Source organism: Stomoxys calcitrans, chromosome 4 (assembly GCF_963082655.1).
Source record: "Stomoxys calcitrans chromosome 4, idStoCalc2.1, whole genome shotgun sequence".
NCBI classification, from domain to species: Eukaryota; Metazoa; Arthropoda; class Insecta; order Diptera; family Muscidae; genus Stomoxys; species Stomoxys calcitrans.
Genome location: NC_081555.1, coordinates 42,661,584 through 42,733,672, shown reverse-complemented (window position 1 = coordinate 42,733,672; position 72,089 = coordinate 42,661,584). Strand labels below are relative to the sequence as shown.

The 72,089-nt window shown below is 40.7% G+C and overlaps 3 protein-coding genes and 3 long non-coding RNA genes across 10 annotated transcripts; 3 read left to right on the top strand and 3 right to left on the bottom strand.

Annotated features, from left to right (window-relative positions):
• Window positions 1–13,776: 13,776 nt before the first annotated feature.
• Window positions 13,777–39,007, bottom strand: LOC106089001 (N-alpha-acetyltransferase 15, NatA auxiliary subunit). The gene is made up of 5 exons (XM_013254741.2): window positions 38,639–39,007; window positions 29,433–29,921; window positions 28,135–29,350; window positions 27,342–27,988; window positions 13,777–14,529 (listed from the first exon to the last, which is right to left on the bottom strand). The coding sequence occupies exons 1-5, from the start codon at window positions 38,693–38,695 to the stop codon at window positions 14,323–14,325; spliced, it is 2,616 nt and encodes an 871-aa protein (XP_013110195.1). The 5' UTR covers window positions 38,696–39,007; the 3' UTR covers window positions 13,777–14,322.
• Window positions 39,008–39,298: 291 nt separating this feature from the next.
• Window positions 39,299–39,919, top strand: LOC106089003 (small ribosomal subunit protein uS14m). The gene is made up of 2 exons (XM_013254743.2): window positions 39,299–39,439; window positions 39,502–39,919. Exons 1-2 carry the CDS (start codon window positions 39,377–39,379, stop codon window positions 39,823–39,825), a joined length of 387 nt encoding a protein of 128 aa, XP_013110197.2. The 5' UTR covers window positions 39,299–39,376; the 3' UTR covers window positions 39,826–39,919.
• Window positions 39,837–42,795, bottom strand: LOC106089002 (dynein axonemal assembly factor 5). Its single transcript, XM_013254742.2, has 4 exons — window positions 41,865–42,795; window positions 40,419–41,797; window positions 40,135–40,365; window positions 39,837–40,080 (listed from the first exon to the last, which is right to left on the bottom strand). The coding sequence occupies exons 1-4, from the start codon at window positions 42,665–42,667 to the stop codon at window positions 39,953–39,955; spliced, it is 2,541 nt and encodes an 846-aa protein (XP_013110196.1). The 5' UTR covers window positions 42,668–42,795; the 3' UTR covers window positions 39,837–39,952.
• A 4,495-nt stretch (window positions 42,796–47,290) lies between these two features.
• Window positions 47,291–50,976, top strand: LOC131997390 (uncharacterized). 4 transcript variants are annotated; one of them, XR_009398236.1, is made up of 6 exons: window positions 47,291–47,652; window positions 47,902–47,989; window positions 48,247–49,337; window positions 49,692–49,836; window positions 49,907–49,997; window positions 50,128–50,973. It is a non-coding gene; the product is annotated as an uncharacterized LOC131997390 (long non-coding RNA). The 4 variants fall into 4 exon arrangements; XR_009398238.1 differs by having other exon boundaries at window positions 47,902–49,337; window positions 50,131–50,976; XR_009398235.1 differs by having other exon boundaries at window positions 47,902–49,337; window positions 50,128–50,975.
• A 1,176-nt stretch (window positions 50,977–52,152) lies between these two features.
• Window positions 52,153–54,205, top strand: LOC131997389 (uncharacterized). 2 transcript variants are annotated; one of them, XR_009398234.1, is made up of 4 exons: window positions 52,153–52,439; window positions 52,787–52,931; window positions 53,002–53,092; window positions 53,222–54,205. It is a non-coding gene; the product is annotated as an uncharacterized LOC131997389 (long non-coding RNA). The 2 variants fall into 2 exon arrangements; XR_009398233.1 differs by lacking the exon at window positions 53,222–54,205 and having other exon boundaries at window positions 53,002–53,212.
• Window positions 54,206–69,324: 15,119 nt separating this feature from the next.
• LOC106088996 (uncharacterized) lies at window positions 69,325–70,021 on the bottom strand. The gene is made up of 2 exons (XR_001221541.2): window positions 69,881–70,021; window positions 69,325–69,671 (listed from the first exon to the last, which is right to left on the bottom strand). It is a non-coding gene; the product is annotated as an uncharacterized LOC106088996 (long non-coding RNA).
• Window positions 70,022–72,089: the final 2,068 nt, after the last annotated feature.

Genomic DNA, 72,089 nt, shown 5'->3' with positions numbered 1-72,089 from the left:
TCGAACGGTTAATTAATGTATTGGGGATTGCAAATGGGTCGGTTTAAAAATGCAAATATGCCCATGAACATTTCCTAAGGAACAGCGGCAAACTTCTCACAAATCAATGAAAGCTGTCCGATTCAGGTTTAAGCTCAATTAAAAGGGGCCTGCTTTACATAGATGAGTCCGAAAGGGGTGCGACAGTGCAACACCTATTTGGGGAGAAGTTTTGGCATGGAATAGTACCCCACCAATGTCGCCAGCATTGGAAGGGGATAACCACCGCTGAACATTTTTATACCCTACACCACCACTGTGGCATAGAAACTTTATGCATTTGTTTACAACGCTTAGAAGGAGAAGAGCTAGACCCATTGATAAGTATACCGATGGGCTTAGAAGCACTTCCTGATTTAGTTATATCCGTCTGTCTGTCCATGTATTCTTGTGATCAAGGTACGGCTTAAACGCTTTGAATAACAAATTTTGCGAAAACAATAAAATTTTTAAAATTCTGGGGGGGCTAAAACTTTTCTGGGGCTGCTTAGCCTACTCCCCAGAGGCCTTTCGATCTCCCGATTATACTTTCTGAGTTTCCAAAGGGAACCAATATTTTCCTGCGTGGCTGAAATCATGCACGTTGCGTTCTGTTATGACATCCAACAACTGTGGCAAGTGTGGTTTAAATCGGTCTATAACCTGATATAGTTGCCATATACGCCGATCTTCATATTTGACTTCTAGAGCCTCTAAAAAAAAATTACCACCCGATTTGAATGAAATTTTCCATCTATCATTCGTTGTCCTTTGGGCCTGGTTCTGAAAACTTAGCTAACATGTGGCTAGAGGCATACCCACAGATTCCAGTGTCCCTGGAATGTGTAGGGTAGTTCCTTGTCTCGCAAGCTCATCCGCTTTACAATTCCCTGGGATATCTCTGTGGCCCGGCACCCAGAACAGTTACATTTTAAATTTTTCAGCTATCTTGTTGAGAGATCTACGACAGTCGAGGGCGGTTTTTGTGTTTAAAAAATACGTTCCCCAGGGATTTAATAGCTGCCTGGCTGTCTGAGAAGATATTTATGCCAATCGTCGTAATGACATCATATCATAGACATTACACACAACTTCCTTAATTTCAAGGATCTCTGCTTTATACACACTGCAACTGGTCATAACCTTTTCGATATGACCAGTTCTAGATCTTTAGAGTACACCCCAAAGCCCACTTGGTCGTTTAGTTTGGAACCATCCGTATAGAAGTCTATGTAACTTCGGTTACCAGGGATATCGTAGTTCCAATCGGTTCTATCAGGTACAGTAATTTCTGTCAAAAATCGGCTCAGGTAGGGTCTAATACACACTGCCTGGAACATCGGATATTGTATCAAGGATAACATAGGGTCTGTAGCCACCACATGACCAATGAGAAAGCTCCCTTAACCTCACGGCAGTGATCGCTGAAATTTGTCTGGCCACAGTGTCCAGACGCATAAGATGTAGCAATAAATTCAATGCATCAGATGGTGTCATCCTCAGTGCGGCTGTGATGCACAAACAAGCCATCCTTTGGATCCGGTTAAATATTGAGCAGTTGGTGGACTTTTGAAGCGCCGTCCACCAGACCACAACACCATATAGCATTATAGGTCTGAACACTGCAGTATATACTCAATGCAAAACACGCGGTCTAAATCCCCAACTTCTGCCAATGGCTCTCTTGCAGGTGTATAGGGCAAGAGTGGCATTTCTGGCCCTTTCCAAAATGTTGGATTTGAAGTTCCATTTCCTGTCCAGCAAAAAACCCAGTTATTTTGCGCTTTCTGCATATGGAACATTCTCTCCACCCAAGGAGATAGGTTCCACTGTAGGCAACTTGTATCTCCTGCTGAAAAGAACTACTTGCGCCAGACAGAAGATTTATAGAGTGCTGGGAAACTTTCTCCTAAACGCAATTGCCACGTCATCATCATACGCGATCATTTTTACACCTTTTTCTTCCAAAGACAATAATGTATTGTTAGTGGCCATATTCCAAAGTACAGGAGACAGTACACCAGTACACCATGAGGAGTTCCTCTGCTGACCCATCTTTTTAGATCCACAGATCTTAAGCCTGCCACAATGCATCTTTTAGTAAGTAAGTTATTAATAAACTTTCTTACGGTAGAGTTAATATCTAGAAACTCCAACTCCTTCATGTCGGTCGGACGTCGGTTTTACATTATTGAAAGCACCTTCAATGTCATTGTATATTCCTTGACAGCAACAGAACCCTCTATGTAGCCGACTAGGTTATGAAGGGCTATTCCAGTGGAGTAGCCTTTACTACATGCATACTACTGCTGCGACAGGCGGTCTCTAGGGATTCTATCATGTTTCTATCAAGCTCTCAAGAGTCTTCAGCATAAAGAATGTAAGGTCCATATTATTTAATGCTTGAAGATTACTTCATGAAAATGTTGACCGTGACTGCGCCTCAAATGGTCCATCCGCTCAGTTCAATTTTGGCATACTCTATCCAACCTTTCGGCCGGCATCTCACGAATATATGCCTCAATATTGTCTTCCAATGCGTCAATTGATGCGGGTTTGTCTGTTTAGACATGAGCTTTAACATAACCCCACAAAAAATACCCTAAAGGGGTTAGATCGCACAATCTAGGCGTCTAGTTGACCACTTCCGAACGTAGAATGAAATGTTTAACGAACTCGCCTCTCAATAAGTTCTTTGTTACTCGTGCAGTGTGGCATTGGCACCGTCTTGTTGAAACCACATGTCATGCAAGTCAAGCTCTTGCATGTTGGCTAAAAAAAAAAGTTGGATATCACCTCCTCAGGATAGAGCTCACCATTCGCAGTTACGTTACGATTTGCATCATCTTCGAAGAAGTACGGTCCAATGATGCCACCATCCCATAAACCGCACCAAACTGTGACCTTTACTGGATACATTGGTAGCTCTTGCAATGCTTCTGGCTGATCTTCACTCCAAAATCGACCATTCTGCTTTTTTAGTACCCATTGAGCCAAAAATGAGCTTCGTCGCTGAACACAATTTTTCGATAAAAAAAAAGTGGATCTTCCGTCAACAAAAATGCTACGTTGCGGTTGGTCGTTGGGCATCAGTTCTTGCACCAACTGTATTTTGAAAGGCTTCAGACCTAAATCTTTTCGCAAAATTTACCACGTTGTTGAGTAACAGAGTCGCAATTGCTGCAAGCGGCGACAAAATGATAATTGATGATCATCATTAACACTGGCCGATACAGCTGCAATATTTTCTTCAGTTCGCACTCTACGTAAGCGTGATCGTTGTTCAATGTCCAACAATGCAAATTTGGTGCGAAATTTAGTTATAAGAAGCCGAATAGCCGCTTCAGTGGGTCGATTAAACTAGCCATAATATGGAAGAAGCGCGCGATGAACTTTCTTCACAGAGCATGCATTGTAGGTGGTATTTTTCTGACTTCTAACAGCCATGACAAGTAAAGTCTATATCGGTCTTGATTTGATATAGCTCTTAGATATTTGAAAAAGTCAGAACTTTTCACATGCGATATAAGATTCGACCCGGCCAAAATCAACGCTCTTTTACTCTCTCCTTTTCTTTCTATACCCTCCACTATAGATTGGGGGTATACCGTCATTATGTTTGTAACTCTTCGAAATATTCGTCTAAGACCCATTAAAGTATATATATTCTTGATCGTCATGATATTTTAAGTCGAACTAGCCATGTCCGTCCGTCCGTCTGTCTGTCGAAAGCACGCTAACTTTCGAAGAAGTAAAGCTAGCCGCTTGAAATTTTGCACAAATACTTCTTATTAGTGTAGGTCGGTTGGGATTGTAAATGGGTTATATCGGTACACGTTTTGATATAGCTGACATATAAACCGATCTGGGGTCTTGACTTCTTGAGCCTCTAGAGGGCACAATTCTTACCCGATTTGGCTGAAATTTTGCATGAGATCTTTTGTTATGACTTTTAACAACTGTGCTAAGAATAGTTCAAATCGGTCCATAACCTGATATAGCTACCAGATAAACCGATCTGGGGTCTTGACTTGTTGAGCCTCTAGAGGACGCAATTATTATCCAAATTGGCCGAAATTTTGCATGAGGTGTTTTGCTATGACTTTTAACAACTGTGCTAAGAATAGTTCAAATTGGTCCATAACCTGCTAAAGCTGCCATATAAACCGATCTGGGGTCTTGGCTTCTTGAGCCACTAGAGGACGCAATTCTTATCCGATTTGGCTGAAATTTTGCATGAGATGTTTTGTTATGACTTTCAACAACTGTGCTAGGAATAGTTCAAATCGGTCCATAACTTGCTATAGCTGCCATATAAACCGATCTATGGTCTTGACTTCTTGAGCCTCTACAGGGAACAATTCCTATCCGATTTGGCTGACATTTTGCATGAGGTGTTTTTTTATGACTTTCAACAACTGTGCTAAGAATAGTTCAAATCGGTCCTTAACCTGATATAGCTGCCATATAAACCAATCTGGGGTCTTGCTTTCTTGAGCCACAAGAGGGCGCAATTATTTGTACAACGGCTTCTTTCATCACCTTTCGTCGAATGACCATGTCGAATATGGCATGAATCGGTTTATAGCCTAATACAGCTCCCCTATAAACCGTTCTCCCTATTTTACTTCTTCAGCCCCTAAAGTGCGCAATTCGTACTAGATTTAGCTAGATTTACTAGAGATACCGTGGCAAGAGCTCGACAAATGCGATCCATGGTGGAGGGTATGTAAGATTAGGCCCGGCCGAACTTAGCACGTTTTTACTTGTTTTATCTAATATAAAGAGTATTTATTCTTGATCGTCTTGACATTCTGCGTCGATCCAGCCATGTCTGTCCGTTCAAATATGAACTGACAAATTTTTAGCGGGATCAACTTATGATAGTGGATATAATTTATATTGGGTTGCCCAAAAAGTAATTGCGGATTTTTCATATAGTCGGCGTTGACAAATTTTTTCACAGCTTGTGACTCTATAGTAGCATTCTTTCTTCTGTCAGTTATCAGCTTTTAGCTTGCTTTAGAAAAAAAGTGTAAAAAAAGTATATTTGATTAAAGTTCATTCGAAGTTTTATTAAAAATGCATTTACTTTCTTTTAAAAAATCCGCAATTACTTTTTGGGCAACGCAATAGGTTGTTAATTATTAATTTAGCGATTTCGATCATAAAACTTGTCTTTGAATTTTGTGAGTTATTACCTAAACCAACATCAGAAGTTCCCAAAACTTTCCATTGATTCGAATAAACTTTTTAGAGAAATTTACAATGTGTCAATCGCGACAAGAAAATAGATATGCCTTGAGGAGAACGCCTTCTTCTTATCAGGAACAAAAAGCGAAAATTATCGATTTGTATACCCTCCACCAAAAAAATGGGGATATCCTAACATTGTCATTCCGTTTGTAACACATCGAAATATTGGTCAAAGACAGCAAAAATTACAAATATTCAGGATCGCCATGACATTTAAAGTCGATCTAGGCATATCCGTCATTCTGTTCATCTGTCTGTCTGTCAATGGAAAGCACGCTAACTTTCGAAGCAGTAAAGCTAGGAGCTTAGAAATTTTGAACAAATACTTCCTATTAGTGTAGGTTAGTTAGGATTGTAAATGAGCCATACTGGTTCATATATAACAAGTAAAAGCGTGCTTAGTTCGGCCGGGCCGAATCATATATACCCTCCATCATGGATCGCATTTGTCGAGTTCTTTCCCGATATCTCTTTTTAGACAAATAAGGAATAAACGAAAAGAATTGCTATGCTAATTGAATGTTGGAGACCATAGTAGACGTAATTGTGCAAAATTTCAGCCAAGTCGACTAAGAATTGCCCCTTTTAGGGGCTCAAGAAGTAAAATAAGGAGATCGGTTGATAGGGGAGCTTCATCAGGCTATAGACCGATTCAGACCATATTTAACACGTTTGTTGGAGGTCATGGGAGAAGCCTTTGTACAAAATTTCAACCAAATCTGATAATAATTACGCCCCCTAGAGGCTCAAGAAGTCAAGATCCCAGATCGGTTTATATGACAGCTATATCAGGTTATGAACCGATTTGAACCATATTTGACACAGTTGTTGGAAGTCACAACAAAACACCTTGTGCAAAATTTCAGCCCAATCGGATAGGAATTGCGTCCTCCAGTGGCTCAAGAAGTCACGATTCAAGATCGGTTTATATGGCAGATATATCAGAATATTAACTGATTTGAACTATATTTGACACAATTATTGGAAATCATAACAGAACAGCTCATGCAAATTTTCAATCAAATTGGATAATAATTACGCCTCCTACAGGCTCAAGAAGTCAAGATCCCAGATCAGTTTACATGGCAGCTATATCAGATTATGAACCGATTTAAACCATATTTGGCACGTCATGCAAAATTTTAGCCAAATCGGATAAGAATTGCGCCCTCTAGTGGCTCAAGAAGTCAAGTGAGTAGTTTTTTAACTTATGTTAGAAAAAGTACGTCTTATGCATAGTGTGATTATTTATAGGCCTGATGGATTCGCATTGCATGAAATGAAATAAATAAAGATCCAAGATCGGTTTATATGGCAACTATATCAGGTTATTAACCGATTTGATACAGTTATAGGAAATCATAACAGAACACCTCATGCAAAATTGCAGGCAAATCGGATAAGAATTGTGCCCTCTAGTGCCTCAAGAAGTCAAGACCCAAGATCGGTTTATATGGCAGCTATATCAAAACATGGACCGATATGGTCCATTTACAATACCAACCGACCTACGCTTCGCTAAGAAATATTTATGCAAAATTTCAAGTGGCTAGCTTTACTCCTTCGGAAGTTAGCGTGCTTTCGACAGACAGACGGACGGACGGACGGATGGACATGGCTAGATCGACATAAAATTTCACGACGATCAAGAATATATATACTTTATGGAGTCTCAGACGAATATTTCGAGTAGTTACAATCAGAATGACGAAATTAGTATACCCCCCATCTTATGGTGGAGGCTATAAAAATCAGAACTTGTCACATGCGATGGTGGAGGGTATATAAAATTCGGCCTGGCCGAACTTAGTATGCTTTTACTTGCTGGTTTACTGGCTGCATGCTGCTGCGATAAAAATAGCCAATGGTTTCTATCTATATAATATTGGGTTGCGCAAAAAGTAATTGCGGATTTTTTAAAAGAAAGTAAATACATTTTTAAAAAAACTTAGAATGAACTTTAATCAAATATACTTTATTCACACTATTTTTCTAAAGCAAGTACACATATCGTCGGTTTGGTGCGGTTTTGTAGGATTTGTGGTTTATAACGTGTCCACATCATTCGTTATTATTGCGATTTTGCTCCAAAACTTGCCTCCAGAGGCGTTAAACCTTGGTTTTTCTAATAAAAACATAGAATTATTCAGGTCTGATACTTTTAGACGACCGTATTCAAACCCATTTAAAAACTCTCGGAAGTTTTGGGGAGGTGATCAAGTTAAAATTCGGGCCCCTGATCCTATTCCAATATGTACAAGAATTTTGGTTAAATATCTCCCAGGTTCGCTAAAAAGTTATTTGCAAGTCTTCGCCCAAGTTGAAGAGCAGCACCTACATGAAAGGGTTACCTATAGTTATTATAGCTAACTATGTCCTAAGAACCTTAAGAACAACCTGAAGAACTAATTTAAGTTACACAAATTATACTCTTTTTTATACCCACCACCGAAGGATGGGGTATATTCATTTTGTCATTCCGTTTGAAACACATCGAAATATCCCTTTCCGACCCTTGATCAGCGTAACAATCTAAGACGATCTAGCCATGTCCGTCCGTCTGTCTGTTGAAATCACGCTACAGCCTTTAAAAATAGAGATATTGAGCTGAAACTTTGGACAGATTATTTTTTGATTCATAAGCCGGTTTAGTTCGAAGATGGATTATATCGGACTATATCTTCATATAGCCCCCATATAGACCGATCCGCCGATTAAGGGTCTTAGGCCCATAAAAGCCACATTTATTATACGATTTTGCTGAAATTTGGGACAAAGAGCTGTGTTAGACCCTTCGACATCCTTCTTCAATTTGGCCCAGATCGGTTTAGATTTGGATATAGCTGCCATATAGACCGATACGCCTATTTAGGGTCTTAGGTCCATAAAAGGCACATTTATTATCCGATTTTACCGAAATTCGGGACAGTATGTTGTGTTAGGCCTTTCAACATATTTCTCCATTTTGGCCCAGATCGGTCTAGATTTGAATATAGCTGCCATATAGACCGATGTTTCGATTTAGGGCCTTGCGCTCATAAAAGGCGCAATTATTGTCCGATTTTGCCAACATTTGGGACAGTGAGTTGCGTTAAGGCCCTTGACATCATTCTATAATTTGGCTCAGATCGGTCCAGATTTGAATATAGCTGCCATATAGACCGATCTCTTGATTTAAGGTTTTTGGCCCATAAAAGGCGCATTTATTATCCGTTATCGCCGAAATTTTGGACAGTGAGTAAAACTAAGCCCCTCGACATACTTCTGCAATATAACACAGATCGGTCCATATTTGGATATAGCTGCCATATAGACCGATCTCTCGATATAAGGGTTTGGGGCCATAAAAGGCGCATTTATTGTCCGATTTATGTTAGGCTTTTCGACATCCGTGTCGTATATGGTTCAGATTCGTTTATTTTTAGATATAGCTACTAAAGATACCAATGTTTTGTTTTACACAATTGAACAATGACTTGTACTTATAAGTATTTGTTCCAAATCCAATATAACTTCCAATAACTGTGCTAAGTATGGCGCAAATCGGTACATAACCTGATATAGCTGCCATATAAGCCGATCTGGGATCTTGACTTCTTAAGCCTCTAAAGAGAGCAATTCTCATCCTATTTGGCAGACATTTTGTACAACGGCTTCTCTCATGACCTTCAATATGATCTGAATCGATCAATAGCTTGATACAACTCCCATATAAACCGATCTTCCGATTATGCTTCTTGAGCCCTTACCAGGTGCAATTCTTATCCGAATGAACTGAAATATTACACAATGACTTCTACAATGTTCAGCATTCGTTTATGGTCCGAATCGGACTATAACTTGATATAGCTCCAATAGCATAACTGTTCTTATTCAATATTCTTTGTTTGCCTAAAAAGAGATACCGCGCATAGAACTCGACAAATGTGATCCATGGTGGGGGGTATATAAGATTCGGCCCGGCCGAACTTAGCACGCTCTACTTGTTATATATAAGACTAACTGGACAGAGCCCGCTCCGCTGCGCCTTCTTTCACTCTATTATTTTTTCTGAGCCCTATATTGGCACGGTCAGGAAAAAAGGCCTGTTTGGTGGTGCCCTGTACAGCCTTTCAGATATTTCGCCCCAATGTGGATATAATATTGGTGCTCTACTCCTAAATTTCTTTCATTTGAGCCTTATATTGCTATGGTTCTGTAAATATGTCCGGTATGGCGGTGGTTTTTGGAGTGAGGTTCATACTCTACTCCCAAAAACCGCATTTGAGCTAAATATAGCTATAGTCGGTATATATGTGTGCTTTGGGGGGAGTTTATACGGTGAGACGTCCCAGAAAAACTTGACCATAAAACAGATGTCAGATTTGAGCCCCTTTTTGCTATAATCCTCAAATAGGTCCAGTTTGAGTTTTATGTAGGGTGTGCGACCATCCACGCACATAGCCCTGAAAAATATGAGCATCCTGCTTTACTCTCAAATTTCTTTTATTTGAGCCAATATTGCCATTGGTATAGGGAGAGTTTATGGGCTGAGACGACTTGGCCTCGAAATTGGATATCAAATTCGTTTTCTGCTATCATATACCTATTATTTTTTACCATAGTAGGCAATCATGACCGGTTTGAAGGAAGTTAAGAGGCGAACCCTGAGCCCCATAATGTGAAGCATTTTGAAGGTGGCTACCAAGATATTTAAGGGTAAGGGTTCTTGTTCAGATGCACACTAATAACATTTTTTTGTATTGGTTATCTATATGCAAAATTATTTTTCAAAGCTACCACTTGGGATACAACATTTTTAAAGACCCGCAAGTCCTTCTGTGTCTATACCAATTTGAGGATAACAAATTTACTCTCCTGCCAAAGAACTTTTATTGGTGTCCTATTCTATTCTGATTGACCTTAATTTTTTATTTTTAATTCCTTGTTTTGGGTAGGATGGAGGGAGGGCGATTGCATTCTGACACGTCTTTTCATTTGAATACAATATATAGTCGGTCGTCCTACATGACAGCTTAGTGTTGTTTTTATTGGGAGGAGAGGGTCGCTCCCCCCGACGCTAAGACCCAAAAGACAATTTATTTGAGTCGTTTAATGTCGAGATCTACATGTCCGGCTGAACGGCAGGACGCAGGGCGTGACCCAGATTCTGGCATCCTTATATCAACATTAGATTGGAACTCTACTGTATCATAGCTTTCGTTTAATTCCAATATTATCTCGATCGAACTACACTGCAAGCATATTGGGTGGGTGGGCTGGTCCCAGAATCTCTCCCAAATATGTATATCAGATTCGTAGTCAACTCTTAAAGACCTTTCATTTTATACCCATTTATGACGTTGGAGATTCATCCCGTTTTTAAGGGTTTTTGGAGTTGGAGAGGGCCCGTGGACACTTTAGACCAAATTTTTATAACAAATGTGTAATCTAAAGTTCTAAACACCTTTCATTTCATACCCATATTGTCCCAATCGGTAAATATGTCCTGTTTTTGGTGTTTTGGGGTGGGGGCGCCTCAGACACCAAGGAATACATACATTTATATCGGCTTTTTACTATACATTTAAATACCTTTCATTTGATAACCATATTGCCCCGATCGGTATATATGTCCTGCTGGGGGTTTTGAGGGGATGCGAAAGCCCCTCAGACACCAAGGAATACATTTTTATGTCAGATTTTTGGTCTTCTCACTTGATATCCATATTGTGGTCATCTCACTTGATATCCATATTGGAGTTGGGAAGGCCCCTCAGGCATCAAAGAATACAATTTCATGTCAGTTCGTATTCTACTTTTAAATACCTTTCATTTGATACCCATATTGCCCAAAACGGCAAAAGTGTCCTGCTGGAGGGTTTTGGGGGGGTGGGCAGGCCCCTCAGGCATCAAATTATGTCAGATATGTATTCCACATTTAAATACCTTTCATTTGATACCCATATTGCCCAAAGCAGTAAGTGTCGTGTTGGGTGGTGTTTCTGGGGGTTGGGGACTCCCCGACACTATAGGTGACATTTTTATACCAAATTCGTACTCTACTCTTAAATACCTTTTATTTGATACCCACATTGTCCCAGTCGGTAAACATGTCCGTTCGGATGGGTTTTGATATAGGTTAGTTAGTTGACCCATGGTTAGTTGACCAACAAATTTTATACCAATTTCGTGTTTTTGGGGTATCATGAAGTGGCATACAAAATTTCGCTTAAATTAGTGCACACATCTCCGAGATGTGGCGTTTTTTGAAAATTGAGATAAGGGGGAGGGTCCGCACCCCTTCAGTTATCAAAATGTTGGGTTGCCCAAAAAGTAATTGCAGATTTTTTTAAAAGAAGGTAAATGCATTTTTAATAAAACTTAGAATGAACTTTAATCAAATATATTGTGTTGCCTAAAAAGTAATTGCGGGTTTTTTAAAAGAAAGTAAATACATTTTTAATACAACTTAGAATGAACTTTAATCAAATATACTTTTTTTACACTTTTTTCTAAAGCAAGCTAAAAGTAACAGCTGATAACTGACAGAAGAAAGAATGCAATTACAGAGTCACAAGCTGTGAAAAAATTTGTCAACGCCGACTATATGAAAAATCCGCAATTACTTTTTGGGCAACCCAATACGAAGCACCCAATTTTCACCGGGGGCCCAAACTCTTTAAGTCTATACGGAACAGACCAACAAACAAATAAACAAACAAAGCGCAACAATTTCATTTTGATATAATAAAGGGTGATTTTTTTGAGGTTAGGATTTTCATGCATTAGTATTTGACAGATCACGTGGGATTTCAGACATGGTGTCAAAGAGAAAGATGCTCAGTATGCTTTGACATTTCATCATGAATAGACTTACTAACGAGCAACGCTTGCAAATCATTGAATTTTATTACCAAAATCAGTGTTCGGTTCGAAATGTGTTCATTCACCGTAACGTTGCATCCAACAGCATCTTTGAAAAAATACGGTCCAATGATTCCACCAGCGTACAAACCACACCAAACAGTGCATTTTTCGGGATGCATGGGCAGTTCTTGAACGGCTTCTGGTTGCTCTTCACTCCAAATGCGGCAATTTTGCTTATTTACGTAGCCATTCAACCAGAAATGAGCCTCATCGCTGAACAAAATTTGTCAAAATTTGAACACATTTCGAACCGAACACTGATTTTGGTAATAAAATTCAATGATTTGCAAGCGTTGCTCGTTAGTAAGTCTATTCATGATGAAATGTCAAAGCATACTGAGCATCTTTCTCTTTGACACCATGTCTGAAATCCCACGTGATCTGTCAAATACTAATGCATGAAAATCCTAACCTCAAAAAAATCACCCTTTAGAAGATAAGAAGATGTCATTAGTGTCGAATTCTACCAGATCTTGGCACTGCTTATTATTGTTGGTTCGACCCCACGAAATGTAGTGAGAGTTCGCATCGCATCCTCATTTCCTGTATGCTTTGCCTTCCTCAGGCACTGCGTCGCACCGAAAGGCCTCAGTTTCACCAAATTCACTGATGGCTGTCCTCTGGCCGTCATGGCCAAATCGTCTACCCTTTGCAAAACATAAATTTCTAGATCCTTGTTATTATCACATTTCTAGCTCCCCGTCTGATGTGGTGTCGCTGAAGTTTGTCTGCGCCACTGACTCCAGCCTGCTAGCTTTCCATGCTTCTTGGTAGCCGTAGAGCATGGTGATAACAAAAAAAAAAGAGGCCAATAAAAACATAAAACCAGTTCTCGTTTTTAATTTTATATTTCTTAATTATTTGCATATAACTAAGAAATTGGTTTTATTTGTTGTTTCTTTTCTCGATTTCTTTTATTGTTTTCATTTTTTTTCCTCTTGTATTTTTAGTTATATATAAAATATATTAAAATTTAGTTTGTTCTTCATACGAATTAGAAGTGGCTGATTTTGGGGGGGGGGGGGGGGGGGGGCGTGAGTGAGTAGGATGTGTTTATGTATATGACTGATTGATTATATAAAGATCTCCATGTTTCTGTTTGTTATTCCAATAATAATTTCGTATTTCTTTGAATGAGCCATTTGGAAAAATATGCAACTATTTCGGAAATATTGTATATATAAAGTATGTATGTATATTGCTAATATTTTGTGTTTTGTTTGTATGTGTGGAGTGGTGTGGTGTGGTGTGGAGAACGAGGGGGCGGCGTAGATATTTATTCTAATTATTAGTTTTTTTCTCCTTTCACTTCTCACATTTTCAACATTAATTGAGAGCTTTAAGTCAAATAAAAAAAAAAAAATAAACAACAAAATACGAGTATGTAAAAAAAGAACAAACTATAAAGATTAGTATTTTTGGGTTTCTGTTATAAATCAAAATTGTAAAACATTTCTAAGGGTTTGACATCATGGAAAGATTCTTTCTCATCAAGGTCGTACTCTTTGCCAAATTTCAAATTGCTACACTGGTTCTCACCGCAAGGGCATTAAAAATTTCGAATTCTACATAAATATTAAAAATTAAGCTTAGTTTAATATTAGACTTTAAAGTTTTTATTTCTTTCTTTTTTTTCCTTCGCTTTTTGGGGGTTCTCTAGTTGTTTGTAATGGAGAAGCACGTTCAGTACAGTCTGTAGGTCAACGATGTTGCCCTTGTGGCAATAAAACAGCAAATGATGATGCAAGTTCATTTCTACCATTGAAAGGACATGTTAATGAGGACAAAATAAACTTAACAACTGACCAATCCATACCGAAGCATTTCAACACTACTATTTCAGTATTTATCTTTTGTTTGTGTATAGGTTGGTTTATTGGTTTAATGATGTGTGTGTGTGTGTGTGTGTGTGTCTGTAGAGTGATTTCTGTTTCTTAATTTGCGATTTTCTTTACTTTCTTTGCTTGTTTTGGTGTTAAAATTGTTTGTCCAGTCAAGTTGTTGGATGTGGGGGGTTTTATTGATTTATGTTTAACATTAAAAATTTATAAAGTTTTGATGTTGCTGTTGTTGTTGTTCTTGTTGTTATAGTGCTAGTAGTAGTTGTTGCGGATAAACCAGGCAATTGTTATGATTACATTACAAATCTGCAGTCGTCTTCTCCACATGATTTCCGGCATCTGAAGAACCCTCTTCGGTGGTTTTTTCTGTTTCTGATTCTACATTATCACGAAATAGGCGAGCATATTTAAAACGTTTATGACAGGTTTCTTTGTAGGTTTTAACGGCATCTTCACAACTGCCAAAGACTCCATCGCGCAGCGATTCGAATATCTTTGTTGCGTCCTAAAAACAAACAAAAAAGAAAACAAATAATTACAAATAGTCTAAAACAAAAAGACATTCAATTCGTTCTTGAAACTCCAGAAGCACTATTTGTGAAAAATGTGTGTGTGTGTGTGTGAGTAGCTGCTCTTTAGCAATTCATCTGAATACTTTCAAATGTTCTACCAATTTCAAGCTAAACTGTACCAATTTGTAGATTAATTTATGAAACATCATTTTAACCATATTTGGCATGGATGCTGGAAGTCAAAGCATCATTTCGCCCACGGCTGGAAACCCATTCGCATTCGTTTTTGGCATCGATGCTAAAGGATATAATAAAATTTATTCTACCAAGTGTTAAAGAAATATTAACAAGTAAAAGCGTGCTAAGTTCGGCCGGGCCGAATCTTATATACCCTCCACCATGGATCGCATTTGTCGAGTTCTTTTCCCGGCATCTCTTCTTAGGCAAAACAGGATATAAGAAAAGATTTGCTCTGCTATTAAAGCGATATCAAGATATGGTCCGGTTTGAACCACAATTAAATTATATGTTGGATACCTGTGTAAAATATCAGCCAATTCGAATAAGAATTGCGCCCTTTGTGAGCTCAAGAAGTAAAATAGAGAGATCGATTTATATGGGAGCTGTATCGGCCTATAGACCCATTCAGACCATAATAAACACGTATGTCGTCCGTCGTACAAAATTTCAGGCAAATCGGATAATAAATGCAACCTCTAGAGGCTCAAGAAGTCAAGATCCCAGATCGGTTTATATGGCAGCTATATCAGGTTATGAACCGATTTGAACCATAGTTGGCACAGTTGTTGGATATCATAACAAAACACGTCGTGCAAAATTTCATCCCAATGGGATAAGAATTGCGCACTCTAGCGGCTCAAGAAGTCAAGACCCAAGATCGGTTTATATGGCAGCTATATCAGGTTATGAACCGATTTGAACCATACTTGACACAGTTGTTGGATATAATAACGAAACATGTCGTGCAAAATTTCATTCCAATCGGATAAGAATTGCGCACTCTAGAGGCTCAAGAAGTCAAGACCCAAGATCGGTTTATATGGCAGCTATATCAGGTTATAAACCGATTTGAACCATACTTGGCACAGTTGTTGGATATCATAACAAAACACGTCGTGCAAAATTTCATCCCAATCGGATAAGAATTGCGCACTCTAGAGGCTCAAGAAGTCAAGACCCAAGATCGGTTTATATGGCAGCTATATCAAAACATGGACCGATATGGCCCATTTACAATACCAACCGACCTACACTAATAAGAAGTATTTGTGCAAAATTTTAAGCGGCTAGCTTTACTCCTTCGGATGTTAGCGTGCTTTCGACAGACAGACGGACGGACGGACGGACGGACGGACGGACGGACATGGCTAGATTGACATAAAATTTCACGACGATCAAGAATATATATACTTTATGGGGTCTCAGACGAATATTTCGAGTAGTTACAATCAGAATGACGAAATTAGTATACCCCCCATCTTATGGTGGAGGGTATAAAAAAACAAGTAAAAAGGTATTAAGTTCGGCCGGGCCGAACTTTGGATTCCCAACACCTCTGGGTATATATGTAAACCCCCTTTCGTCACAATCCGATGAAAATTGGATAACTTATGCACCCAAATTCGGCACGGACATTGAGTGGTCTAATAAATAAAAGTCACTGTTGAATTTTGTATTTGAAATTTCAGCGAAATTGGTTAAAAACCAGTAAGGAAGGGCAAAAGTCGGGTGGTGCCGACTGTATAATGCCCTACACCTACCCTATAGGTACAATGTGGGAGCTATATCCAATTCTGAACCAATTTTGATGGACCTCGGCGAGCAAATATAACTACGGTTGACAAATGACAACATTATTGCAAATTGCCCAAAATCTGACGAACATATGTATATATAGGAGCTATTTCTAACTCTGAACCGATTTCGGGCAAACTTCTCATATAATGTGGTAGTCGTCGAGGAAGGTGTTGTACAAATTTTGGGAAGATTGCTCAATAAATGCGCTTGCAATGGCTCTAGGAGTGAAAATCGGGCGCTATATATATATGAGAGCTATATCTAAATCTGAACCGATTTCTATGAATTGCACCAGTAATGTCGAGAGTCATAAGAAAATCCGTCCCGCCAAATTTCGAGAGAATGGGTAGACAAAGGACCTTTTTATCGCAATATTACTGCAAATCGGACGAACAAATATATGGGAGATATATCCAAATCTGAACCGATTTCAAGCAAACTTTTCATATATTGTGGCAGTCTTTGAGGAAGGTGTTGTACAAAATTTTGGGAAGATTGGTCAATAAAGACGCTTGTAATGGCTCTAGAAGTGAAAATGACCTTTTTATCGCATTATTACTGCAAATCGGACGAACAAATATATGGGAGATATATCCAAATCTGAACCGATTTCAAGCAAACTTTTCATATATTGTGGCAGTCTTTGAGGAAGGTGTTGTACAAAATTTTGGAAAGATTGGTCAATAAAGACGCTTGTAATGGCTCTAGAAGTGAAAATCGGGCTATATATTGTATATATATGAGAACTATATCTAAATCTAAACCGATTTCTATGAAATGCACCCGTAATGTCGAGAGACATAAGAAAACCCTTCCTGTCAAATTTCGTGAGAATGGGATAACAAGTGACCATTTTATTGCATTATTACTGCAAATCGGACGAACATATATATGGGAGCTATATCGAAATCTGATCCGATTATTTCAAATTTCAATAGGCTTCGTCTATAGGCCGAAAAACATGTCTGTACCAAATTTGAAGAGGATCGGATGAAAATTGCGACCTATAGCTTGTACACAAATTAACATAGACAGACGAACAGACAGACGGGCATAGCTAAATCGAATCAGGAAGTGATTCTGAGTCGATCATCTATCTCTCTTCCTTTTGGGTGTTACAAACAAATGCACTTAGTTATAATACCCTGTACCACAGTAGTGGTGTAGGGTACCATATTTGAGTTGGATGTTGGGAAGCATAAAACTACTAACTGTTTCAGATTTTAGAGAAATCGGTTTAAAAATAAAGCTTTTATGGGCTTCACACCCTTTATCGGGAGATCGGTCTGTATGGCAGCTATATCTAAATATAGTCCTATCCGAACCATATTTGGAACGGATGTTGGGAGACCTAAAATTACCCAATGTTTCTAATTCCAGCGAAATCGGTTAAAAAATAAAGCTTTTATAGGCTTCAGACCCTTAATCGGGAGATCGTTCTATAAAAGGACGTAAGGCTTCGACCTAAGCCTTACGTCCTTTCAACTCAAAACCATGGAATGTATTGTGGACACCACGATAAAGAGTAGGACATCCAGCCAACTGCTCAAATTCAAACAGCATGCCTATGTCAGGTGAAGGTCGGTGGAGACTGCCCTGCACGAGGTTGCGCATAAAATAGATGAATCCTTCGATGCCCAAACGGACACACTGGTGGTATGCATTGACATCGAGGGGGCTTTTAACAATGTGCGGACCGACACACTGATCCAATCCTTAGAGCAGTACCGAGTGGACCCGGTCCTTAGAGACTAGATAAACTCTATGCTAAGGAACAGGTGGATAAATTGTGGGTCCCGTGACATAAATATAAGAGAGAACATGGCACAAGGCATGCCACAGGGGTACATTTTATCGCCACTCCTATGGGTGACCACCATAAATGACCTACTACGGATGCTGACTGAGGAGGGATTTGAACCCGTCTGATACGCAGGCGATGTTATAATACTTCTAAGGGGTAAGGAACCGAACGAGCTATGCAGAAGGACCGAAAGGGTCAATCCCAAGGCAGCCGGTTGTACGTACCGGATTGACCCGATGAAGTCCTTCATCGGCAAGGGCTGCCGCCTCAGTGTACAACACACTGCTACAACAACAACAACAACAACCGAAAGGGTCTTGCATATGGCATATGACTGGGCTAAACCCAGAGGTCTCAATGTTAACCCAGAGAAGACTGAAATATGCCTGTGCACTTTTGCCGCTTTAACATCACATAGTTTCCGCTTGATGCTTAGCCGAGTTTAACCATTAAAAATATTAAAATACAATTTAACATAACTACCACCGGTGAATAATAAAAAAAGAAAAGAAACTTTAGAAAATAACAAAAAGGCACCAAACAAAACAATAAGAACAAGCACCATATATTTTCGCTCACAATCTCAACCTCGAAAATTAAGAACAATGAATAATAACAGTTTTGATCGCTCAATTACAAAATGCAGTGAGAGTACTATCCCCCCGCAAGCACCAAAGCGTATGCGAGAGATAATGCAAACCTCTTACTCTGAGAGTATTTGCAAAACACCTCGCTTGTCAAACTACGAGTCGCCTCAACGCATTGTTATGATTATCGACAAGAGATTTGAGAAGCAAAACGAACTCATCCAAACATTAATTAAAGAGAGTGAAACGCGCTTGCTAAATGAACTTGATAAGAGACTAAGTGACTTCCGAAACGAAATTATTTCTCTTAAAGATCGTGTTGTCAGAATGGAAACAGTAGCTGAAAAAATTGATATGATTGAACAAGAAGTCTTGGAAATGAAAGCACAAAAATTTTTAAATCCTCAAAATAATCAAAATAATGAAATCCAAAATGAAATTAAAAACCTTAAGACTCAGTTATTGAAGCAAGAAAATCTACAAGTTGCTTCTGAAATAAGAATAAACGGTATTCCTTTCTATGAAGGTGAAAATTTAAATGCATTGTTCAACAGCATATGCAATAGTTTGAACATACATACACCTTCTATAAAATCTATATATCGAATTAAACCAAAAATACAACGAAATTATGACACAACAATAATTGTGAATTTGATGTCACCCTATGATAAAAATTGCATACTTAAATCAATCGCTTATTTTAAACGTAATAACAAAACTCTTCTGTCACTAAACCATATTGGCTTTGATTCCCCCAACGTCATACATATAAATGAAAACTTGACGGCAACCAACTACAAAATTCTACAGAGCGCGCTCAAACTAAAAAGGCAGAAAATCGTGGAATCTGCATACTCCTTCCGTGGGCTCATTTATGTCAAAGAACGACGATCTGATCCACCTCACCTAATAGATGAGGTCGAATTGCTATCTAAATTTTTTCGAGAATACCCTGAACAACGAGGAGAAACAGCTAGCAACCCCTCAACTAATACCGATGAATAGCACCATTTGTATTATATCTGTCGTTCTTTATATTGATTTCATTTATATGTTTTTTATGTGTTTTTTGAATCAACATTTTTATATCGCATTTCATAATATCTTAAACTTAATAGTCCCAAGCTCCTTATTTTTTATCGTATTTTCTACAACCACAGAAGCATTGCAAAGTTGTTTATACATTGATGAGTGATGAAAATTATAGTTCCAAAGACAGTCTCAGCTGCATGCTTAAGATAATGGTCAAACAGAAATCTGGTCTATGTGTGGCACATATTAACGCGCAAAGCCTTAACAACAAACTGGATGAGTTCAGACATATTTTTTGCGATTCAGGAGTGGACCTTATTTGTGTCTCTGAAACTTGGTTTCATTCCTCCATAGATGACGGTATTTTCCATGTTCCAGGATACAAATTGTTAAGGGCTGATAGAAGGTCTCATGCTGGCGGAGTGGCCATATACATAAAAGTTGGGCTTAATTTCAACCTTAAGCTCAGATCCAACGACGAATCCAATATGGAATACCTTTTTATTGAAATTACTATGGAAAACAAAGCTAATATCCTCTTGGGTTGTGTTTATAGACCCAATAACCACATCGATTTCGAGCCTGTTCGAAATGCTATAGAAACTTTATCTTTAAACTATAATGATACAATCATCGTTGGGGATTTCAACAGCAATCTGATAATCGACAACAACCTATCTAACCTCATGGAAACACTTGGACTAGTCCCATTTAATACCAGCATACCCACGCATTTCACCAGTACCAATTCAAGCTTGCTAGATTTAGTCTTTGTCAATAACATATCCAAAGTACTTATCTATGACCAACTTTGTGCTCCCGGCTTTTCAAAGCATGATCTGCTATTTTTTACGTATGATATGCATGTAAATACCAAGCCTACGAAATACACGTATCGCGTTATAAAAAACATTGATGAAAGTCTGGTAAGCTCTTGTCTCGACGAAGTCAATTGGAATGCCATTTATTCATTTCACAATGTGGATGACCAACTTGCGTTCCTACAAAATAACATTTACATGATTTATAACAGCTGTGTCCCTCTCAAAACCAAGGTGGTAAATCATAAACAACAGCCGTGGTTCAATAATACAATTAAGTTTTTAATTGAAAAAAGAGATATTGCGTATCAAAGGTGGCAACACTTTAAAACATTTGAACTTCACGATATGTTTAAATCTGCCAGGCGGGCAGTTGTAAAAAGTATTAATGCCGCTAAATATGAATACTATAGCCAAAAATTCAAATCTGCGATAGACAGCAAGTCAAAATGGAAGACTATTCGCGAAATTGGTATTGGCACTAAACAATCTACTGCTGAAAATATTGACATAAATAAGTTAAATGAGAATTTTATAAAATTGAATAGCAGCGTCAACAATTCTAATATATATTCCTGTGTACATACAGCCCCAATTGAAAACGATTTTTCATTCCGATGCGTAGACAATAATGAGGTCATGGAAAGCATTTTTGCAATTAAATCAAATGCTATTGGAACCGACGAATTGTGTCCAATTTTTATAAAATTTGTGCTGCCCAAGCTATTAACATACATAACATTTTTGCTAAATAGTATAATTACACAATCTACCTTTCCTAGACAATGGAAACTTGCAAAAATTATACCAATACCTAAGTCAAATAATGATTTCCGACCTATAGCAATATTACCTTTTTTGTCTAAAGTTTTGGAACGTTTACTAAATTCTCAGATTTCCTCGTTTCTTGAAAAGGAAAAACTGTTGACTGAAAACCAATCTGGATTTAGAAAGAAAAGAAGCTGCACCACAACTCTTATCGATGTCGTTGAAGATCTTCGTAAAAGCCAGGACGAAAACATGACATCTTTTCTTGTTCTACTGGATCACAGCAAGGCGTTTGACACAGTCAACCATGATATATTGTTGTCAAAACTAAGGAGATTTTTTTACTTTACCGATACCGCCTGCAATTTAATTTCATCGTACTTATCAAATCGTTCTCAGTGTGTTGTTCTTAACGATAGGAAATCTAGATCATTAAATGTATTACGAGGTGTACCCCAAGGTTCCATTCTGGGCCCTTTGTTATTTACCCTGTACATAAATGATCTTCCTCACGTTCCTGAGACCTGTAGCATACAAATGTATGCAGATGATGTGCAACTATATGCAAGTACTAAAACCGTGGATATGAGTACCTGTATTACGAAAATTAACAACGATCTAAAATCTGTTTATGAGTGGGCAAGTAATAACTGTTTGGATCTCAACCCATCAAAATCGAAACTCATAGTTATTGGTAAAAATCAATCTCTTCAATACAACGTCGAATTAAGAATTTCAGACAATGTAATACAACAAGTAGAGTCTTCATCCAATTTGGGTTTAACGATCAATACAAAGCTGACTTGGACAAACCACATTAATCGCGCTTCTGGCAAAGTATATGGTATGCTGAGAAATTTATGGAATGTGCGTACATGTACTACTTTTAATATTCGTATGATGCTTGCAAAGACATATTTACTCCCAACACTGCTTTACGGATGTGAAGTCTTTGCATATTGTGACTACAATGACTCCCGGACACTAAATGTTGCATATAACAACATCGCACGTTATGTCTTTAACAAAACTAGGAGAGACAGAATATCTGAATTCGCATACAAAATTTTCAACGTTCAATTTAGCAACTACTTAAAGATAAGATGCTTAATACAGCTGCATAATATAATTTACACAAAAGAACCCTTTTATCTTTATAATCGTGTGCAGTTCGCCAGATCCAACAGAGGCAAAAAACTCATTCTTCCCAGGTTCAAAAAACTCTCCTCCGAACGCCAATTCTTCATCAACACAATTCGTCTTTGGAACTCGCTCCCTAATTATTTGCAATTACTAAGCAATGCTTCTGTTTTTAAGACTGAGCTTTTTAAATTTTATGCTTGATTATTGTTTTTTTTAATTTTGTTTCTTAATTATACAAATTTAAATTTTATTTATACAAATTTCAATTTTATTTATACAAATTTCAATTTTATTTACACAAATTTCAATTTTATTTATAAAATGTTTTCCTACTTCTAATTTTTGTAAACCATTACTGTGTATCTTCTTGTGATTCTAGTACAGTCAATTATAAGACTTATGTCTTGTTGTACTAGTAATGTCATGAATAATAAACAAACAAACAAACAAACGAAGGTGGGTCAATTTAACGCACCATCTTTACTCAATAAGACGATTTCGATATATGACAAGGTCAAATACATAGGTGTGACCTTGGACAGGAAACTGAATTGGAAGTGTCACATTCAGGAGCGTACTGAGAATGCTCACAGATGTTGGGCACTGTGTAGACGGGCCGTAGCCTCGAAATGGGGCCTGAATCCTAGGATAGTCCACTGGCTCTACAGGAGCGTGATTAGACCAATACTTACTTACGCCTCAGTAGTTTGGTGGACTGCTATGGAGAAAAAGTGCAACATAAGGTCCATACAATAGATTCAGAGAACATGTTGTCAGGGCACTGGAGACTATTCTAGATATCCGACCCATTGACATGTAGATTAAGTGTGAGGCAGCCACTGCGGCTATGAGACTTTAGGTGGTCGGAGAATGGATTGAGGATAGGAGCAGCTCATACCATGGGAGTATAATCGAGGCGACGATAGGAAACCTGGAAGGAAGGGAAGAGGTTTCCGATCGGATACCTGAGATGAACCTTGAAGTCGAGAGAGACGCACTGCTGCCATCGGATTGACGGAACCCTAGTATTGCCATCTGGAAGATCATGTTACACGGATGGATCAAAGCTAGAAGACAGAGTGGGCCTGGGGGTGTACATTGAGAACCCAGGGACTGAGATTTGTTTTAGACTGCCTAACCATAATACGGTCCTGCAGGGGGAGATCCGGGCGATCTGTGGTGTGGTGCTAACGCGAGGACGGGCGTGAAGTGTTGTGGTGCTAACGCGAGGACGTTGAATGTGAATATCTTTACCGACAGTAAAATTGCCATAAGGGCAATAACAACCAGGACGGTAAGGTCACGATAAGTCGTGCTGTGTAAGAAAGCGATTAACGACCATAACGGAGTAAGGGGGAATGAAAGGGCAGACGATTTGGCGGTGAACTTGGTTAACCCGAAGCCTTTCGGGTCGACGCAGTCCGAGTTAAGGGCGTGGGCGACGAATGCGCATGCAACATTGTGGAGCAGCGAAAATGTCGGTAGGACGGCGAAAATCCTATGAGGGGATCCAGATCCTGAGAAGACGAGGCTATTACTGAAAGGAAGTAAGAAGGAGGTCAGTACAGCTATTGGTATCATAACGGAACGCATAGGACTACGAACTCATTTATGTAAAATCGGTGCGGCAAGTGATAGCATGTGTAGTGCATGCGGCGAAGATGATGAGACGTTGGAGCATTTCCTTTGTCTTAGCCCGGCTTTCGCGTCTAACAGATTCCGGCACTTAGTTGGAGACACAATACCAGACATGAACCAACTTAGGTGGAGACACAATACCAGACAAGAACCAACTTAGGGGAGTGGTATTGAAAACAATTAAGGACTTTGTAAGCAGCACAGGATTCCTTACTAAAAATTTTCTTTTAGAGGTACCTTTATAGTTTTTAGAGCGCACAACAAGCCGATTACTGGCTTAGGTGTATGTCCATAGCGGGATGGGGCGGATTAATATCCGCACGCTCTTTTCAACCTAACCTAACGTAACCTTCTCCAACATAGTGATTTCGATATCTGAAAAGGTCATATATTTAGGAATAATCTTGAACGGGAAACTGAACAGGAAGTGTCACATTGGGGAGCGTACTGAGAAGGCTTATAGATGTTGGGCCATAGGCTCGAAATGAGTCGTGAATTCGAAGATAGTTCACTTGCCTACTTTAGAGCCAGTGGACTATCCTCGTGATTAGACCAATATTCACTTACGCCTTAGTGGTTTGGTGGACTGCGATGTAGAAAGAGTGCAACCTAAGCATAACACAACAGGTTCACATAACATGCTGTCTTGGCTTAGGTGGGGCACTGGAGACTATTCTAGATATCTGACCCATAGACATAAAGTTTAAGCGTAAATCATGCATTGCGGCTATTAGACAATCGCATTATAATCGAGGCGACGATAGACAACCTGGAAGGATTGTAAGAGATTTTCGATCGGATACCTGAGACCACATATGAGGTCGAAAGAGAGGCACTGCTGCCAGCGGACCAGTCTTGAATTGACGAAACTCTGGTATAGACATTTGTTCATGCTGCACGGATGGATCAAAGCTAGAGGACAGAGTGGGACTGGGGGTTTACATTAAAAACCCAGGAACTGAGGTCTGTTTCCGACTGTCTGACCATAATACGGCGGAGATCCTCACTGAGAATCAGCATTTGACCCGCTGATAGTCCGCGATTGCAGTTGCAGCTACTCCATGTGAAGCATTCCACTATACACAATCTTTGGACGTTCTCAGTAGCCTCCAGCTAACTTTTCCGTCATAACGATAAAGACCAAACAGATCGGAGCTCAAAGTTTCAGCCTGATGTTCAAAGCAATCCCGTGCCGGACCTGTTGTGGTTCGTTGACGAATGGGGAGTTATCCAGCTATAATACTGGTCGATTTCTGTACATACCCCCAATGGAATGGGGTTTTAATTTTAGTCGCATATGAGTTGGAGGCCAGCGTAGCGCAGAGGTTAGCATGTCCGCCTATGACGCTGATCGCCTAGGATCGAATCTTGTCGAGAACATAAAAAATTTTCAGTGGTGCTTTTCTCGTCCTAATGCTGGCAGCATTTGTGAGGAACTATAGTTCCCGATGTTTGGAAAATGGTCAGAGTGATTCCGCTACTGAAGCCTGGAAAGGACCCGAGTTTCGGGGAGTCGTATAAACCGATCTCCCTTCTCTCACCAGTAGCAAAGACGCTTGAGGCATTACTCCTTCCGAGCCTCGTAGGAGAATTTCAATTCGCCGAGCATCAGCATGGATTTCGAAGACTACATGGCACAACAACTGCTTTGCATGCCATCACTGCACACATTTGCCGTGGCTTCAATCAGCCCAGGCTATGTGAAAGGACGGTCCTCATGGCACTGTACCTATCGAAGGTATTCGACACGGTCAGCCATGCCAAACTATTTGAGGTCATCGCCAACACGTCGCTCTAGCCAGGCCTGAAACGCTGGGTCGCGAATTATCTGTGTGGTCGGCAGTGATTTGTGGAATTTAGGAATAAGAAGTCGAAGCACCGTATAGTGCAACAGGGAGTTTCCCAAGGCGGGGTGATATCACCGGCACTGTTTAACCTCTACCTATACTTCGTTCCACTCCGCTCAAAAAATCGTATCATATGTCGGCGATTGTACGAAAATGACATCAGGCCCCCGACACATTGATGACATCTGCGATAGGATGAACGTCTACCTCAACCAACTTGCCTTATATTTTGCTGCAAGAAATTTGAAGATATCTGCCACCAAATCTTCAGCCACATTGTCCACAACAAATACGCGTGAGTTGAATACTGAGCTGAAAGTGATGGTCTTTCTCCCCACATTCCACTGCAATTTGCGATAAAATCAGGGTCCTCAAGTCACTTGCTGGCATCACTTGGGGTGCTGGCAAAGAAACCGTACAAAGCAATTGGCCAGTCTGTGGTTCCGCAGAGCCAGTGAGGTCTCGTCAGCAGTGGTTAATATTCGGATCTATCAGAATGCCGACCTTCGAACTGCGAAGGGCTGTCTCCTCAGTTCTCATGTGGACTACCTCTTTCAGGAGACAAAGATCCTACCAGTGCGAAGACATAACTACACGCTGACCAAGAAATACCTTTTGGGCTGTTATCGCAAAGCATTATCTTGTGGATAGGTATCCACAGCCCAGAAGCCTTAAGGTAGATCTACATGATCTAGAGCGTGAGGTTCAGCGCTACAAGAGAGAATCTCAAGATCAAGCGGGTCTAGCGTAGCAGATGCGGTAAATAGCTATCACCCATTGCACCTGAAGAAAATTGACATCCCCCGCGGCAAACCAGAGAAGTTCTGGCTCAAATACATTCCACTAGATGCAGCCGCCTCAATTCCTACAGAGAAAGGATTGATGCCGACGTGCAAGATGTATGTCCCGGTTGTGACCAGGGACCACACGTCACCTTTTTAACTGCCAAGCCAGACCCGCGCCACTCAGACCCGGAACCCTGTGGTCGCACCCCATCTTAGCCGCAGAGTTCCTGGATCTGGACGCACAACAGAATCAAGCAGACAAATGATAGAACACAAAAAAACTGGTACAACAACAACTATAGAAGCCATGTAACAACTTCTCCCCAAAGAGGTGTAACACTCTGTGGCACGCCGTTCGGACACGGCTCTAAAAAGGAGGCCGGCCCCCTATTATTGGGCTTAAAAACGTGAATCGGACAGAACTTTGCCCATGTTCCTCAATGGAATGTTCATGGGCAAATTTTCATTGGTTTTTCCTTACGAGTTAGAGCAGATTAAAATTGAGGAAACTCGAAATGTCGCACTTTAATTTCACTACACTACTTAAAATTCTTCTTACCTCCAATTTAAGTTTGGTTACATCGTAAGAGGTAATTAACTTGATGGCCGCATCTTGTTTCTTAGCATCCAGGTTATACATGATACGTGCTGCTTCGTATAAATGCATTATGGAAGAATTGTGCTGCGCAATGAACTCATCGTTCAATTGCTGAGCACTCTTAGTACCTATCAGTTCTTTAACGGCTTTGTCCACCACCGTCTTGACGTAAACATTCAAATCTTTTGTCAATGTTGGCAGTGCTTGCATCAGTCGCACTATGCAACTGTGCACTTGCGGATGCTCAGCATCGATCGCCAGTGCACGTTTAATCGATTGAATCATAAGTAGGATTTTACTCTTGCGCGAGTATAATTCGAAGGCCAGCAAATGTGTGTCGATGCGTTCTTTGGCTAATTGCTGGAGTGGTTTCAACAAATCGATGGCTTTCTCTAATGGGTCGTCAGGACGTTCCAGCTTCTCCGGTATTAGCTCATCGAGTTGTGGTGCCTCAGGATCGGCTTCCTGATTGGCTTGCTGTTTAGACTTTTGATGCTGTTCACGTTTGATTTGTGCTTGAGCAGCTTGTGCACTCTCGAGTTCGGCTTTCTTCTTGGCTTTGCGTTGCTTGCTGCGAAGTTTCTTCAATTCTGATGGTGGTAGGTTCTCTGAAAGTAAGCATGCAACCATATCAAAAGTTAAATGTACAGTCTGAAACACACAATAGTGAAGGTAGGTACAATTTGTGTGGCGCCCGCTAATAGCTTAGCCGCTGGGGCGCTTTAACTACTCTAATGAAACATTTGCCGCTTACCAGTATCGATTTCTTCAATTGTCTCCTCCGATTTCAGAGGTTTGTCATACAGTCGTATGTAAACCTCAATGGCACATTTGGCTGCCTTAAAGTAGAATGGATGACGCCTCAGGACATCCTCCAATCGCAAAAGTCCCACATAGGCACGCATTGTCATCTTTCGCATACAGTACGTATGAAAATCAAATTGATCTTCGATAATTTCCGAATAATGCCGATCAACTTCATGACACTTCTTAAGAGCCTCTCCCCAACGTCCCATGCGCTGATAGGCCAATGCACATTCTGTTTGGAACCACATGCACTGCATTTCGTTGAGATTTTCCATAGCTGATACACCTTCCCGTGTAAATTTCCCGCAAATGTCCTCAGCCTCTTTGATTAGATTTGCTCGCATCATATATTTTGCACACTTGGAATTGATATATCTGTCGGCGGTGTCCATGCTTTGAGCTTCGTCCAACCACATATAGGCCTCGACAGGATCTCCAGCGTGTTTATAAATGCGCCCTTTAGCTATGAACAACTCTATCAGCGTGGGTGTATGCTCAATGGCAGCATTGATGTACTCCAAAGCCTTTTCCGTTTCACGTTTGTTGTCATAATGTTGTGCCAAAAACAGTAATGTCCACACCACCGCGGACGCTGGTTCAACGGGCAAATTATTGTCCGCATCTTCGCGTGAGAAATGACCCGACCGTGTTAGATTTTCATAATACTGCAAGATGAGCTCTTCCATAATGGCTGCCTTCTCGGGTTGCGAATGCAGTGAGCGAACATTAACGAACAGCGGAGGAACGCCTTTGCGAAGGCCACGCCTCAAGTAGTCATCCAAGACTGATCTGAAAGCATCACCAGTGGCAACATCCAAAGGCAAACGTTTGGGACACATGGCTCGGGGGTAGGTTTGTTGGAAGTCTTTAAACGCACTTAGTTTTTTGTCAGCATCCGTTATCTGTCTAGCCAAAAAGTATTGGCTATAGTATAGGGTATTCTCAGGGTTGCGATCGATTAGTTCCTCGAAGATGGCCACAGCTTTTGAGTGTTGGCCTATTTTGATGTACAAATCACCCATGGTTTCTTGAACGGCCAATTTGTCCACCATTTGGTTTTCGTATTTGTTCAAGTGATCCAAAGCCTCCTGGTATTTGCACGCTTCGACAAGTATTTGATTTTGATATAAAAGCAGCTCTGAATGTCGATAATCATTTGGTTCCTGGGCATCGATTTTACAAACAAAACAAAATTGGCAATAAATTATTGAATAGGAAATTTGTAGTGCTGCGATTTCTACTTACAATTAGCGTTTGCGATTGATTGAAAGCATCCAGTATACTATTGGCCATTTCTAAATCGCCCAGCAGGTGATAACTCATTGCAAATCCAATCCAGGAGGCATGCTGAGAGGGTCGCAACTTGAAAAGGTGATGTCTAGTCTCTTTATAGCCTTCCAAATCGCGCATTTGAATCTGCAACAATGACAAATCTTTGAGGATTTGTAAATTATCCTTTTCCCACTTCAAGGCATTACGATAGCATTTGATGGCTTCGTCGTACTTTTTATCGCTTCGTTGCAACAGCCCATAGACGTGCCAACAAACGTGAGATCGCAGGTCATTACGCAAACCCAGGCGCACATATTTGTAAGCCTCTTCTCGACGCCCCAGACCGTTGAGGGTTAATCCCTTCATGGCCAACGTTTCGCCATGTTCGGTGTATTTGGGATTCGATAGAATCTGTTTGGCCAACTTCAAACCATTTTTGTATTGTTTCATTTCGTAACATTTCTAAAAAATAGAACACAAAAAAATAGGAAAAATTACTTCGACTTTATGGAAAATGAAATTTGTATTAATCTCCTCTCCTCAACTTTTCTTTCAAAGGCCTCTGTTATGTTTGGTCCGTATAACCTAAAAACAAAAATTCGGTATCCAAATTGTGGATGGGGCACCTAGGGGGGACGCCCCACCCTTAAACCTACCAAATATATAGAGACCAATCACGACAATATGCGACTCAAATGAAAGGTATTTAAGAGTAGAATACGTATCTGACACCCAAATGTGGGACCAAGTGTCTGGGGGACCACCCCAACCCACAAAACACCCCTAAATCGGACATATTTACCGACCATGGCAATATGGGACTCAATTGAAAGGTATTTACGAGTAGTATACGAATCTGATATCAAAATGTGCGACCAAGTGTTGGGGGGGGCGTGCCTCCCTAATAACACCCCCAAACAGTACTTATTTACTGGCCATGGCAATATGGGGCTCAAATAGAAAGTAGTCGAGCGTAGAATACGAATATGATATCTAAATGGGGAACCAAGTGTTTTGGGGGACGCCCCTCCCCAAAAACACCCCTCAAAGAGCAGAAATTTACGAGCATAGCAATATGGGGCTCAAATGAAAGGTTTTTGTAAGTACCCCACGAATCTGTTATCAATATTCGGGAGAAGTTTCTATGGGGCCAACCTACCCCATAACACCAACCAAATAGGAAGTATTTGCTGACCATTGCAATATGGGGCTCAAATAAGGAGTACTTCGTATTCTAATCTAAGTAGAATACGTATTCTACTCTAAGTAGTATATTTTCAGAGAAAGTCACTGAATGAACACCACCCAAACCGAACATGTTTGCCAACTATAAAAACATGGACGCAAATGAAAGGTATTTTGAAGTAGACCACGAATCTGATATCAACATTCGGGACCAACTGTCTAGGGGGCGACCCACCCCCATCCTCCAAATAGGACGTATTTGGCAAATTGGGTCATAAAGAGAGTGGAGCTCTTCACAAAGCGGACAAATTTGCTGAAATTTGCAATAAGGGGGGTATTTGAGATTAGAAAACGAATTTAATATCCAACTTTAAGTCCAATGGCAATATGGGGTTTAAAAAATTATATTTAGAGTACAGCACGATGTTGATTTATTGTCAGTACTAAGTGTTTGGGGGACAACCCCACTTCCCAAAATACACCTAAATCGGACATATTTACCGACCATGTCAACCTGAAACTATAATAACTGCGCTTGACACATGACAACATTTTTGCAAATTAGCCAAAATCTGACGAATATACATATGGGAGCTATATCTAAATCTGAACCGATTTCGAGCAAGCGTCTCAGACATTGTGGTGTTTATCGAGGAAATAGTTGCACAAAATTTCGGCAAGATTGATCAATAAATGCGCTTGCAGTGGCGCTAGGAGTGAAAATCGGGCGATCTATATATATGAGAGCTATATCTAAATCTGAACCGATTTCGAGCAAACTTCTCAGATATTGAGGTAGTTGTCAAGGAAAGCGTTGCACAAAAGATTGGTCAATAAATGCGCTTGCAGTGGCGCTAAGAGTGAAAATCGGGCGATCTATATATATGAGAGCTATATCTGAATGTGAACCGATTTCTATAAAATTCGCTTGTAATATCAAGAGTCATTAGAAAATCCTTACTGGCAAATTTCGAGAGAATCGGTTAACAAATGAGCACATTATTGGAATATTTCTCAAAATCGGTGGAACATGTATATGGGAGCTATATCTAAATCTGAACCGTTTTCAAACAAATTTCTTACATATTTTGGTAGTCGTCGAGGAAAGCGTTGCACAAAACTTTGCCAAGATTGGTCAATAAATGCGCTTGCAGTGGCGCTAGGAGTGAAAATCGGGCGATATATATATATATATATATATATATATATATATATATATATATATATATATATTAGAGCTATATCTAAATCTGAACCGATATGTATATGAAATTCGCAAGCCCCATCAAGATTCATAAGAGAACTCTACGTACGAAATGTTGTGAGAATCGGTTAACAAATAAGAAATTTATTGCAATATTTCCCAAAATCGGACGAACATATATATGGGAGCTAATACCACATCTAATCCGTTTTTTTTTCTAATTTCAATAGGCTCCGTCTCTACGCAAAAATATGTATGTGCCAAATTTGGAGACGATCGGTTGAAATTGCAAACTGTAATTTGTACACAGCTTAATCGAATCTGAAAGTGATTCTTAGTCGATGGGTACACTTTTCAGTGCGTCTTTCTCTCTTCCATTTGGGTGTTATACCCTATACCACAGTAGTTCTGTAGGGTATACAAATATGTTTTCTGACAACTTTAAATTCAAAGAAAAAGTGACGTCAGTTTTACAAAAGTAAGTAAGTCCACTGGGGAGGCCACCATAGGCGCATGCCCGCCTATGACGTTGAACGTCTGTGTTCGAATCCTGGCAAGACCATCAGAAAAAATGTTCAACGGTGGTTTTCCCCTCATAATGCTGGCAACATTTGTGAGGTACAATGCCATGTAAAACTTCTCTCCAATGAGGTGTCACACTGCTTCACACCGTTCGGAATCGGCATAAAAAAGGAGACCCCCCTATCATTGAGCTTAAACTTGAATCGGACTGCACTCATTGATGTGTGAGAAGTTTGCACCTGTTCCTTAGTGGAATGTTCATGGGCAAAATTTGCTAAATTTGCAAGTAAGTCCACTGGATGGTCCACTGGCCCTACAGGAGCGTGATTACACCAGTACTTACTTACACCTCAGTACTTTGACGGACTCCTATGGTTAGGAAGTTGGGAAATCTAGAAGGAAGGGAAGAGGTTTCTGATCGGATACCTGAGACGAAACTTGAGGTCGAGTTCGAAGCACTGCTTCCAACGGCACAGTCTTGGACTGACGGTACCCTAGTATTGCCATCTGGACGATCATGTTACACGGATGGATCAAAGCTAGAGGACAGAGTAGGCCTGAGGTTCTACATTGAGAATCCAAAAGCTGAGATCCGTTTTATTGTATATATACAGGACCATAATACGGTCCTGCAGGCGGAAATCCGGGCGATCACGGAATGCATGAGGTGGTGTGGCGCTAACCCGAGGACGTCGAGTGTGAACATCTTAACGGACAGTAAAATGGCCATAAGGGCAATTACACCCAGGACGGTAAGATCACGAACAATATTGGAATGTAAAATGGAGATTAACGCCTTCTCTGAGGATGACATCAGAAGATCAGAATCATCAAAATTAGTTTGGAAAATATCTTTATGTATTTATCCATCGCCCATCTCTACACATGCCACACAGCGCGCGTAACAATGGACATCTTGAGGGGCGAGTTTGGTGAACATTTTATTTCACGTTCATGACCGGTCAATTGGCAGCCTAGATCGTGCGATTTAACGCCTTAAGACTAAGTTAAAGCTCATTTCTATACAGACAATTCCGCTTCAATTGACACATTGGAAGACATTATTGAAGCATTTATTCGTGAGATACCGGCCGAAATGTTGGAAAGAATATGCCAAAATTGGCACTACAGCCAGAGGCACAGACTTAGATCGATGAACTCTATCATTGTCATCTGGAAGTTAACGCTACTCAGATGAATCAAAACTAGAGAACAGAGTGGGCCTAGGGGTCTACACTGAGAACCCAGTGCCTGAAATCTGCTTTCAACTGACTGACCACAACACGGTCCTGTAGGCGTAAATCCGGGGAATCACGAAATGCATTAGGTGGTGTGGTGTTAATGCGAGCACATCCGAGTGTAAACATCTTTACGGACAGTAAAAAAAGCCATCAGGGCAATAACAACAGTCGTGGGGCAATAACAATAACAGGGCAATAACAACAATAATAAAGCAAACGATTTGACAGTGAAGTTCAGAAGACTGCCGTCAATAAACTTGATTAACCCGAAGGCTTTCGGTTCGAAGCAGTCCAAAGTAAGCACTGTACAACAGCGAATAAGTCGGTAGGACGACGAAAATCCTAAGGAGAGATCTGAATCGTGAGAAGACAAGGCTTTTACAGTAAGGAACTAAGAGGGTCAGTATAGCTTTCGGTAGAACGATAAGTAGAACTGCGGCAAGTGATAGCAAAATTGGTGCGGCAAATGATATCATGTGTAGGCCATGTGGGGAAGATTATGAGACGTTGGAGCATATCCCAAGTCATTGCCCGCTTTCGCGACTAACAAACACCGGTACTTAGTTAGGGACCCAATATCAGACATGTAATTAAGGCCGGAACTTAGAAGCACGGAAATCCTGATTTGGATTTTCTTTTTCGAGATTACTTTTTAATATTTAGAGCGCACAACAAGCCGATTATTGGTTTAGATGTGTGTGTCCATAGTGGAATGAGGCACATTAACATCCACACAATCTTTTCAGCCTAACCTAACCTAAACATGCTCTGGAAAGTGGAATCTGTGGGTATGCCGCTAGCGACAAGTAAGCTGACAGATGATCACAAAGGGTTTGTGAACACTCCAAAATTATGTGACCTAATATAGACTTGAGTAGATCTACCGCTTTGTTGTCGCTGGCTTAAACCGACGTCTCAGTCATTGTGTCCACCATACCAGGTCACTCACTCACTGTCTGCTCGGAAAACCTGCCGACAGACGTAAGGTTACAAGTAAGGACTTTTGCAGAAGCTGTGTGTACTTTAAGGAAGAAGAGACTATAGAACATCTGCTGTGCATATGTCTCGCACTGGCAGTCCGAAGGATTTCCTATTGAGGTTCTCCTTTCTTTGGATTTAGCGGGTGTGTTTTCGGATTTAGTGGGTGTGTTGGTCTTTTTTAAGCAAAAGGTTCTCCAACAATTCTCTCTCTCCACAAACGTCTAAGTGAGTTCGATGGCAGTGTCACTTAAACCTAACATAATAATGCTGGATAGTGCTTAAAGTTGTAACAAAACACTACGTGCAAAAGTTCAACCGCTTTCCAGGAGTTTAAGGCGTAAAATCGGGAGATCGGTTTATTTGGTAGCTAAATCAAGTTATACCCTGAAAAATACCATACTTAGCACGATTGTTGGAAATCACAACAAAACTCACCGTGCAAAGTTTCTCCTAGATCTGCCAGGAGTCGAGTACCTTACAATTGTCCTCAACCTGTCTTTGAGCACTATTATAGTACACGATGTCTGGACGATGGGATTGATCCCGCTACGGAAGCCTCAAAGGACCCGTGCAAGGAAAGATTTACAGACAGATCACCTTTCCCTCAGTCGTAGCCAAGACTCCTGCCGAGCCTCGTAGGAGAATTCCCATTCGCGGAGCATCAGCATAGATAGCTATCCCGGCACGGAATAGCTGTGAGCCCCACACAGGCTGGAACATTGAGGTCCGATCTGTGTGGTGGCTGTGGCTGTCACGAGTAGATTAGCTGCTAGCCACTGGCCGCATCCACAGGTTGCAGATAATGTAATGCTCCATACGGAGTAGCTACAACGGCAGTCGCGGACAATCAGCGTTATCGAGCGGAGAGTCGCAGTGGGCGTCGGGTGGCACCGGTTCTAGCACATATACTGAGTGCCCAAGATGTTCGCCTTTTGGCGCCTTTAAATAACCAATGGCCACCCTGTTCCCGCGACGATTCGGTCCTTTGGACCGGAACGAGCTTGCTCACCTACCACCACATGAAAATGTGGCTTCAACCACATGGATTTCGTAGACTAGCACAATAATTGCTTCGCATGCCATCACTATTTACAATTGCCTTGGCTTCAATCAGCATAGCCCATGTCCTCGTGGCACTGCACCTATCGAAAGCCTTCGACTCGGTCAGTCATGCCAAACTATTTGAGTACATCGCCATAACGTCCCTCCAGTCTGGCCTGAAACATTTGGTGAAGAGAGATAAGAAGTCGAAATGAATGAAACAGGGAGTTTCCCAAGGCGGGGTTATATTTCCGGCACTGTTTATCTTCTGCCTATCCTCTAATCTACCCCTTCCAGAACGTATTATATGCACACGATTGTACGATTGTGGCATCAGGCGCCTACCTTAACGAACTTGTCGTTATTTCGCTGCAAGAGATTTGAAGATATCTGCCACCAAATCGTGAATAATAAGCTGAATGTGATATTCGATGGAGTAATAGTTTCAACCATCAAATATCCCAAAATACTTGGTGTCACATTTGACATCTCTTACACATTCTCCCCACATGACACTCCAATTTCCGATAAGGTCAGAAGTAGAAACAAGGTCCTCAAGTCACTTGCCGGCAGCACTTGGGGAACTGACAAAGAAACCGGTTAATAGCTAGCGGGTGAATGTTGTCCTTGGAGAACGACGACCACCCATCGCACCTGAGGAAATTAACCTCCCCGGCAAACCAGCGTGGTTCTGACCGAATTACGATCCGGCAGATGCAGCCGCCTCAACTATTAAAGAGCTAGGATTGATGCCAACGGATATTCAACAGAACCAAGCAGACAAAAAATTGGACAAATAACATTATGTCGTGGTCGCCGTCCATCAGAGCACGACATAATATGGCATTAAAAGTGAGACATCTGCAGAGTGCTGCCGTTTTTTGATATCGGAAGGGGGATGGAAAATAAAAGTGGACCGATCGGGACAATATGGCACTCAAATGAAAGGCATTCGGGAGCAGAGTACGAATTTCATATTAAATATTGGGTCAAAGTAACTGGGGCCACCCCAACCCCAAAAACCCCTAAATGGGATTATTGGACGATCATGACGATATGGGACTCAAATGAAAGGTATTCGAGAGTAGATCACGAATATGGTCAGGAAGGAGGAATAGGCTTTATAATTTGCTGATATCGGAGGGGGGTGGACCCTCCCCCGTTATCCCAAAAACACCACCCAAAATCAAAAGTAAACCGATCGGAACAATATGGGTATCAAATGAAAGGTATTGGAGAGTAGAACACCAATATGGTATTAAAAGTTGAGTCTAAGTACCCAGCAGGTACCGCCTCAACCACAAAACTCCCCCAAACAGACATATTGGACGTTCATGTTAACATTGGACTCAAATGGACTCATGTTGGACTCAAATGAAAGGTATTCGGGAGTAGATTATGAATATGGCAAAAAAATGAAGTCCATGAAATGGGTGGTGTCCCCACCCCCAAAATCCTCCAAATGGAAATATAACCCGACCATGGCTATATGCGACTCAAATAAAAGCAATTAGGAAGTAGATTAAGAAAATGACATTAAAATTTGTGTTAAGGTTTTTAGGTGGGGCTTAACCTCCTTAAAACACCTCAAATAGGTAATTTGACAATACCCCACCCATCATGACAATATGAGACTCAAATGAAAGGTACTTAAGAGTAGAAAAGGAATCCATTTTTTGGGCCAAGTGTTTTTGTTTAAGCCCCTAAGCACTTATTTCCCGAATATATCAATATGGTGGTAAAAAGAAGGGTTTGTCGGAGCAAAGTACGATTTGAAACCTATTTTAGGGCAAAGTAGCGGAGTGCCAGCCCCAAAACGCTTTCCAAACCGTACATATTTATCGACCATGGCCATTGTTGGCTTAAATGAAAGGTATTTGGGAAAAGAGCAGAAATTCCTCCTCCAAGACCTTTTATAGCCCATTCCCAATGGCGTCCCGCAGTTCGACACCTCTATGAGAAAGTTGTTAGTACGACTTTTATACATGGCATACTACATCACAAAAGTCGTTAACATTAGGATGATTTACCAACCACTTAAAATGTTTGCCCCACCTGCGTTTAGCACCATTGGCGGACTTTCTTATATCGACCATCCATCTAACTTACATTGACCATTGCAATATAGGGCTCAAATGAAAGGTATAAGTGCGTTCAAGGAGGTGCTGCGGAGCGGGCCCGGCTTGGCTAGTATTATATAATAACAACAACGAAGTACTCACAAGGCTCTTTGCTTCGACACAGAATCTTTAGCTCACTCATTCAAGAAACATTGGCATGCTGTTACAAACTGAATACGTTATGTTATCTATGACAGAGACAATGAATATAAAACTTTTGGGCTAGGACTTGTTATTTGTCTATGAGAGCCTCTAGGGAAGAGTTTAAGTTGTTTCAACATAAATTGGAATGCAAGCTAAGCTCCACCTCAATGATTTTGGTTACAGAAATAAGTTTCCTCAAATGAGTGAGCTAAAAGATTTCCAAAAAAACTCGATTACTACCTTTTGACCATTCGTACAAATCCAATGGCAGTTCAGCCCACCAATATTAATTTCTGCACCAATTGTATGTAAACACTTGTTTCATTCCAACTTTTAGCATGAGTACAGAAACAAAAGCCACAGACACCAGAGGCACCAGAAGTAAGGCACAAAAAAGAAACACTAACATGCATGCAAGGTAAATGATTTCTTAGCTTTTGGGCCGTGTTAGGTATCACCCTCAACTTTGAGGTTATGTCAAAAGAATTTGCACACAGAGTTCAGCGACTATTTTGGTCAAATATGGGGCACATTACAGGCTTCGGAATCTGCAAGTAATACACGATACAGCTTCAGCTTTGACCTAAGGTTCAGGTAATCACAACAATATACGCGTATAAGATATGGACCAGTTCAATAAAAAAAATGGGAGGGGGTGGCGATTTGCAAACGAACTTCTTATAAAACGACGTTTTATTAACACGGCTATGCTGTCGATTCTCAAAAAAAGTTGGAACGTACCATTAACTTCCTAAAGAGAGCACTCTCTTTGGGTGGCAGTGGATCGCTGGAAGGCATCCTTAACTAATTCACCTATTTGGAATAAGTTTTCTTCAGAGAAACACCGGTTACACTGCTGGGTAAGTTAGCAAACGCGATTCTGGTTCTGAGCACACACGTTTGTCGTCCGCCGATGGAGAACACCAACACTCGAGTATTATTTAGACTATTTCCCAGTTAATTGGTACTTAATTTGCCTTGATGTTTAGCAAATTTGTTTCCTTGAATGTTCACTTAATTTCTGTGGAACCACGAGCAAGGGTTTCCAACTCAGGGAAATCTTGAAAAACGAATCGCACAAAATATACACTCGCACACACATAGGGAATTCACCAACACTACCAAAAATCAGAATATGCACATGCACGAATGTCACGAGAAATGTCAAATTGTCAACTGACATGGGCATAGAGGATGCCACTGAACAATAACTGTTCACAGCAAAGGTTAATTTTAGGCGATTTTAAACAATTCCAAAAGTTATGCAATGAAACACTTAAACAAATTTAAAGAAAATCATTGAGTTCAAAGCATTTCTTTATAATTTAATATCATAAATCATTTAATTAAGCAAAACAGTTGCTTTGTTTTTTTCTTTTTAACGTTTACCAACACTGAAACACCCATAACAGCTGTTGGTCATATAACCTCAATGCAAAGTTTGTTTTTGTGTTACGCCAGAAAGACCAAAACTTGAAAATGAATTCCTTAACCAAAGTAGGAAGTTTCGTGAATCAATCTCTGCAATTTGCTGGTTGTGGGGTAAGACCATTTGCCCCCTTTTAGTTTTGATTTAATTGAATTGCTTTCAAACGCCAATACAGTTCCAGCAAGTTCGCAACAAATGGGCCGATTGGAAAATGATACGTGATGTTAAACGCCGCAAATGTGTTAAGGAAAATGCTAAGGATCGTTTAAGAGTAAATGCCATGAGAAAGAACGATATACTTCCACCCGAGTTGAGAGAAGTAGCGGACACTGAAATTGCTGCCTTTCCCAGAGATTCCTGTTTAGTGCGTGTACGTGAACGCTGTGCGTTGACATCCCGGTCTCGAGGCGTTGTGCATAACTATAGGCTTAGCCGTATTGTCTGGCGCCATTTGGCCGATTATAACAAACTATCGGGAGTGCAAAGAGCCATGTGGTAAAATATGGGATGTTTGTGGTAATTTGAGTGTTTTTATTATAATAATGAAATTGTTTAAAAATAAATATTAAAAATATTCATAGATTGAAATTAAATAGCGGCTATTTATAAGGATGTTTGACAAGTTTTCACTTAATGAGAGCCAATTCCTCTTCAAGTTCCTTTAAATTGATGCTATTGCAGGTGGTATTTAGGATGCTTTCATAGCTTTCTTTGCATATTTCGGGATAGCGTTTGCCCATTTCCATAATGGTTCCTGTAAAAGAAAAAAATAGTGAAAGTAAAAAGTAAAAATAAAAGATATACCCACCTTTAAGTACAGCTCTTAACCGCAAATCTGGCCCATCGTAGTGTAAAAACATCAACTCTAGGCATTTCTTAACAAACGTTTGCCATATGTCGTGTTCATAGGCCATCTTTTTATCACCTTCACCGCCCATGCCAGCTGGCACATCTATTAGAGCTGGCTCCAATTTTGGAATGACCGAAGCAGCTAAAATGCGTATTCCCGAGGATGCATCGTCCAGGCGTTGCAAACAACCTGCAAAGATTACAATTAACCATCCATACAAATATTACCTTCACAACTACTACCATATGCTATGGGCTTAAGCTCTTCCAGATTAACAGCTCCAAAATTGTTCAAACATTTGACTGCGTAGTGGCGAGTTGATACAGAATTATCCTCCAATAAACTGGGAATATATTTGGCCAGGCTAGGCAATATATAGCGTGCTTCTTCAGCCGCCCCCTGCGATAGGGAGCATAAAGTAGCTGTTGCTAAAGAGCGCATAGCTTCTGCGTTAGCACCTGCTTTCCAGACTATGCATGGCTCCACTACGGCATCTATAAAACCCCTTAGTAATGCACAACTGCATTCAAGGGGTCTGCGTATGGTATTGTGCCATTCCAGCATTGCTATGGACACCGCCGTAAATATTTTTATTTTCGACTCATCGGCACACATAGTAAAAACTGTTTTGACCTTTTGCTGTATGTTCAGCAAATAGGGCTCACGCAGTTTTCCCAATTTCAGTAGACCATAAAACAATAAAATTGGTTCACTTAAATCGTCCAAAGGCGCATCAATATTGTCGACATACTCTAGGGCATCATTGAAAAATTTCTCATGAAGATCGTCTAAAGAGAATCCATAGCGTACAACAATACGCTCTAGTATTTTACTGCCTTTTGATTGCAATTCTTCAGCATTGGTTTGTTCGGATTCCAGCGACAAGGCCCTTACCTTCATTGTGCAGCAATAGCAATTTTTATAAAGCTCATTAAGTTGGGCATTGTATTTGGGGTTTTCATCAGCCAAAAGTTTTGATTCTTCCTCTGTTTTGTCTAAAACCGTGTCAACCATATTTAAAATATACAATTGAAAGTCTGTTTTCAGCGTCTGTGAAAAATCAGGTTCCACCAATAATTTCGTCAGCCTCAAATTATCTTCAAATTTAACATTTATGGCTGCAGTATACATATAGTAGAAACACTTTAGGTAGCCTTCTTTGGCATTTTTCTCTAAACCTTCAAATCCATGTTCACACCAGTCATCATAGTTCAATAAACGTCCCATTAGGTCAGCTAGATTAAATGCTTCCTGGACGACAATATTATCATTATCACGGCAGCATCTTGCTATATCTGGGTATATTTCAAAAAATTTTGCTGTCATGGCAGCCTCGGCATGCAAAACAAATTGGTATAACAACTTCAGAGAGTGCAGTCGAACATTTTCCTTCCAGTCGGATGACTCGCGTGTAATAAGCTTCAGCAGGCGCAGCGATCGCTGAACTATCGCACGGCAGCCAATCGTGGGGCGCTTGACACTCGTTGGATAATTGCTAGGGACTATATCAGCTATTTCTTGTTTACTTAACTCCGCCTCGTTCTCCTCGTAATACTTTTTGCCACATTTTATCCAAAGTGGGAGTATGTAATCCCTTACTTCGGGAGATTCATCTTTTAGGCTGAAATACCATATAAAGAGGGTTAAAGAGAAATTTTGCCATAGTTTCAAACTAAGAATAATCTCACCAGCACAACACCAAAGGTATCAATCGATCAAAGTACGAGTATCGATCCTTTAGTTCAAGCAACAGCCGTATACCTAACTCTCCGCATTCTCGGCGGACTAGAGGCATTGCATCCATTAACAACGGAGATACTTCCATTAGAAGTCTGGATAGAGAATCCCTACTTGCATCAATATGCAGGGCCACAAAACTCAAAGCGTTGACTGCCGCAATGCGGGCGTTAGAGTGTTTATGGTTTAGCATTCCGTAAAGGGCTTTAGCTAGTGGCACTGCATGTTTTTCGAAAGTATATGAATCGCTCGAAGAGGCGAGGATAGCAACACAAGTGCATGCTTGTCTTTGAACAGCCGGATAGGGGTCCTTCAATACCTTCGCTAAAATTACTATTATATCTGTGGTGCAACCCTGCAGCGAAGTTTTATTTCCAGTTTCTATGAAACGATTCACCAATTTTGCCATTTGCTGCACTAACACCAATCGAATTTCTTCACTTTCCTCGACTGTCTCTTGTTGTCCTAAGCGTTCTCTCAAAGCCGACACTATGTTAAGCAAATGAAAGTCGTTTGGTGGCAAACGTTCCACGAATGCATTCACAGTTTCCACAGACTTATCCCGTACACTCTCGAATCTGTCACTGTAGCATTTAAGTAAATGCAAATACAATTCGTCGTATATTTCCTGAACATCTTTGCCGGGCACCTGGTTGTCCAAACATTTCCTTTGCAATTCTTCCAGGGCGGCAATTTTAACTCTTCGCTCTGTTGATTGCAATTTATTGCAAATATCCTCAATGCTAAATAACATTTTCGATGATAAATCGAAATTAATGTAGAAAGGTCTTTTTCCTTGCAGCACAGCTAGCAGTTATTGTCAGATATACTGTTCATTCAAATAAATAAATTTTATGTTTTCAAAAAATAACAAGTCGCTTAGTAACATCCAAAGAGGGTGAGATAATACAAGAGAGGGTTTCTGCTTTGTCTTCCCCGTACCGTAAAATAACATGCGTTAAAGACACAACATTTTCCATGTATTCCTATTGGAATCACATTGAGGGTTGCAACATTTTCGGGTTATTCTGTTTTGATTCGGGCATTCGTTCGAACATTTTTCGTATTTTGCTTTGTTTCTTTGCAACCGAAAGTTGGAATAAAAGGAAAAACGAATTATCGTAAGCAACTCAATCATGTTGTGTCTTTAACTTTTGTCACTGGCCATGCCGTATTTCGCTCTAATGCCAACTCTTTTCCTTTCTCACCCTCTTTGGTAACATCATCTTCAAATGTGTCGTACAAGGGCCTTTTCACGTTCCGACGAACAGAAGGTGTTTTGTTAACGGGGCTATTACAAGGCATGTAGATGCCTTATGACATGTCACTCTTTGTATTCTCATGTAATTGAAAATGTTTGTAAATTTACATACAATTCATCATTTTCACTATCACACCTGTATGTTATTTTCGTATGACATAACCTAAAAATTTTAGCAACATCTGATTTTTTATGCGTAATAATTGTTAAAGTTTTGAGCAGGATTCACTAATAAAGGGTTAAGTGACTTTCGAAAACATAAGGTGGTTAGGCCCCATGAACATCAATAAGGATGTCAATTCTGCCGATTGAATGTGCCATCAAATAGGAGAAAACGTAAACAAAGAATTAGGACCTGGTTATGCTCTCGTAAACATACCGTAAATGTAGGAAAACGCAAAGAGGGTGAGATAATACAAGAGAGGGTTTCTGCTTTGTCTTCCCCGTACCGTAAAATAACATGCGTTAAAGACACAACATTTTCCATGTATTCCAATTGGAATCACATTGAGGGTTGCAACATTTTCGGGTTATTCTGTTTTGATTCGGGCATTCGTTCGAACATTTTTCGTATTTTGCTTTGTTTCTTTGCAACCGAAAGTTGGAATAAAAGGAAAAACGAATTATCGTAAGCAACTCAATCATGTTGTGTCTTTAACTTTTGTCACTGGCCATGCCGTATTTCGCTCTAATGCCAACTCTTTTCCTTTCTCACCCTCTTTGGGAAAACGTGTCAGCTGTTTTATTTTGGTTTATGAGTACACATACAAATGATTACCGAACGCCTGTCTACTGTAACCGGAAAGTAGAATTCAGTAAAAACAAAATTTTACATTCCGTTTTCGTGTCAGCTGACAAAATTTGAAGTTTGAATAAATTTCAAAACCAAAAATTTACATTTGGAAAACGGTTTTTCCACTATTCAATGATTTCTCTGTGGAATTTATCACAATTCGTGGTTAATAGTTTAGGTTTAGTTTGAACTTCCGCCAAGAACTTCGACATCACTGCTATCGAACGCTCGGCCTTGTATACTGATTTTGAAAATTGTAAATCCCTTCCGTAAATTCCCTTTGCAGCCATCGTTATGGCACAGAGCTCTTCTCTAAGGAACATACACTCGTCCGACAGACTCACCGACGCACCGATTTTTTTGTGTGCCGGAGCATGGCTTCAGTCCAGTTTCGGTCTCCATCTTAGAGCTATCCATAAAAACACAGGATTAGCACCCCACCCTTGAGGCGTTCGTCCGAAGTCCGCGTTGAAAGTCCTTTCACGTAGCATAGAGTCAGTCGCACAGGGAGTAACTATGTTGGACTCCCGTGCGGTTCAGGGCGGTGACTGTCGACCCATCTCCTCGTTATTAAATGCCCTGCCAATATTCATGACGTCAGACCCTTCCACACCTTCAAGTCTTTTTTATTAATAAAATTGTTTTGTTTATAATGTCAAATGCTACCTTTTATAATATGCATAATTGCCTCTTTACATTTACGAGAGCATAACCAAAACCTTTAATGTAAAAGGGAACACGTCATGACAGAACTACCAGGTAGTGTACCGTAAACAGATGAGTACAATTTTTTCTCGCGAAGTACACTATCTGTCAACGAGTTTTGGTTGTGTGTGTGTCTATTTTAGTTAAGAACAATACACATACAAACAACGAAAAATGGCGCCAACTAGTGACATACACAAAATCAGAGTTGCACTAATCACTGATTTTGACAGATAGTGAACTCAATATTTTGTTGTTGGGCAACTGCCACGACCTGTAAATAAATATATCTTGGAACAAGTTGACATTCTCAATGCCAAGTAGTGCCACATGGTACAATTAAGAGGTAGCGTCATTAGCACAACAACAAAAATCTACCACCAACGAAACTACCTTGAGTGGCAAATGCCGTAAATTAAAATGACAAAATGGTTTAAGAAATAAACTTTTTTACTATTTATCTTCTTCCAATGTGTTTTATATTTGTATTTATATCCTTATAACTCTGTTTTGTTGCTTATGTGTGGAATATCGGATCATAGAGAACATTTTTTAAGATTTTAGAAAACATCACAGCTGTGTTATCAAGCCTTTGACAATTTAGATTTACTGCAAAATCAAAACAAAAAAAAAAAAAAACAGTAAGGAAAGGCAAAAATCGGCGGACCGACTATATAATACCCTATACCTACCCTACAATTATAAATTCGGGCAATATATAAATATATAGTATATGAGCTCCATATCTAAATCTGACCCGACTTTCAAACAGATCGTTTGAAAATTGTTGTTACTACGGCCATATAAGTACAAATCCGGCGATAAATATATATGGGTACTACATCCAAATTCGAACCGATTTTGATGAAATCTCGCAAACAGTAACAAAGCTGTCCGTGCCAAATTTTGTGCAGATCGGTTGAAAATTTTAGCTACTACGACCATTTAAGTGCAAATCGGGCGATACATATATATGTATGGGAGCTATATCTAAACCGATTTTGATGAAATCTTGCACATATGTAAAGATCTGTAACAAAACAATTCGGCCTAAATTTTGTGCAGATCGGTTAAAAATTGTTGCTACTACGGCCATTTAAGTGCAAATCGGGCGATACATATATATGGGAGCTATATCTTAGTCTGAACCGATTTTGATGAAACCTTGCACATATGTTAAGATCTGTAACAAAACAATTCGTGCCAAATTTTGTGCAAATCTGTAAAAAATTGTTGCCATTTTAGTGCAAATCGGGTGATACATATATATGGGAGCTATATCTAAATCAGAACCGATTTTTACCAACATCAATAGCGTCCGTTCTTGGACCAAAAAAGTGATATGTGATGATTGGACAACAAATACGACTTGCACTTTGATTACAAGAATGCATGGACTCACAGACGGACAGTCATGGCTAAATCAAATCAGAAAATGATTCTGATTTGTTACATGCGCCTATCGCAGCTTGAGGATATTTTCTGGGCACCGGCTAGCTTCGTCGACATCTCTGGGGAGGTCCCAACCCTATATCCTCGCCCTAGGTCCGTAGACAATAAAAAAACAATAACATCAAATACAAAAAAAAAACATTACTTACACCTGCACTTTCACATTCCATTCGTTTTGGGAGATCGTCCTTTGACCTCCGGCCGCCCGCCCTACCTTGGTCAACATTACAGCTTATTTGTGTGACCCCACAAACCCGCCCACATCACCTAACTTACCACTTTACATCCCCCTCAACAATTACTTTAACGCATCATAATTTAAATTTTTTAACCAATCACGATATAAACATATTTATTATAATAAAACTAGGACTAATCTAACTTTAAGTATTTTTTCCTAATATCTATTTTATATTGCTGTTTGTCTCTAATTACAAAGTTATTTATGAAATGCTGTTATGAATATGAAAATTAATAAAACGAATGGTCTTTTTCGACTTAATAAAAATTCCCCATAACCTGGCCTAAAGGAGCTCGCTTAGGTAAGTTCTACGAGTAAGTATTTGTCAGTTACAAACAAAAGTAAACCAAAAACTATGATTAAATAAAAAAATATCTATCTTTGGGGGTCCTATCACAGAATTTCTTTCAGTGTGTAAATCAAATATGATGTCAAAGTAATATCAAAATTAAAATATAAAAAATAAAAATAAAAGTTTATAATAAATTAAATAAATAAATAAAAAAATCTAAAGCTTGAACATAAAGAAAATCATATTGACATAAATACATGAACTTAATTAATAAACATATTCGTCATGATAATGGTTGTGGCTTGTTTTGTTAATTATGTTGGCTTGCTTGTTTGTACCGCCAATATTTTGTCGCATCAGTCTCGCTGATTATTTGTATCATGCGAGACAACACTGGTGGAATGATGCGATCAATAATAAAAATTATCTGTATGTTGGACAAAGAGGGTGAGAAGAAGAAGAGAGATTTTGTGCTTGTTCTTCAAAATATCGTAAAAAGCCACCGATAAATACCATGCATGTTGCATACCAAAGAGGGTGAGATAATACAAGAGAGGGTTTCTGCTTTGTCTTCCCCGTACCGTAAAATAACATGCGTTAAAGACACAACATTTTCCATGTATTCCTATTGGAATCACATTGAGGGTTGCAACATTTTCGGGTTATTCTGTTTTGATTCGGGCATTCGTTCGAACATTTTTCGTATTTTGCTTTGTTTCTTTGCAACCGAAAGTTGGAATAAAAGGAAAAACGAATTATCGTAAGCAACTCAATCATGTTGTGTCTTTAACTTTTGTCACTGGCCATGCCGTATTTCGCTCTAATGCCAACTCTTTTCCTTTCTCACCCTCTTTGGTTGCATACGGGATGCAACATTCAGTGGTTTTTTGTTTTGCTCAGGGCATTCGTTCGAACATATTTTTTTTAGTTTTTTTTCGCGTTTACGTTCGTTTAGTTAACTTTTCGGTCGCTTTGTGAAAATTGTATAATAAAATGTGATATATTTGATAAAAAAAGAAAGAAAGTGATTAAATTCAAGGGACTTCGAAGTTCCCTTGAATTTAATCACTTTTTAGTTGTTAAAATAGTAGAAAAAGTAACTGGTCGTCGCGAGTGAAAACTATTTAGGAGTGTGCCTAATTGTTAAAAAGCCCATAATTTTGTTTGAAAAATATGATTAAATGTAATGGAGCTTCGATTATTAGTCGTAGCTCTTGGATTTAATCATTTTGTTTGTTAAATAGTGTTGAAAAATAGTGTTTAAAGAAATCTGTGTTTAGTGGCCGTGGCATGTGGCTGTGAAAAAAAGTGCAACAAGATTTGGAGTGTTAGGTGTTATTATAGAGCTCCAAAAGATTTAGTTAATAACGCAATTTCATTTGAATATTGCATTTTATTTAAATATTCGGTATCGCAAGAAATTGTGTACTTAACAAAATTTTACTACAATTATTGGCCAATTATTGAAACAACTGTAACATCCATTTGATGAGTCAACCGCCGTATAGTCCCGACTTGCCACCGAATGCCTTTTTTTATTCCCGCATGTAAAAAATAAAATGAGAGGTCAACGTGTCATTTATTTACAGTGTTGATGGTTTGTTTCATCTTCTTTTTCAATTACAATTACAAGTCTAAATACGAAGCTTAAATTCTAAAAGCGTTCTAAATCGTATATATGAATTGCGCCGTCTACAGACTCAAGAATTCAAAATCGGTTCATATATGTTAGGTAAGGTTTAAGTGGCAGTCTGCCATCAGACTCACACGTTTACGTCCATTGTGATAAGACAGGAACAGAAGAAGGAAGATGCCTTCTAGTTCCTACCGTTGAACCATCCAGATCGCTTTAAAAAGCCCAACAACTTGCAAACGTTTCCATCCGCTAAATCAGACAGGTTCTCAAAGAAAATGAGAGCCTAAAGTGGACACTATTTGTGTTGCTTACATTTACTCAAAAGATTCATCTCGCCCAAAAAATGGAATTAATTTGAGGGCATTTTCGTGCTATTATTTTTTACAACGACGTCGATTAACTCAACAACAGGGCATCGATGAACTTAATAAAATGTATGCCAATGAAGCTCCATCAAGGACCAATGTTTATCGATGGTATGGTGAATTCAACCGTGGTCGTAGTTCACTCCAAGACGAATTTCTTGTTCCATTGTTGCTGTGCTCCATGATTTTGCAAGATCGTCATGTGACCTATCGTGAGACTGCGACAACCTTAGGCATTTTTGGGACCAGCATATTGCAATAATGCATAAATATTTGACCGTCTGACGCATTTGAGGGCGATTTTTGAGGCGTAATTTTTTTTAAATATTAAACACTGTCGAGCTCCCGAAGGAACCCTGCTTTGCTTGGAGGGGAGGAAATGAACTGACGGGCGCTGGCTGCTGGCGTTCGAGCACCGGCTGTGGCTCAGTCGAAAAGGGCGCGGTTCTTGCCAGTTCACCTCCTCCAAAGCAGGTGACAAAAAAAACAAAAATCAACCAGCTGATGGAGGGACACTGATACCTACACAACAACCATGAACAGTACTAGACAGACACACACTACCATGTTGACACCACTTAGCATTCAGCTGGTGTCTGGACGCACCCACCCCACCATGGTGCCCTCTTGCGTCATAATCTATGAGGACACCCCAAATACACCTGTTTGTCCTGGACCGGTAGGTTTGAGCTACCCTTTTTCTTACCTGCTTTTTAGCCTTCCATATTCATAAGATAAAACTGAACTATTTCATGTTAAAACGTTATAAAATTCCAGTTTTGGCTTTATTGCATTTTCGCAGTAGCTAAATTCTAACAAATCTTTATAATGATGATTAAATAAATAAACAAAAAAAAAAAAAACAAATAGGAAGATCGAATGAAGCAATTCAAAAATCAATTTAAAATATAGGTTGATTCAAAATTTCATGTCCTAAATTCAATGACAAAAAAAAATTATATATATATATATAAAAGAAAATGCTTTCAGTTCAGCATTTAATTCGTTTTCTTTTCTCTCTTCTTCCTTCCAGCAATATGGGTCATCGAATCTTCTTTCTGGTCTCGCCTAGTGATGGCCTTGATGTCGGAGCTGGGATTGCCTAGCTGTATCACCAGTCCTGCAATGGTACCGACCCTGCTTGTCGTCTACCCTATTTCCTGTCCGTCCGTCTGATGGTAAGTATAATGTTGCTGTAGTCTTATGTAGGTGTTCTTTAAATAAAAGTTGTATTGCTTTCTTTTATAGGATGTTGTTGGTCAACGCTAAAACAAGGTGGACATCTATGATGGAGCAAGGGCCCCCACGTACCTTTTACTGAAACCTTCCTGGCCTATGGGTGAGCTCAACCTAAGCTGAAAAGGCGCTTCCTAATTTCCTGGCGCTAAATAAAATACAAGAAATGATGTCAGCCCTGCCTCAACAACTTTTCTATAATGGTTTCCTTATTTAAAAACCTTTATTTTCAGAAGTTTTGTGTCAGGTAGCTGTCTGTCCGTCCGTCTAAGTCAAGCGTATTGTCCTGTTTTATGTATGGGAAAAGGGCTCTGATAGAGGGTACCTTTGGCGTTGTCGGCTGACCAACGCTGTGCTGTTATCGCCTGGTTGGCTGATGTTCCAACGTCGGGACAGTGGAGGTGGAGTTTTGGGTTTTTTAAGTATTTACTTTCTTCGTTTTATCTTATTTATTTACAGATAACTTTATTTTCCTTTCTTTTCAGGTTAATGTTTTTTTTTCTCTTTTCAGGTATCGTTTTCTTTTCAGGTGTTTAGTGTTTTCTTCCCTTACAGGTTTTTACGTTCCTGTCTTTTTCTTTATTTATTTCCACTTGGGTCTCACTCCACCTCCGGTAAGCTTGCTGTCCATAACCAAAAAGAACGCTTCATCTTGGGGACTCTAGCCAGCTTGGCTTTGGTTGGTCTCCATCATGAAGTTGGTCTTCCAGCCGGCACCAACAAAACATATGGGGGCAGCCATAATGACAGGTTGGTGTCAGCTGGTTGACTCCCTCTCCCTGATGAGGGCCAACCATAGCCAGTAGGTGTCGCTGGAGTAAGGCAAGTCACAACCAGGTGGCGCTGTAGCGCCATTATTCGGCGCACACCACAAACCCAACCACCCTGCCGATATTTCTATCAAAGGATGGGAGGGAAAAAGTGCGGTTCCCACTGGATTCCTGTTATCTGCAATCCCTATCTTTACGGCGCTGTCGAAACGGAAAATCGCACGGAACTGTCGTTCAACCATTTGTAGCAACAAAAAAACATCTCTTTCCGGTGGTATTCATCAATAAAAATGATCTGATCAATCTTCTCGGACTCCTTATATGAAATTCTAGCATTCCCTGCCGATTAAAACCGTAGTTTTCTAAAATCAATTACAACCAAACATGACCTGAAGTGTATACGCCCCACTATTGCGACAAATTTGCCGCCTGTCAAAAAGCGTCTGCCGCTTTCATTGTGAACCGCGCTGGCTACGGTATGAATGGCAGCCCTTATTTACGCCGATCATTTTAATGAATGGCCGCTGTCGTTCATAATTAAATGAAAAAAAAAAAAAAACCAACACAACACGGACCGGCTGCTGATAAAAATTAAAATGGATGAAAAAAAGGGTAAGTATTTAGTGACTAAAACGAAAGTGACAGTGAAAAGTGTGTAAAAAAAAAAAATCTGTGTAAGAAGATATTGTGTGTGAAAGAAAGGGGAAAAAATAATAAAAAACTATTGTCCACTGGGCCTAAAAAGGTTTTGTGCATGTACGTGTGTGTGCGTTTTTCATGAATGGGCCAATTCGTTGTACAATTACCCATAAAACAAAATAACACCAACTGAAAATAATAACAAAAACGAGAGCTAAAAAGCTCCGAATAGCCCTGGCCAGAAAAGAAATATATTTCGGTGTTTGTGGCGTTACTAAGTTTCTCGTTAAGCCGGCTACACTAAGAAAAGGTTACCCTCAAAGGTCATGTGCCCGTCGATGAGAAAAAAGATAAAAACCGTGCCAGTTCTCTGTAAAAAAAACCCAAAATCGCAAAATAAAAAGAATGGAATCACATTAGAAGGCAGTGAAAGTATACAGAAAAAACGTGTAACCTCAACAAAAGAAGTGTGAAGCCAACATGTTACGAGAGAAAAAAAAAAATAACTTCTGTTGGAAAAAAAAATTAATTGGAAAAATTTCATCAATTTCTTTTTTTGAAAATTCAAAAAAGAATACCTTTGATGACTATTTAGACATAAAAGAAAATAATTTAAAAAAACTTTATTGAAAATTGATTTAAGGAAAATTCTCATTGAAATTTGGTCTTTATAATCAACTTCATTAAAATGTTGTCGTTAGAGAAAATTTCATTCGATATTTCGTCTTCTCAAAATTTCAAAAATCCTTCAGCAAACCTTTTTCAGCCACTGAAAAAGGATACGCTGCTAGATTTGTCGCGCTCCCGAAGGAACCCTGCTTTGCTTGGAGGGGAGGAAATGAGCTGACGGGCGCTGGCTGCTGGCGTTCGAGCACCGGCTGTGGCTCAGTCGAAAAGGGCGCGGTTCTTGCCAGTTCACCTCCTCCAAAGCAGGTGACAAAAAACAAAAATCAACCAGCTGATGGAGGGACACTGATACCTACACAACAACCATGAACAATACTAGACAGACACACACTACCATGTTGACACCACTTAGCATTCAGCTGGTGTCTGGACGCACCCACCCCACCATGGTGCCCTCTTGCGTCATAATCTATGAGGACACCCCAAATACACCTGTTTGTCCTGGACCGGTAAGTTTGAGCTACCCTTTTTCTTACCTGCTTTTTTAGCCTTCCATATTCATAAGATAAAACTGAACTATTTCATGTTAAAACGTTATAAAATTCCAGTTTTGGCTTTATTGCATTTTCGCAGTAGCTAAATTCTAACAAATCTTTATAATGATGATTAAATAAATAAACAAAATAAAAAAACAAATAGGAAGATCGAATGAAGCAATTCAAAAAATCAATTTAAAATATAGGTTGATTCAAAATTTCATGTTCTAAATTCAATGACAAAAAAAATTATATATATATAAGAAAATGCCTTCAGTTCAGCATTTAATTCGATTTCTTTTCTCTCTTCTTCCTTCCAGCAATATGGGTCATCGAATCTTCTTTCTGGTCTCGCCTAGTGATGGCCTTGATGTCGGAGCTGGGATTGCCTAGCTGTAGCACCAGTCCTGCAATGGTACCGACCCTGCTTGTCGTCTACCCTATTTCCTGTCCGTCCGTCTGATGGTAAGTATAATGTTGCTGTAGTCTTATGTAGGTGTTCTTTAAATAAAAGTTGTATTGCTTTCTTTAATAGGATGTTGTTGGTCAACGCTAAAACAAGGTGGACATCTATGATGGAGCAAGGGCCCCCACGTACCTTTTACTGAAACCTTCCTGGCCTATGGGTGAGCTCAACCTAAGCTGAAAGGGCGCTTCCTAATTTCCTGGCGCTAAATAAAATACAAGAAATGATGTCAGCCCTGCCTCAACAACTTTTCTATAATGGTTACCTTATTTAAAACCTTTATTTTCAGAAGTTTTGTGTCAGGTAGCTGTCTGTCCGTCCGTCTAAGTCAAGCGTATTGTCCTGTTTTATGTATGGGAAAAGGGCTCTGATAGAGGGTACCTTTGGCGTTGTCGGCTGACCAACGCTGTGCTGTTATCGCCTGGTTGGCTGATGTTCCAACGTCGGGACAGTGGAGGTGGAGTTTTGGGTTTTTTAAGTATTTACTTTCTTCGTTTTATCTTATTTATTTACAGATAACTTTATTTTCCTTTCTTTTCAGGTTAATGTTTTTTTTTTTCTCTTTTCAGGTATCGTTTTCTTTTCAGGTGTTTAGTGTTTCTTCCCTTACAGGTTTTTACGTTCCTGTCTTTTTCGCCTTCTAACAACTTTCAATTTTTATCGTCTTTTATTTCTTTAAGCATTTTAATGTTTTTAATTTCCTTATAGGTTTTAACTTCAGGTTCTTTACCTTTATTAACAATTTTGTTCGGATTTTAGCCAATGTTAATTATTCATTTCTTTCGTTTCAGGTGTTAATATTTCTTTCTTTTCAGTCTTTTCTAAAACTTAACACAGCCATTAAATATTCTTCAAAGCTTGTTTTTAGGGTTTAATTTTAAGTTCTTTTATTTGCTTTTTATCAATTAGACAAACAAACGCTTTGATCTTCAATAAAACAACACTTTTTCACCGCGGTTTCCGTCTCGTCTTTTTCTTTATTTATTTCCACTTGGGTCTCACTCCACCTCCGGTAAGCTTGCTGTCCATAACCAAAAAGAACGCTTCATCTTGGGGACTCTAGCCAGCTTGGCTTTGGTTGGTCTCCATCATGAAGTTGGTCTTCCAGCCGGCACCAACAAAACATATGGGGGCAGCCATAATGACAGGTTGGTGTCAGCTGGTTGTCTCCCTCTCCCTGATGAGGGCCAACCATAGCCAGTAGGTGTCGCTGGAGTAAGGCAAGTCACAACCAGGTGGCGCTGTAGCGCCATTATTCGGCGCACACCACAAACCCAACCATCCTGCCGATATTCCTATCAAAGGATGGGAGGGAAAAAGTGCGGTTCCCACTGGATTCCTGTTATCTGCAATCCCTATCTTTACGGCGCTGTCGAAACGGAAAATCGCACGGAACTGTCGTTCAACCATTTGTAGCAACAAAAAAAACATCTCTTTCCGGTGGTATTCATCAATAAAAATGATCCGATCAATCTTCTCGGACTCCTTATATGAAATTCTAGCATTCCCTGCCGATTAAAACCGTAGTTTTCTAAAATCAATTACAACCAACCATGACCTGAAGTGTATACGCCCCACTATTGCGACAAATTTGCCGCCTGTCAAAAAGCGTCTGCCGCTTTCATTGTGAACCGCGCTGGCTACGGTATGAATGGCAGCACTGATTTACGCCGATCATTTTAATGAATGGCCGCTGTCGTTCATAATTAAATGAAAAAAAAAAACCAACACAACACGGACCGGCTGCTGATAAAAATTAAAATGGATGAAAAAAAAAGGTAAGTATTTAGTGACTAAAACGAAAGTGACAGTGAAAAGTGTGTAAAAAAAAAAAAATCTGTGTAAGAAGATATTGTGTGTGAAAGAAAGGGGAAAAAATAATAAAAAACTATTGTCCACTGGGCCTAAAAAGGTTTTGTGCATGTGCGTGTGTGTGCGTTTTTCATGAATGGGCCAATTCGTTGTACAATTACCCATAAAACAAAATAACACTAACTGAAAATAATAACAAAAACGAGAGCTAAAAAGCTCCGAATAGCCCTGGCCAGAAAAGAAATATATTTCGGTGTTTGTGGCGTTCCTAAGTTTCTCGTTAAGCCGGCTACACTAAGAAAAGGTTACCCTCAAAGGTTATGTGCCCGTCGATGAGAAAAAAGATAAAAACCGTGCCAGTTCTCTGTAAAAAAACCCAAAATCGCAAAATAAAAAGAATGGAATCACATTAGAAGGCAGTGAAAGTATACAGAAAAAACGTGTAACCTCAACAAAAGAAATGTGAAGCCAACATGTTACGAGAAAAAAAAAAAACGGTTCCTGGCACCGCGTGGGTATATTCGCCTATATTTGCAACTGTGAAAACGGGTATTCTATTACAATGATCGTATGGTGTTACGATGATCCTATTAGTGTATGCGTAAGACCAGTTAAACTATCAATGGAGGTGGGGGGAATACACTCCTCAGTATCTGTGACTTGAAATATAAGAAAATGGGAAAAAGTGTACCAGTATGCAAAGTGTACCAGTATTCAAGGTGTATCAGCATGCTTAGTCTTCGTCCATACAATCGGGAAAAAGGCTAAGTGTTAAATGTAAAATTGATGTCATAAAATACGAACCTTGTGCCCTAAGGCCAGTACATCAACAATACCAAAGCCGCACTCGAATATGATAAAAACACAAATAAAAAAAATTAAATAATAAAATGCAAAAGAAAGATCCAAAATAAATAACAAAAATTATCATCTGCCAGAAAAAAGAATCGTACCCATCTGGAACTATATCCAAGAGAATTCATATAGAACCCTATACCAACATTTCTCCATTAATTAAACAAAGTGAATAATGCATTTCCTCATCATTCTCGTTTCAGATCGACGGATTGAAGTAAAACCTGGAGTGACCAAGGAAGCACGTTGGGATCAACGGATAAACAGGTAAGTATCAGTTCCAACCCAACCCTCGAGCGGGCTTGTACTAAATATATCGTCCTCATTCCAGGTTCTCCGCACGCAAAGCATGCGGCTACACCCAATACTGAAGCCGCAGTGGTAGAAAACACCCAAAAAGGAGTCTTCGTGGAAAACCCCTAGTTCAAGGTAAGTCCATATAACCTAGGATGGCCAATTCGGTTCTTGCAAATCGGGTTTTCGCAAAAAACATAACCGGTTTTCCACTAATGAATTACTCCTAACCAAGCAATAGTCTTAGAGAGCTTCGCGTGTAAGAACTAGAGTGATCAATTCGGTTTTTGAAAACCGGGTTTTCAGTTGTTCTTTTTTTTTTTTGAGCTCACTATACTAATCGGCTTCTTTAAGATGGCCATTTCCCGGGTATTTGGTAAATCGGTTTCTTGCCAAAATTAACCGGTTTCTTACTAATATTTAATTTTTAACCATGTTTATGATAACTACCACTTTTCTGCTGAGAGAATTTCAAAACAAAAAAAAAATTGCCATTTTTGGAAAAATTTTGAAGAATCAAACTTATTTTATGGAACCTTTAACTAAAATTTGGTCTATGAACAACTTTATTGAAATTTTGTTTTAAAAATTTAATCGAAGCTTTGTCTAAAAATTTTATCTACATTTGTCTAAAAATTTTAACTTTTGTTTCCACCGATCATTTACTTAAAACTTTTCTTTGGAATTTTTTTTTTCATTTTTCCTGAGAAAACAAAAAAAAATGAGAAAGAGAAAGATTAAAAAAAAAAAAAAAAAATAAAATAACTTCTGTTGGAAAAAAAAATTAATTGGAAAAATTTCATCAATTTCTTTTGTTGAAAATTCAAAAAAGAATACCTTTGATGACTATTTAGACATAAAAGAAAATAATTAAAAAAACTTTATTGAAAATTGATTTAAGGAAAATTTTCATTGAAATTTGGTCTTTATAATCAACTTTATTAAAATGTTGTCGTTAGAGAAAATTTCATTCGACATTTCGTCTTCTCAAAAATTTAAAAAAATCCTTCAGCAAACCTTTTTCAGCCACTGAAAAAGGATACGCTGCTAGATTTTTGACCTCACCTAAGGCTTATTTAAAAATTTTAAAATGGTTTACGTTTATAAAAAAAAAATAACCGCCTAAACCGGTTTTTTTTTTTTTTTAATCTCAAAACTCAAACCGGCTCTTTAAAAAGTTCATTTTTCGGATAGTTCGATAACCGGTTTTAGGAAAAAAAAAAAACGGTTTAGTGATCACCCTCTAGTAAGAACCCTTGAAGCTCGCATAGTATGGCGAAACTTTTTTTTGGAAAAACTTCAAACTTTCAAAACCTCTTAAACATAGGATTTTATTCAGGTCTTATATCTCTTCGGGCACACATCCAAAAGATGAAACCGACCACCACCAACCAGAACACTATCCAGAGCCACCGATACCGGATACGATAACCCATCAGGTACACCGCGGTGAGTCTTGATACTTGTTCTCCCCCATCTCTGACTCAGCTTCGATACATACCGATAGCTCCGAGGCCTTGTTTATCACAGCTCACGATCCCGTGGCATAGTCCAGACGGATACTTAAGCGTCCGCAGCAATGCGGTGTTTAGCGAGATGAGCTGAACCTTGCGCCAACGACAGACATACTTGTCTTATCCCATAAATGTATACATTCCCGCTCGAGTCAGACAGCGGGGAGCTTCCCATCGTAATCTTGTTTTGGAATCTCTGAAGACTGCTCTGGTGGCAGGTGTTAGGTGAAATCTCGCGGATGAGTCATGGGCTTCCAGACCTCCTGTTCCTCACTTAAAAAAAAAAGGTGTTCTATTGTTTTAGGTCCTTGGCGTGATAAACGCCAATTAGTTTACCCCTAGTATCCTCTATCTCATAAAGGCATCTTCCTATTGAGCGCACTATTCTGCACTTCAAGTACTTTCTGTTCAGCTTCGCATTAATATTCTTGCTGAAATCGCTTAACTGGTGGTTTCGACGATAAACTTCTTGGCCGGGGAAAAATTTAACTACTCTGGCTCTCGTGTTGTACTTCTTGGCCCTACCTAGGTAGCTCTTTGCCATGTTCTTCCTGAGCTGTTCCCTGATTAACTCTAACTGCGTAGCCTTAGGTAAAGCCGTATATTCTGGGTCTTTCAGTGCGTCCAGCTGGCGAGCCACTCTGTAGACACTTCCGTGTGTTATCATACTTGTCCCGAACAAGGCAAAGTATGGTGTCATCCCGGTGGAAGCGTGTACAGATGACCGAAGCGCGCATTCGATAGCGGTCAGGTTCTGGTCCCAGTCGCGTTGATCATCTTTTAAATAGGATCTTATTGCCGCCAAGATGGACTGGTTGACTCGCTCTGAAGCATTAGCTTGGGGCGAGTACAAACCAGTCTTGAAATGTCTCACGCCGAAGGCGTCAAGGAATGTAGAAAAATCATTTCCGGTGAACTGTTTCCCGTTATCGGACATAAGTGTCTCGGGCACCCCGAACTTATGAAAAACCTCTCCTGTTAAGAACTTGATGACGTTGCGAGATGTAGCTTTTGACATGGGCTTCAGGAGCACATATTTCGATAGGTGATCTAAAACAATAAATATAAATGAATTCCCCGATTTAGATCGGACATATGGGCCCAGGAAATCGACATAGATCTTTTGGAAAGGCCGATCGATCTTCACCTCTTCACCTATAGGCTGTTGCATGTTCTGGTAGTTAGGCTTTGACTCCTTGCAGGTGTGACATCTTTGTATGTAGGCTCTGACTTGGGCACTCATATTTGGCCAATAATATAACTGTTTCAACCGCTTCAGCGTCTTGTGGAATCCTCCATGCGCTGACGAAGGCGGGTTGTGGGCCTTAGTAATGGTCTCGGTTGTTAATTCTTCGGGCACCCAAAGTTTCCAAGCAAACTCCTCGGACGGCAAGTCTACCGCCACCGGAATTGTCCTTTTGTAAATCCGACCCTCTTTCACTCTTAAGTCTGGGAAGGCTTCTCCGTTTTCCTCTATTACGCGAATTTTCTCCAAGTAATTGTGAGCCTTGAACTCAGGTGCTTCCAAATCCACTGCACTGCTGAACTCCAGCTCGTCCATGTTGTACCTTGAGAGAGTGTCTGGCACTACATTTAGACTCCCACGTCTATGCTCTATGTCGAAGCTATGCCCTTGAAGCAGTAAACTCCACCGAGCCAATCGTCCACTCAACTCCTTATTGGACATTAGCCACTTCAAGCAGGAATGGTCTGTTATTACTGTAAAGGGCATAAGTTCGACATAGGGCCTAAACTTCTTAAGAGCCACCACTACTGCCAGGCACTCTCGCTCCGTAACGGAGTAGTTTCTTTGGGCCGAAGTCAGCTTTTTGGACACGTATGCGATTGGATGTTCTCCACCCTCTTCATCCTTCTGGAACAACACCCCGCCTACGCCAACATCCGAAGCGTCACATTGTATGTAAAAGTGTTTGTCAAAATCCGGGTGCTTTAATACTGGGCTTTTCGTTAGGGCTTCTTTTAATCGGCAAAAAGCCACTTTGGCTGCGTCACCAAACTCAAATGTCTTGCCTTTCTTCAGGGTGTTAAATATCGGCTCTGCGATGGTAGCGTAGTCCGCAATGAACCTGCGGTACCATCCGGTCATACCGGTGAAACTTCGCACCTGTTTGGCGCTCTTGGGGTAATCAAAATCCATAATCGCCGAAATTTTCCCTGGGTCCGGTCTTAATTTGCCTTCACCCACAATGTACCCAAGGTAGCGCAACTCCCGAAAGCAAAACTTCGACTTTGCGACGTTTATGGTCAGGCCGGCGTTCGTCAACAAATCCGCCACTTGACGGAGAAGGACTAGATGAGTTTCAAAGTCGGGGGCGACTATCAGCAAGTCGTCCAAATAAACGAATACCCTTTCACGGAGATGCGCTGGAATCACCTTATCCATCAACCGGCATAGCCTCTGGGCTGCGTTGCACAGCCCAAAAGGCATGACTGTAAAATGGTATAAGGGTCTTCCGGGAACCGTAAAGGCAGTTTTCTCTCGGCTCTTTATATCGAGTGGGATTTGCCAGAAGGCGTCCTTCAGGTCCACACTCGATATAAAATGTGTATCCCCAAGCCGGCTAAGCAATCCCTCAATGTTTGGGAGCGGATAAGCATCCTTGACAGTGAGGACATTGAGCTTTCGCGCATCCAGGCATAATCTGTTCTTGACGCCCTTTCGGACCAAGGTTACAGGATTATTCCACGGACTTTGGCTAGGCTCAATGACCCCCATGTCAAGCATTCTGTCCAGCTCGGCAAACATCAAGCGTTGCACAGCTGGAGAAACGGGGTAGTGCCTTTGCTTCACTGGTTCCGCATCTGCCGTGTCAATGGTATGCATTTCTAGGGACGTCTTGCCCAAGCCCCGAACCTCAAAAGATGGAAAAAGGCTAATGACATCGGCGAGCCTTCTGTCCTCCTCAACGCTAAGACGATGACGGGATGGATCATTTGTGTCTTCCTCTTCTTCGTCACCTAGAGAAAGACTTTCCACACTAGCCAAAAGATTGAAGGCCTTCATAAAGTCGACACCCAAATACAAGGCTTTACTCAAAGCAGGGACTAAAAAGAAATCAATTTCCTTTTCTAATTTCTTAACTCTAACCTTCAGCCTAATCCGGCCCAGTACCTCTAAGGGTGTACCGTCTGCCGTGTGAACTGCGGCGCTATACGCGTAGATTGGAACTCCAGCTCTTTCTACTCTACCTAGACAATCTTTGCCCAAGCAACTAACTGTGGCTCCGCTGTCCAAGAGCCCCTCAACTTCCTCATCGCCAATCTTAATACGCATGTATAGCCTGGTGTCTTCCCCCTCATACAATCGGGCTGCCGCTATTTCCTTCCTAAGCCTTTTTCGGTCTAAGTATCTGTTTCTTGCCCTTTCGACTTTCTTGCTCATCTTCCGGCTTTCGGGTATGCTAAAGATTATATTTCGAGCTTTTTGATACTCCTCCATTCTGCTACTCCAAGGTTTTAATTCTCTAATCTTACAACTATTCTTGAATTCATTATTTACTTCATTGCTTAAACTATTTTCACCTTCACCCTCATCTAAATCTATGATATCCTTATTCCTACTTAAAATAGTTATTTTGGCACTTTCCTCTTGCAATTCGGAGGAGACATTAACTACTGGGGGTTCGCAAAGTGCGGGCGCGTCTCCCCCTTCGTCGTGCCCGTCTGTCGGTTTCCCTTGCACCTAGGACAGTTTGGTTTTACCACATTCTCCAAACCACAACCATAGCAAAACAAACTCCTTGTGGTTGATCTGCAATCCATGAAACCGTGGCCCTTTTCTCTGCAATTCCAGCAGATATAATTGTTTTGCCTTGATATAGCTTCCACCTCAAGCTCAGCGTCTCTTTCTTCATATTCTAACTCACTCACTCGAGGAGCAAACTGTTGCCGATGCGCCATGGCCGCCTGCCTTTGGTTAGTTAGCAGAAGCTCTGCTTTGCGGCATTCCTCTCTAAAATGTTGTAGGCCAAACATGCGTATAGGGAAAACCAGGGCTGCTAATGATGATTTCAGATTCCCCTTCATCATTTCTACCAGCATTTGCTCTTGTAGAGGCTCTCGCTGCTGGTTCCGCAATCGTAGCACGGCGTTGTAAAAATCTTCGAACGACTCATGCGGTGCCTGTCGACGATCCATCATTTTCCGCTGCACGTCAAAATCGCTTTCGAATTTGCGGAACTGGCTGAGAAAGGCCTCTTTCAAATCAGGGAAGCTCTTGATGCGTCCTAGTCTTCGCTGCATCCAGTACCAGTCTTCAGCAGGGCCATCCAAGAGCTGGGGAAACTTTACCAGCACTTCATCCCAATCACATGCAAAATCTTGACGGAGCTGCTCGAGCCGGAACATAAAATCTTCGGCCGTTATCGATCTTGCAGTTCCATCGAACTTCAGCCTCCATTTCTCTATGTCCACTTTCCTCGGGCTTGCGCGCATTGGCGCGTGTGGATACTCAGGTGCTTGGAATCGGCCGGGAGACATATGAGCTGCTGCTGGATGTGACTGGATTGGTGGCTGGCTGTACTGGTAATCTCCACCATATTCCATTTCAGCTGCTGGTTGTCCTCGCTGGTGAGCTGAAAACACTGGCCATTGACTCTCTGCCGCTGTGCCATATTGGCGTTGTTGCACTGGCTGGGCGCTTTGTGGATGTGGCGTTATCTGACAGGCTTGCCTTGCATGACCTACAGGTGGTAGATGCGGTCTTTCTGTGAGGACTACATGCGTTGCCGCCAGTCCGATTGGTTGTTGATCACTCGCCTGTATTTCTCGGTTCGCTCGCTGGTCAAAACCCTGCATGGTAGGACCTCGGGTTCCTTCCAATGTTTGATGGACCAACTGCGGAACTAACAACCGCAGCCTTTCATCCAAAAGCCTTACAAGCTCCATCTGCCCCACACCAATTGCAGAGTTTATAACTGCGTTGAGCTGCGCGTCTGCTTGACTCTCTTGACACACAGTGGCGTGCTCTTGACCAGTTCCTGCTTGGTCTCCCTGTTCTCGTCGTTCCCGCTGGATTGTTCGCGCTGTTATGCTGCTGAAATTCGGTGTTTCGGGAGTTGACTGACCCAAAGAAGAGCCAGAGGTGTTCGTTTCGGATGGAGCTGGAGTCGCCACCGCGGAAGTTACCATCATGGGAGCCATGGCTGTTGTTGTGGTTGACACCGTTGCTGACGGGACCGTCGTGGTTATGGTTGTTGTTGTTGCCATCGCTTCGCCGTTTGCAAGAGTAGTTGCGCTCGAATAACTATTCGCTCTTGTATTCACCATCTAACCCTAAATGTTACTTCAAAAATTACAACTAAATAAATTCTCTGCTTCTTTAAATTCCTACAGGTAATCGGATTACCAGATCCTGTAAAAACTATGTGTTACTAACAACAATTCAATTTATAAAGAAAAATGGTAGCTCTCCCTCATATCATCCAGGACAAACAAAAAACATGGTAGTATGTGCAAACAAACATAAAACAGAAATCTCCAAATAAATTCTGAATCTGTCTTCTTCTTATAGGTTAAAATCTCGGTATCAGGAAATTGAAAAGACTGGGTTTGTGTTTGCCAACAAACCAGCCTGTCGGCTAATCGGCGTGAAACAACGTCCCTACTTGCCGGACTCAACAGGAGAGCCGGTCTATTGTCCTGAAGAGAGGACTGGCAAACACAAATTGGGCTATTGCAGTGCTATTGAATGAAATGGATGTTTCCTGTTCCATCTCTATGGCCACAAGGCTATGTCGAAGGCCATCCATACATACTGCCTACTACAGACTCAGTGTCGCACATAAGCAATGGGCAGGAAACTCTGTCACAATTATATTCTTCGCTTTCCTTGGGGCTTGCGACCAATGTTGTATTAAAACATTAACTGTCGAGACACACAAGTACACTCACAAAGGACACATCGTAACAGCCACTATAAAAAAAAATGAAACGGTCACCCGAATTCTCGGGCCCCATGTTGCGGGCGCCATTCTTGTCGAGCTCCCGAAGGAACCCTGCTTTGCTTGGAGGGGAGGAAATGAACTGACGGGCGCTGGCTGCTGGCGTTCGAGCACCGGCTGTGGCTCAGTCGAAAAGGGCGCGGTTCTTGCCAGTTCACCTCCTCCAAAGCAGGTGACAAAAAAAACAAAAATCAACCAGCTGATGGAGGGACACTGATACCTACACAACAACCATGAACAGTACTAGACAGACACACACTACCATGTTGACACCACTTAGCATTCAGCTGGTGTCTGGACGCACCCACCCCACCATGGTGCCCTCTTGCGTCATAATCTATGAGGACACCCCAAATACACCTGTTTGTCCTGGACCGGTAGGTTTGAGCTACCCTTTTTCTTACCTGCTTTTTAGCCTTCCATATTCATAAGATAAAACTGAACTATTTCATGTTAAAACGTTATAAAATTCCAGTTTTGGCTTTATTGCATTTTCGCAGTAGCTAAATTCTAACAAATCTTTATAATGATGATTAAATAAATAAACAAAAAAAAAAAAAACAAATAGGAAGATCGAATGAAGCAATTCAAAAATCAATTTAAAATATAGGTTGATTCAAAATTTCATGTCCTAAATTCAATGACAAAAAAAAATTATATATATATATATAAAAGAAAATGCTTTCAGTTCAGCATTTAATTCGTTTTCTTTTCTCTCTTCTTCCTTCCAGCAATATGGGTCATCGAATCTTCTTTCTGGTCTCGCCTAGTGATGGCCTTGATGTCGGAGCTGGGATTGCCTAGCTGTATCACCAGTCCTGCAATGGTACCGACCCTGCTTGTCGTCTACCCTATTTCCTGTCCGTCCGTCTGATGGTAAGTATAATGTTGCTGTAGTCTTATGTAGGTGTTCTTTAAATAAAAGTTGTATTGCTTTCTTTTATAGGATGTTGTTGGTCAACGCTAAAACAAGGTGGACATCTATGATGGAGCAAGGGCCCCCACGTACCTTTTACTGAAACCTTCCTGGCCTATGGGTGAGCTCAACCTAAGCTGAAAAGGCGCTTCCTAATTTCCTGGCGCTAAATAAAATACAAGAAATGATGTCAGCCCTGCCTCAACAACTTTTCTATAATGGTTTCCTTATTTAAAAACCTTTATTTTCAGAAGTTTTGTGTCAGGTAGCTGTCTGTCCGTCCGTCTAAGTCAAGCGTATTGTCCTGTTTTATGTATGGGAAAAGGGCTCTGATAGAGGGTACCTTTGGCGTTGTCGGCTGACCAACGCTGTGCTGTTATCGCCTGGTTGGCTGATGTTCCAACGTCGGGACAGTGGAGGTGGAGTTTTGGGTTTTTTAAGTATTTACTTTCTTCGTTTTATCTTATTTATTTACAGATAACTTTATTTTCCTTTCTTTTCAGGTTAATGTTTTTTTTTCTCTTTTCAGGTATCGTTTTCTTTTCAGGTGTTTAGTGTTTTCTTCCCTTACAGGTTTTTACGTTCCTGTCTTTTTCTTTATTTATTTCCACTTGGGTCTCACTCCACCTCCGGTAAGCTTGCTGTCCATAACCAAAAAGAACGCTTCATCTTGGGGACTCTAGCCAGCTTGGCTTTGGTTGGTCTCCATCATGAAGTTGGTCTTCCAGCCGGCACCAACAAAACATATGGGGGCAGCCATAATGACAGGTTGGTGTCAGCTGGTTGTCTCCCTCTCCCTGATGAGGGCCAACCATAGCCAGTAGGTGTCGCTGGAGTAAGGCAAGTCACAACCAGGTGGCGCTGTAGCGCCATTATTCGGCGCACACCACAACACTTAAATTTAAAGCCACAATTGTTATCCGATTTGTCTAAAATTTTGCTGTTGTTACGAATTTCAATAACTGTGCCACCAATTTTCTGTGGATTGAACAATATTCTTCTTCTTATTCTACTTTCGACCGAAAGTTGGAATAAAAGAAAAAGAAAATATCGTACGTTGTAAACACCTGATTCATACACGTATGGTTGTTGTTGTTGTTGTAGCAGTTTATTGTGTACTATCTTTCGTCTGCTTGATTCTGTTGAGTGTCAAGACCCAGGAACTCCGCGACTAAGATGGGGTGCGTCCACAGGGATCTGGGTCTGAGTCGAGTGGGTCTGGCCGGGCAGTTAAACAGGTGACGTGTATCGTGCGGTCCCTGGTTACAGTCGGGACATACATCTTGCACGTCGGCATCAATCCTAGCTCTGTGGGAATTGAGGCGGCTGCATCTGCCGGAACGTAATTGAGCCAGAATCACTCTGGTTTGCCGGGGGAGGTCGATTTCTTCGGGTGCAATGGGTGGCGGTCGTACTCCAAGGACTACATTCACCCGGTAGCCAGTTAACGCGTCTGCTACCGTGTCTGCATGAATGTTGTTCAGACCCGCTTGATATGCCGCTTGATCTAGAGGTTCTCTCTTGTAGCGCTGGACCTCACGCTCTAGATCATGTAGATCTACCTTAAGGCTTCTGGGCGGTGGGTATCTATCCACAAGATGATGATTTGGATGATTTCTGCGATAACAGCCCAAAAGGTATTGCTTAGACAGCATGTAGTTATGTCTTCGCACTGGTAGGATCTTTGTCTCCTGGTGGAGGTGGTCCACATGAGAACTAAGGAGGCAGCCCGTCGCAGTTCGGAGGGCGGCATTCTGACAGATCTGAATATTATTCCACTGCGTGTCACAAAGCTGACGTGACCACACTGGCGCTGCATAACTTACCACAGACCGGCCAATTGCTTTGTACGTGGTCAACAAGGTTTCTTTGTCTGCACCCCAAGTGCTGCCAGCGAGTGACTTGAGGACCTTGTTTCTACTTTTGACTTTATTGCAGATTGCTGTGGCATGTGGGGAGAAAGTGTAGGAGCTGTCAAATGTGACGCCAAGTATTTTGGGACACTTGATGGTCGGAATCAATTCTCCATCGACCATCACAGTCAGCTCAGAATTCACCTCACGCGTATTTGTAGTGAACAGTGTGGCTGAAGATTTGGTGGCGGATATCTTCAGATTTCTTGCAGCGAAATATGAGGCAAGATCGTTGAGGTAGACGTTCAACCTATCGCAGATGTCATCAATGGGTGGGGGGCCTGATGCCAAGATCGTACAGTCGTCCGCATATGATACGATCTCTATGCCGTCTGGAGGAGGTGGAATGGAGGAAAGGTAGAGGTTAAACAGAGCCGGAGATATCACCCCGCCTTGGGGAACTCCCTGTTTCACTCTACGGTGTTTTGACTTCTTATCCCTAAATTCCACAAATGACTGGCGGCCACACAGATAATTCGCGACCCAACGTTTAAGGCCTGGCTGGAGGGACGTGTTGGCGATGTCCTCAAATAATTTGGCATGGCTGACCGTGTCGAATGCCTTCGATAGGTCCAATGCCACGAGGACCGTCCTATCACATGGCCTGGGTTGATTGAAGCCACGGCAAATGTGTGTGGTGATGGCATGCAAAGCTGTTGTTGTGCTGTGCAGTCTCCGAAATCCGTGTTGATGCTCGGCGAATGGAAATTCTCCTACGAGGCTCGGGAGGAGTAATGCCTCAAGCGTCTTAGCCACCGGTGAGAGAAGGGAGATCGGTCTGTACGACTCCCCCAAACTCGGGTCTTTACCAGGCTTCAGTAGCGGGATCACTCTGCCCATTTTCCAGACATCGGGAACTATAAGAGTGTTCAATGACAGGTTAAGGACAGTGGTAAGGTACTCAACTCCAGGTAAATCCAGATTCTTCAGCATCAATGTAGAGATTCCGTCGGGGCCCAATGCCTTGGAAGATTTGGCGCCACTGATGACATTCGTAACTTCGCCCACGGTAAATTGTGATGGCTGTTCATCGGCTCGGAGACCACGAATACGGCGAATGGCTCTTCTCCTTGCCCTGTCTCTCTCGGGATGCACGATAAATTGACGGTTGAACAACCTGGCGCATCTCTTCGGATCAGTCACGGTTAACTCGCCAAAAGTGACTGAGGTCCTGTCGTCCCGTCTACCGGGGTTCGAGAGAGACTTAACAGTGGCCCACAATTTGCCTGCACCGGTGCCTAAGTTACATTGCTCCAAGTGTTCCAGCCACAAATTCCGCTTATGTTCGTTGACTACCCTGTTTATTTCCAGATTCAGCTCGCTGATTCTGGGGTTAGCGGGGTCCATAGCACGAATCCCATCACGCTCGTCTGCGAGTACCACTGCTTGCGCCGGGAAATTGGGTCGCACTTGCGGTATTCGACCGGCTGGAATAAAGCGAGCGGCTGCTGCGTTGATGATGTCTCGGAATTTCCTCTCGGCCACAAGCACATCAGAGGGGGGTGGCAGTTCATTGAAGCGGCGATTGGTATACTCTCTGAAGCCAGTCCAATTGGCCTTCTTATAGTTGATGAACGTTCGGCGCTCAGAGGTTATGAAGTCGGGTGGTCGGTCGATGGTGAGGATTATGGGGAGGTGGTCTGACCCCAAAGAGATGACGGCTTGCCAGGATACGTCACTCAGGAGATCAGGGGATGCGATTGAGATGTCTGGCGAGCTGCTGCACCTCCTCGTAATCCTAGTGGGGGCATCCTCATTCACCGTGCAAAACGTGGAGCTATCTATCTGCTCTGCCAAAGCTATGCCACGCTGGTCGTTGCCTAGGGGAGAATGCCATGACGAGTGATGTGCATTGAAATCCCCCAGAACCAGACGACTATGGCCAGATAGCAACCCACTTATGTCGGGGCTGTAGGCCTGGCCATTAATCGGGACACAGCTGCCAACCGGCGGTATATACACGTTGTATATCTCTATCTCGGCAGTACCAGACTTGACTGCTACCCCCATACATTCCATGTATGGGTCACTAGCGTCAAGCGCAGGCGAGATAGGTCTATACTGCACGGAATGGTGTATAACGAAGGCCAATCCCCCACCTCCATTCCTTGAGCGATCCTTACGTAGCACATTGTAGCCGTGACAACTGTGCAAGCTGCAGGTGTTAGTCAGCTTTGTCTCCTGGATCGCTGCGACCGATATGCTCTTCCGACTCATAAAATCCACAATCTCATCAATCTTGCCTCGCAGTCCATTGCAGTTTAACTGCAGGAACGATACATTTCCCGACACTGGCCTGGCAATAGTAGGGCTAGGGTGCTGTCTTTGCATAAATTGCCGTACGGGAGAGGTCGGGGGGGTCACATAGTCCGACGACGAGGACGCCGAAGGCGACGACGGCGACGCTTGTGACCCACTGCTGGCTGAGTTCGCACAGCACCTAGCGACATAGCCAGTATGACTATACTCCCGTAGCGAAGTTAGGCCAGAGCAAGAACGGAAATGTACCCACTCCAAGCACCTGTTACACCTCACCGTCACTGACCGATGATGAAGGCGGTTCTGGCAAACGGAACAGAACCAGGGTCCGGGGTTCTTTTCAATCCCGGCACGGACCAAAAGCATACGGAGAAGGCACTCCGGGATGTGCCTCTCCCATGACGAAAAAAGACGAACACGTACACTGAGGCGGCAGCCCTTGCCGATGAAGATTCCATCGGGTCAATCCGGTACGTACAACCGGCTGCCATGGTGTTTAAAACTGGCTGGTTTTTGGAAGTGCTTCGTGCGCGAGCTTCGTCGACTGCTGTTTACTTTCGTGCTGATACGCAAAAATCCACAATTCATCACCTGTCACGATCAAAGAGGGTGAGAAAGGAAAAGAGTTGGCATTAGAGCGAAACACAACGATCGTGGTTCGTACGTTGCCTATATTCTACCCTCTTTGATAATAACGGCGTATGTTATTATTGTTAATATTATTGACCTGATGTATCTCATAAAAACCAATCTATTTATATCAAATAAAAATAAATTAAAGATTTAAATTGATTTTTTTTTAAAAATTTTATTAAATATTACACATATAAAACCACATGACTTTTTTTTAGTTTACAACGAAAATACCCTTTGGTTTAAAATGCTATACAATATTTTTTTATAACATTAAATTTAAATCTATGAGGATAACTGTATACAAAATACATTACAATAATGAATATGACATCACGCAGTCCAGCATTAATCAGTGTGGCAGTGCCTTTTTGTAAGTCATCATCATCAGCAGGAGTTACTGGGCTTAATTTCGGCTCATTAATGTATCGTCGACGATGGTCCAAAGTTTTAAAGTTTCTGCGAACCTTAAGGGATGCGTTACAATGCGAAAAGAATAATAGTCCAAGCCAAGCAAATAACTGAATTTTATTCATGTTGATGGCGGAGTTTAAGTACCTTTATTTTATTTCTATATATTCTGAAAGATAAAAATTGAAAATTCTTTTATCAAGGTTAGACTAACAAAGAAGAGTTTTTATTTTATTTCAAATAGTCGTGAATCTGGTATCAAGTATCAAGAGTTCAAATTTTTCCACTTTAGTTCTCACTACATATAATCGTTTAGTCTTTTTTTTTGGAAAATTAATAACTGTGTCCTTTGCTTAAGAAGTATTTAAACACACTTACGCTAGCGATAGATTATTGTTAATCTTTCAATTAATGCAATGTTTCTATGTAGTTCGAATATTACTTATATTTTGTTTCAATTAAACAAATTTAAATTATTTGTTGTAATTATTTGCTTCTGTGCTGCTTGTTCACACAAGAAAGAAGGCGTACTAACTGTCGTTTGTAAACAAAATCTTTTAAACATGTTAACGATAACAAAGGCGTAGTGTTGCCAGTATGTTTTTCTCACTCATTCTCTCATTCAAAATAATGCCCAAGAAATCTCCGAGTTATGACAAAGCAAACATTGTTCTATTTGTACAGTTAGAGAAATTTATTGGTAAAAACAACAAACTTGGTTACTATTATCATAGAAAATCTATTGAAATTGGATTTTCGGTGTTTTTCGATGGCAAACAGTTGAAATTGAACTGAAATGTCATAAATACTTCAAAAATTTTTACACTGTTGGGATACAGTTTGTATACCCGCTCGCCGAATGATAGGAGTTTGTCATTCATTTTGTCATTTCGTTTATTAAAATGTCGAAATATTACGCTACACCCGTTGAATATATAGCCCCATATAGACCAGTCTGCCGATTTAAGATCTTGAATTTAGCAAAGCAGTATTTATTGTACGATTTCTTTAAAGGTTAGTTCGGAAATTGTATTCGACATCCGTGTCCAGAGTATAGTCCAGACCATGGCGAAACAATTAAAGGTGGTCTCATTAGTACAGCAACCTCAAATCATATGGTGCAATTTGCCATCTAGTCATCAAGCTGATCGTACTTTTGCCAACACACGCAAAGAAATTTGTGTGCGTGTGTGTATACGTGTGCGTACATGAGAGGAGAATATACGAGAAAGAAGATAGCAACAAGGAGAGTGCAAACAAAAATCTGTCATCTTAATACCGTCAAACCTGGCCAGCTGTTAACGGCTGTCCGCGCGAGACCAACTTTTTAAATCCGCCTTGAGTCCAGACCATATTTGAATATAGCTATCATGTAAACCTATATCGCGATTTAAGGCTTTGGCTCTATAAAACTCATTTTAATTAAGAAATTGCACCAAATGACACAATGAATGGGTTGTGTTGGTCGGTTGTTGTATACCGATTGGGATTTTTGAGCGCACAAAAGGCGTCTGTTTTATCAGATTTCGCTGATATATTGCAAAAATGAGTTGTAACAAGTAAAAAGGCGTTAGGGCGTATATATGTAAACCACCTTTTGTCAAAATCCGGTGAAAAATGCATACCTTATGCCCCATAGCAGCCGTATCGAAATATGTTCCGATTTGGACCAAATACTAATCGGTACAAGTCATTGTTCAAATATTGGGCTTTTTAGAAGCTATAACTAAAAATAAACCGATCTGAACCATATACGATACGGATGTCAAAAAGCCCAACATAAGACACTGTGTCCAATTTCAGTGAAATCGGTTTACAAATGCGCCTTTTATAGGGCCAAGACTTTAAATCTGGACTGATTTGGGCCAAGTTTCAGAAAAATTTCGAAGAGCCTTACACAGCTCACTGCCCCAAATTTCAGCGAAATCGGATGCGCCTTTTATGGTCCCAAAAATTTAAATCGAGAGAACGGTTTGGACCGATCTGGGCCAAATTGAAGAAGGATGCCAAAGGGCCTAACACAACTCAATGTCTCAAATTTCAGCAAAATCGGATAGTAAATGTGGCTTTTATGGGCCTAAGATCCTAAATCAGCGGATCGGTCTATATGGCAGCTATATCCAAATCTGGACCGATCTGGGCCAAATTGAAGAAGGATGTCGAAGGGCCTAACACAACTCACTCACCCAAATTTCACTAAAATCGGATAATAATGGGTCTAAGACCCTAAATCGGTGGATCAGTCTATATGGGGGCTATATAAAGATATAGTCCGATATAGCCCATCTTCGAACTTAACCTGCTTATGGACAAAAAAAGAATCTGTACGAAATTTCTGCTCAATGCCTCTATTTTCAAAGACTGTAGCGCTGATTAAGAATATATTTATATATATACTCTATAAGGTCGGAAATGGATATTTCGATGTGTTGCAAACGGAATGACAAAATGAATATACCCCTATCCTTGGGTGGTGGGTATAAAAAAGTGCTCGACATCCATGCCGACCACGGTCAAGCTGGCATATATCCATCGTATAGATCGATATCTTAAATTAAAGTTTTATGACCAAAAAATATGCGTCTAC

Coding starts and splice junctions, on each gene's coding strand:
- LOC106089001 (XM_013254741.2), bottom strand. CDS start 38,695: ATGCCTTCCAGCGATCCACTGCCACCCAAAGAGAGTGCTCTCTTTAGG. Junction 29,351..29,432: donor ATCAATCGCAAACGCTAATT/GTAAGTAGAAAT, acceptor ATCGATGCCCAG/GAACCAAATGATTATCGACA. Junction 27,989..28,134: donor AATTGAAGAAATCGATACTG/GTAAGCGGCAAA, acceptor GCTTACTTTCAG/AGAACCTACCACCATCAGAA.
- LOC106089003 (XM_013254743.2), top strand. CDS start 39,377: ATGAATTCCTTAACCAAAGTAGGAAGTTTCGTGAATCAATCTCTGCAA. Junction 39,440..39,501: donor TGCAATTTGCTGGTTGTGGG/GTAAGACCATTT, acceptor ACGCCAATACAG/TTCCAGCAAGTTCGCAACAA.
- LOC106089002 (XM_013254742.2), bottom strand. CDS start 42,667: ATGTTATTTAGCATTGAGGATATTTGCAATAAATTGCAATCAACAGAG. Junction 40,366..40,418: donor GCTTAAGCCCATAGCATATG/GTAGTAGTTGTG, acceptor TAATCTTTGCAG/GTTGTTTGCAACGCCTGGAC. Junction 40,081..40,134: donor GTTAAGAGCTGTACTTAAAG/GTGGGTATATCT, acceptor TTTCTTTTACAG/GAACCATTATGGAAATGGGC.